The sequence below is a fragment of the Zophobas morio genome, unplaced genomic scaffold (genome assembly GCF_036711695.1).
Source record: "Zophobas morio isolate AGI-343-1 ecotype UQ-CSIRO unplaced genomic scaffold, CSIRO_AGI_Zmor_V1 ptg000513l, whole genome shotgun sequence".
Taxonomy (NCBI): Eukaryota; Metazoa; Arthropoda; class Insecta; order Coleoptera; family Tenebrionidae; genus Zophobas; species Zophobas morio.
This window is the reverse complement of record NW_026972616.1, coordinates 8,692-80,780: the sequence shown is the minus strand read 5'-3', so window position 1 is coordinate 80,780 and position 72,089 is coordinate 8,692. Positions and strand designations below refer to the sequence as shown.

At 33.2% G+C, this 72,089-nt stretch overlaps 3 protein-coding genes and 1 long non-coding RNA gene across 4 annotated transcripts; 1 reads left to right on the top strand and 3 right to left on the bottom strand.

Moving 5' to 3' along the window:
* Window positions 1–16,921: 16,921 nt before the first annotated feature.
* LOC135121167 (uncharacterized) lies at window positions 16,922–19,672 on the top strand. The gene is made up of 17 exons (XM_064045473.1): window positions 16,922–16,927; window positions 17,166–17,319; window positions 17,378–17,443; window positions 17,498–17,671; window positions 17,726–17,875; window positions 17,924–18,032; window positions 18,079–18,219; window positions 18,315–18,369; window positions 18,432–18,512; window positions 18,566–18,646; window positions 18,696–18,814; window positions 18,875–18,951; window positions 18,998–19,068; window positions 19,122–19,178; window positions 19,243–19,338; window positions 19,395–19,524; window positions 19,581–19,672. Exons 1-17 carry the CDS (start codon window positions 16,922–16,924, stop codon window positions 19,670–19,672), a joined length of 1,659 nt encoding a protein of 552 aa, XP_063901543.1.
* A 5,892-nt stretch (window positions 19,673–25,564) lies between these two features.
* On the bottom strand, window positions 25,565–30,489 carry LOC135121165 (uncharacterized). The gene is made up of 17 exons (XM_064045472.1): window positions 30,446–30,489; window positions 30,318–30,372; window positions 30,160–30,261; window positions 30,022–30,065; window positions 29,888–29,962; window positions 29,370–29,432; window positions 28,697–28,807; window positions 28,427–28,516; window positions 28,198–28,288; window positions 27,922–28,052; window positions 27,800–27,868; window positions 27,623–27,724; window positions 27,482–27,571; window positions 27,305–27,370; window positions 27,162–27,248; window positions 26,846–26,918; window positions 25,565–25,604 (listed from the first exon to the last, which is right to left on the bottom strand). The coding sequence occupies exons 7-16, from the start codon at window positions 28,790–28,792 to the stop codon at window positions 26,865–26,867; spliced, it is 876 nt and encodes a 291-aa protein (XP_063901542.1). The 5' UTR covers window positions 28,793–28,807; window positions 29,370–29,432; window positions 29,888–29,962; window positions 30,022–30,065; window positions 30,160–30,261; window positions 30,318–30,372; window positions 30,446–30,489; the 3' UTR covers window positions 25,565–25,604; window positions 26,846–26,864.
* A 25,811-nt stretch (window positions 30,490–56,300) lies between these two features.
* On the bottom strand, window positions 56,301–56,739 carry LOC135121157 (uncharacterized). The gene is made up of 3 exons (XR_010278875.1): window positions 56,636–56,739; window positions 56,476–56,578; window positions 56,301–56,403 (listed from the first exon to the last, which is right to left on the bottom strand). It is a non-coding gene; the product is annotated as an uncharacterized LOC135121157 (long non-coding RNA).
* Window positions 56,740–59,931: 3,192 nt separating this feature from the next.
* On the bottom strand, window positions 59,932–61,481 carry LOC135121161 (uncharacterized). Its single transcript, XM_064045468.1, has 10 exons — window positions 61,428–61,481; window positions 61,199–61,353; window positions 60,949–61,007; window positions 60,746–60,856; window positions 60,635–60,697; window positions 60,512–60,585; window positions 60,395–60,438; window positions 60,269–60,339; window positions 60,160–60,221; window positions 59,932–60,109 (listed from the first exon to the last, which is right to left on the bottom strand). Exons 2-10 carry the CDS (start codon window positions 61,293–61,295, stop codon window positions 60,022–60,024), a joined length of 669 nt encoding a protein of 222 aa, XP_063901538.1. The 5' UTR covers window positions 61,296–61,353; window positions 61,428–61,481; the 3' UTR covers window positions 59,932–60,021.
* Window positions 61,482–72,089: the final 10,608 nt, after the last annotated feature.

Below are 72,089 nucleotides of genomic sequence, written 5' to 3'. Positions count from 1 at the left end.
CAACGGCCCAGTAGCGACCTCGACCTACTTATGGAAAGACAAAAATCTATCCAGTGCTTTAACCGTCTAGAAAATCGAGAGCTGGTTAACCTTATAAGGAGTGATTTGCGCCATATGGCCAACATCCCGGTGATATTTTGAAACCGATTTTCTTTTGCGCGTTTTAGCGATTTTTATGTTTTCCTCTAAAAATAACATTTTAGTAATAATGTTAATTAGAGAATCTTCTGTCGCTTACAAAAAGGAATGAAAGTGGATGCTACCGACTGGATTGCTATTGTCCAGGTAGGTTATGGCTGTCAATCAGGAATTTACACTCTTCTTAGTTCTTCTTTAAATTTCTCCAACCTCTAAGTCCATTTCCCATTGGATCTTAATTACTACTTCTGCTCTTAAAATGAAGAACTTTGGCCTGGCGGTTCTCAAAGAGGTACTTTTGTTTTAATTAACAGATGTAATCATCCTTTCTTTTCCTTTAGGCGGCTGGTATTAACAGCTCAGAGTTGACTAGCTTTCTGAAAAACTGCGAAGATATTGTAAATATTGTTAAAAGTAAATTAAGGCGGACATAGCGAAATTTTTACGTTTTTTTATTTTTGACAGCTTGACATCGAGGAAACTCGAAAACAGAAGAAAACTATTATTAAATTTGGTGTGGATACGGAACTGGATGATAAAAGACGCTTATTTCATGGGCTCCCCGACTTTCTCGTTGGTTATATTGGCAGAGATACTTGGACTGCAGTCCCTACTTGTACAACAGACTTTTGTGGCTAAGGAAGAAATGAAAACGTTTCCGTCGGTTCAAGAATGCGCTGTGGTGTATTTTCCGCAACTTGGTATGTTGTTACCTGCTTTCTTGAGCGCCCAAGTTTACATTAAGTGCAAGGTTATATACTCTCCATTCCCAACGCAACTCCATGCAAAGCTGCAGGGCTAGAGTTCCAAGTTAACTTCGGCATACCCGAGTACTATAAAAGCTTAGAAATAACCAAGTGTATTTGTAGTTTAGTACCGAATACGCCACACACTACAAGACAGCACGGATGCGCGGTGCACTTTCAAAATTGTCATGTAGGCTTTCATCATAAAATACGTTATTAGAGTTGGACGAAAATTTGGGCGACATTCATAGCGATATAACCGACCTTGAGAATGGCATTTTATGGCGGTTAAAAGAAGCAGCTCTCTCCCAGTTTACAGTTATGATGAACATATCCAAAGTGGCGGCTGAGATTGACTGGTACTGCAATCTGTTTTATGTAAGCTTCATAAAGTCATTTGAAGAAAAAAGTTTTCAAGCTCTAGCAGCTGTGGCTTTGGAGTTAGGCTATGACTGTGCCCCAGTATTCCACTTTAGTAATAGACTTATAATTAGGAATGGGAGGTATAAATACCACACATCAGAGGTGAACAATGTTGATATTTTTTCAGACATCCACTACAAGAACTTTGTGTTGAGCAATTCATACCTAATGACTCGGTTTTCGAGGCAAAGAACAGCCGCATTCAAATTTTTACCGGACCAAATGCCAGTGGAAAGTCCATATATTTAAAACAGGTTGACCTCTTAAGAAGTCTAATATATATTAAAGATCAAAAGTAGTTACGTTTACTATTTTACATCAAGGTGGGGCTTTTGTGCTTTATGGCGCACATTGGTACTTAAGTAGTTATTGTGTATATGTTACAAGCTAATAACCTCCTTCCTTTGCAATTTATAAGGAAGTCTTATTCCTGCCTCTTATGCTGAGATCGGATTACTTGATCGGATTTTTACTAGAATTCACAGTAGAGAAAGTGTTGCTGTAGACAAAAGCACCTTTATGATTGACTTAAATCAAGTGGGAATGGCTCTGAGAAATGCCACAGAAAAATCACTCGTGATCATTGACGAGTTTGGTAAAGGTAGGAATAAAGCATAATGGTTTATTGTCAGAGAGTAAACCCTTTTCCCTCAGGCACTTTTTCTCCTGAAGGCCTTGGCTTGCTCAGAGCCACCCTTGAGTTTTGGTCTAGCAGCTCCCCGCGAGTAGTAGGCTATTTCTAGTTAATGTATATTACTTAAGCCGGGGACTTGTTTTCGATCGTAGTTTTGAGTTCAACTTTTTAAGAGATAGTTAAAAAAAACTAAGTTACTCTACCTTCTTCACTAAATTTACTTTAACTGCTTATTTTATTCACCGTTTCCACCGAGCTTGTTGCCACACACTTTTACGAATTACTCGGAGCTGAAGATTTGAAAAAAAGTGTTTTTATCTTTAAGACTATGAAGGTATCATATGTTTCTATCGCACAATACAATAGTGATGGTATTCTAGTATATGCTGAACGACCAAAACGAGCCAGTTTACTTATATAAAGTCGTGGAAGGAACTTCTTCTAACAGTTATGCTGCTTTCATTGCTAAACAAGCAGGGATAGACTCTAAAGGTGACTTCTGTGATCATTTCTTCTTTTAGGGATTAGTTTACCATCCTTCTATACTTTTGAGAAAAAAGTTACTTGCCGACTAGTCATAATTGATTAATCTATTACTGCTATTAGTTATTGAACGAGCTGAAACCGTCATGGAATGTATAAAAAATAATAAAGCAATTACTCCTCAATTTAACCCCGATCGCGTTATACTGTAACACTTAGCTTTCTGAAATTTTTATTGTTGGTGTCTTTTCAATTAATTATAGCTATCAAAAAATTATTCAAATGTTTATGTGCTTTGACGAAGAGACAGGAAGTATAGAACAACTTTTTAAAAAAATTGAAGAAATAAAAATGGAGTCAAAGTTGGCTACATGAAATAATGGTGTCTAGAACGTAATAAATAATTTAATGTATTTATTTGTGCTATGCAGTTGCCTCATTAGTATTTCACTATTTATTGGCTGCTCAGGGATCCCGCATTGGCATAATTAATAAACTTTGAGTTTACGTTCGTGTTTTTTCCTTATACACTAAGTATAAACGAATTTTACCGGGTGAACCGCTATCTCCTTATCCCCACAAAGTGTTCGACTTTCTATCTGGCTATATAAATTTTTAAGTGCTTAACCCAAGACAGAGTTGTAAAAATTTTTTAATAACTGCGTTACTATATGTAACACAACGTTATAACGAACAATGAAAGAAAGGTAAAAGGGTTAAAATATGTCATATATTCTACTGAATGCTTAACAGCACAACGAATATGAGGGAGATACTCCTTCAAGCACCCTACTTTTACCTAACATTGATAAAATTATTGTCTCGGCCCTAGGGGACGAGCGGGTATATATATATAGTATACTAGTAAATAGCACCACTCATAAGGGTACTCATACCTTCGTACCAACAAAGGTACATAGATACAAGCATCAGTATACACCGACACGCATCCTAGTTTAGTTAATGAGTCAAACCAGTTGTTACGCACCGACGCCCCCTGGATAAGAAAATGGTGCAGCTTTCATTACTCATCAGTTAGTCCTTACCTCTATGGCTTTCGACCACACCTAATTACTCGGATAGAGCAGGTTCCTGGCTAACTTAGCTCGAATCACCAAGCTTTCACACAAGGATTCTCGAGATCTCCCTAGGCAACATGTTAGAATATTTTGCTTCGAAAGGCTATGCTAGTGTATCCAGCGTAAGCTTTTTCTTAATCAAGTTCATGGTTAATTAGCCAATCATTTCACCAGGATTAAAAAAACAAAAGTCAACCATAGAATGAGACAAGTCTCCTTGGCGAACCAAATACGTTATTAACCATGTTGTAGTCATCCTAAAGCTGCAGTAAGACAGAGGCAGTACCTACAGCGGAAGCCTTCGAGCTTAACTTTACATCATGACACTTGAACAGTTCAAGATCGCTGTGGTCGCAGCGATAGCAAGGTTTCTCGTGCAATCTCCGCACAAAGGGTAAGACAGCTAAAAAAGTATAGTTAGCGTTACAGTGGCGCAGGAAAAGAGATACGAGAGAAATTTCGAGTCTCTTATACATCATTTCAGAGCACCTTCACTCGTAGTGTTGTTACCGAGACAATTTGTAAATTTTCAGGAAAGGGAAGAAGGTTAATCATTTCCTTAAAACCAAGTATGTCACTAAAGCTTACTTAGAACAACTACTCTACATAGTACTCTTTAGGTTTGGAAAAGTCTCCTAAAGGTTACCGAAACGATAACTCCAGAACAGAAACCAACTTCAAGATGTTCCTTCATCTAGAGAACTAGAAAGTACTACTGAACGTATCACTTAATAGTAAAAATCTTCAAATGGCTCTATAGTCAAATACCAGATTCTAACTAGTGACTACAATTCAAATCCCCCTTGGACAAAGTTGGCCAAATTGAATATTTACTATTCATTGTACTTTTCCAAGTAATAAGCTAATATATCCTTGATTTTCGACTCAGTTAACTTAATTTTACTTCTGTAAAAGCCGAAAACCTTAACTGCTTCCTATTTAAACTTTTCAATAGTTATGCACTTCAGATTACCTTGGGAGCTTACTACTCATAATTTCGAAACAGACAGATTCCATAATCTATGTCCCTTCATACTGTACGGGTTTTCTGACGTTGGTTTTACTAACGAGGATTGAAGCCCTTCTCGGTTGCCTGGAAGTGAATCCAATGCACATTGTACTTTAAACAATGATCAATTGTACCTCTCTAGTATTCTTCAATTGGAGGTTGTGATGAATCGATTTTGAGTTCGCAGCTCTCCCTTTCAATAAGGTCTTAATAAGAAACTTACGCTGTTATTCTCGTCGTAACGTTTATTTGTTGCTTTTTAGCCCTTTATTCAAGTTAACAGGTTATTAACACAAAATAGTATTTTAAGCTCATTATTTACTTTTACGTTGAAACTTGCGTACATTTAAGTAAATAGGATAATCACACGATATCTAAGAACTAGCCTAGGTTTTTCTGTGTTATTATTATCTTACAGGGTAGCTTCACCACTTAAACCCTTCTTGAGTAAGCTGTTTCTTTTATACAAATAGCTTGCAGAGACCTTTAGTATTACCTACATCTCTCAAGGCTGTCATTTACTTTAAAGATAAAGCTGAACAAGGTTTTTCGTCCTTTGTTAATTATGTATTTTCACATAAACTAGTCTTTTTTAGTAAGTCAAGTGTTCAGACAGTACCTCATTTATTGTACTATTCATGCACGACATCAATTAAACAAAATGCCAAATATTTTGCTACTTTCATACAGTCGTAATTATTGCAGTCGTTAAATTAGGCTCCAATATACTTAAAGGATTTCGCATATTTCTAATTCTATAGTAAAAAGTGAATGGGACCTGTTTAGTACACCTAGTGGCTTTGATTATAGCGAAAGTACTCCAAATTTATGCCGAGTCCCTGAACACATGGTTAGCTTAACACCTAGGCTTGTTTAAAGCAAAGCACTATGGTCAGATTTTGTACAGTTAGATTTTAAATATTTTCCTTACTATTCTTCTGAAACAGATTACTTCTGCTTAGGTAGGTTACCTTAGCTACAGACTAATTGCTAGCACGAAAATTATTAGATCTAACATCTGATGTTATCGATTTATTAAAGCCAGCATTGCCGCTAGAACATCCTTTCTAAGCTCATGATTACTTTTATGCCTAACTACAATTGTTATCAAAATTTTTAGCTTCCGTATCTAAGTTTACTTGAAGTATTTTGCTTCTACCAGTTATTTAAAAAGCTGCGCTGTTACGTTTTCTTTAAACTATAGCTGTTTCCAAGCTTTTAATTGCTTTAAGCTTTTATTTAATGTTTTTGAAAGCTTATCTTGGTAACTTTAGGCACAAATCTGTTTTCACTCTTTTTTGTCTATCGAGTTCATAACTAATACCTTCTGTTTACTCGGAACAAGCAGGTTATCAAGTTGATTAGAATGAGTGTTTTACTCCACAAGTTTGAGGAAACAGTTATTACCTTTTAAAATAGGTATTTCACTGCTTTTTCCCAGTCATTTTAAGCTCCTGCTGCAACGATAAATTAGCCCTGATTGAGGCAGCCGAGGAAAAAATTAAAAGACTTCGTGTCAATTGAAGTCTACCAGTGCTATTGACTTGATTTACTTTAGATTGCGTTTTAGATTTCTCAGTAATTTTCTAACTCATTACGCAAAAGATACAATAGAATTATACGGAAAATTAAGTTTCATTCTCTATTTCATCCCCGGTAAGAGTCTCTTTCTAGGATTTTATCTTGATTTAGCTAGGCCTATTTACAAAGACAACCAGGCTAGGAACGTGCAAAACTCACTTTCATTATTTCACCTGAACCATTAGTTAGGGATCGTTCCTTCATCAACACTAAGCCCAGCTCTTTTGATTTGGTTCGTGCGATCAGAGACAAGACACGTAAATAGGGATTACGTCCATAGTTTAAAACTTTATTTCGTGTTTCCACGTTAATGTTTAGAGAACCCTAAAAATTATCCACTTTATGCTCTATAAGAATAACAAATTAAACTTATTCTATTTTAGTAGAACAAAACTAATTAACTACCACTTTAGAAATAATATCTAAACTAGCTTATCCTACTAAACTAGAACGAAAAAAAAAAGGTAAAAAGTTGTTTTCAAATAAAGGCTTATGCATAGACTAGAATGATTCCAGGGGTTTATCAATGAAGTGTCAGCAACAAGTGTAGACTAGCATCCATTAAGCTGGCCCATTTCGGCTATGACTTTCTTCGGCCACTAGGACTATACTTTTTTTGTCTTTAAAGAAAAATATGAATTAACTGACCCAGTAACTCGACTAGTCAGTTCCATTAAAGGCCTATCGTGTAAATCACTACCTCGATCGTATGAACCAAATTAAATCAAGATAGTTAATGTTATTAACTGGAACCATTTCTTTCTTGGCACTGCGAGCTAAGCAAAAGCTATCCTTTAAAGATCAAGTCAGCAGTGTTGGCCTTTCGGTTAGTGATACTCGATATCCTTTATTGGCCTGTTACTACAACTAGGACGTTTATTTGATTCTTTAAAAATCCATTCATGGCAACCGCGTAGGTTGGCACCTTTAGTGGTGGTATTTTGGGTAATTTTATATATACTTCGGTGCATTTTTTATTTTAAGGATCTACACTATTTGGTTGAGTAAGGAATCCATCACACGTCTCTAGGTCATTGTCCAAGAGTTTGTAAGCGACAAGCTATAGTAAAATTTAGTAGGGTACTTCCAGTAACCGATAGGATATTTTGAAAAATGAACGTTAGACGGGTTGGATAACCATCCAAGGAAAAATTGCACAGTAAATATAGTTACTGTACTAAAAAAAGGGTAGAGGTTACGTTTAATAACCCTCTACCGCTTTAGTTCCTCGACTTTGAGCTGAAACTAATTAGTACTTAACTGCCGATGAAATGAATGTTAAACTAGAGAGTTAATACGGTTGTTCTGTTCTGGACAACTTTGATTATGGTTAGCGTGTACCTGTGAGAGTTCTAAGTGAGCTTGAACCATCTTAATTGATTCTAGTCCGCACCTCTTCGTATTAGAAAAAACCGAAGTAAATAAGCCCTTCGGGAGGTTCTTGCTATACGCAATCATGATATTTCTATTTGTCTGTGCTGTTCGTAGAGATGGTATACTAGTGAGTTGATTACTGAGCCACTTTCCTTGAATATTTATAGTACTTTACGTATGCCTTTATTGTGGTCGGAAGCGAAAAAAAAATATACACAATTTACTAAATTGGTGACAACATGTTATATTATAGTAATCTAACACACACAAACCTAACAATCACAAAATAGTCTAGAATTGCATTTTAATCTACAGTAGTTGCAACTCTTATTTAGACATTAGTAGCCGCAGTAGGTCCCTCAGGCCCTTTGAGTTTTAAATATTTTACTTTTATATTAAATAAAAAATACAGTAAATTTTTGAGCACTTGTTCCTTATTGAAATATTAGGAAACAAACCACACTAAACTTTAACTTCTACCTAATTTGAAAATTAAGGAAATAAAATAATTTCCAGGTCTGTGAGGTCCCCTGCGACTACAATAGGGTTAAGGATGTGAAAAGTTACATTTCAAGACCTATTTCCAAGCTAACCGATTTAAGTTTGTTCTTTACGTATTTTAGAAATAACGAATGGTAATAAGCCTCGATCTCTCATGAAGCCCTGGATTTTTTGCTTCCTATGACGCATGCTAATTTACTAGAATTAGTACTGTATCATCTGTGCTTATGACCTTTATAAAGAAGATTCAACCATTTTGCCTTTTTAGTTATCTCATAAGTAGGATCAGTTCGGCTTCCATGATATAGTGCGCCGTAGATTCTGTAAAACCGACTTACAAGTCATGGCGTATATTTTTTAAAAAAAGCATATCTCGTTAGCCTTCACTTATTAATTGGCGTGTTTCTTATTATTTCTTGTTTGAGAAAAGAGCAGTAGAATATTTCCTATGCTTGGTCGAATGAGGGTCAGTGTTTGTAAGCCCCTTGGTAGTTACTACATCCCTTTGATCTGAACGCCATGCTCGCGACTCCCCAGATGTTAAGTGTGGAAGATCTCTCCTGTAAGCATCTTTTTTGGAACAGCCAAGTCGATAATTCGAACGGGTAGATTTTTAGCGCGGACCGTGCATCCCATAGCGTCTTATACACTTAGTAACAAAAGTTGTATAAGTAATTTATCGGCGGAAGTTGTGAGTTGTCACAGTAGTCCAGTGGTTATAGTATTGGCGCCCAATCTTAAGGTTGCGGGATTCGTTCCCGTCTGTACCAATTCGCATTTTTCTGGTCTGGTGGTTATTACATCCAAATTTCCTACAAACAAAAATCCTGATACTCAGAAACGACAGACACATTGGATCCACAGAATGTCTCTATACTAATAGATATAGTCTCTCAACGGCGATCGAACCTTAACGAGTTGTTTAGGCCAACTTCCAGTTCTTTCGGATTAGGCAATGGGATGAATAGTACCGAAACCATCACACAGTTTTTTACTATCTGGGACAATTTTTGCTGATATCCTCGACACCACGCTGCTGGTAAACCTGCCCTTCTGTATGAGTTGTTGCCTGCTTTGAAAGTGCACTGACCATATGACATACATAGTTTCGCCACGATAATACGTGAAGCAAGGTACAGCCTCTTTCGCTTGTCTGGCGAACTTAAGGCATTTTATCTACCAACGAGGACGTATTATGCTGCCACAAGCTCCAAAGACAAAACTTCCGCTTTATCGACTGCTCAGGTGCATAAAAAAGAAGCTCATGGCTAGTTTAACAATAAACTGGAGACATAGATAAGCACATTCCGGATATCAGCAGCTCCTCTTTCTAAAAATTTGTTAAACGGGCCAAAAATTGGAGACATGCGCTACCACTGCCCCTTCTCTAATCAATATTGTGGTCGGGAGTGATTATAATAATGCTACCCTTTTCTCTTAATTTCTTGCTGCCCAGAATGCTCTTTCAACCCGATGCCAACAATTCACTTGATTTAGTTACTGAAGGGAATGCTACTCACATAAATGATGTCTAGTTCCCCCTATAGCAATGCATTACTCATGCCTTTCAGTAAATTCAGCGGTGGCCCTCGGACCTTACCAACACAAAGGAAGATAGCGGTTGTTTTGCGAAGCTGCTAAGACTCAGAGGCCGAAGGCAGCGACCAGTAGATATCGACCCATCAGTCTTCTATTGTCACCGGTCGGGAAAAAGTGCAAGGTTGCTTTACCGCGCCGTCTTGGAGATTGTCGGCGCCCGTGGAGTTTTACCGGTGTGCCATTTGAACCCCGGCGAGGAATTTCCTCCATTTAATTGAATAACTTGCCCGTGCCTGTAACTATAAGAAGACAACAGGCGTCATCTTCATTGGCGCTGAAAAGGCCCTTGGACCGAGTTTGGCATCTATCTAGCACAAGCTGCAAAGTGCTGGAGTTATAATTAAAAGGTCGTCTCTTCAGCGTGCGCGTGTGTGCCGCTCTGTTGCCGTTGCAATCGCTAATAGCCAGGTGCTCTACAGAGATCTCTTCTCTCCCCTAGCTACTGTTTACAATTCATGTACGACATCTGCTTTACCAGCCAATCCTCGCATGCGAGTCATCCTATACTGTACAATATAACCATTTACTCGTCGTTCCAAAGTCGCCAGCCCTTCTGTGCCAGCATCTGCAGCTCCATCTTGATTGCTTGCTGACTAGTTCCTTAAACGGAAAGTTGCTATAGCTGTAAAGAACCAAGCGCGTTTAATGAGGAAGAAACGCGTCCTTTTAATCTTCGATGACGTGAGCCCCGTGTGCTTATAAGCGAAATACTTAAGTTGTCAACAACAATTTCTCAAAGAGACAGCACGTGGACTAAGTCGTAGCGAGGGTCAATATAGCGCTTTACCCTTTACTATACGAGCAAGAACAAGCTTTCGCTGCTCGACAAACGGCTCTTGTATGTGTCTTGCATTTAAACAATACTGCATTCATGTCTGCTACTTAGGGCCTACGACCCCACGGTTATAACGATTCGTATTCCAATTGTGAGAAAACAAGTTGCTACGTGATATGACAAATGCGCCGTGGTTTATGCGATATGAAGCCCTTCACCGGGGCTTTTTCAGCCAGTTCCATCGACTGCCTCTCCCGACGCAATGTCATTGCAATCTATTACCGGCTAGGCAGGCACAGTGATCGCCTGCTGCTGAACGAGTTCACTTACGAAGAATGGGATAAGGCACGCTATCACCGTCCCTATGATGCGCTTTAAGCTCTAATTTTTTTTTTGCAGTTTTTCTGTGAGAACCCCTGATTGTGAAATTGTTAATTCGATCGAGCACCAAGAAAAGTTATTTATAAATAATTAAATAAAAGCAAGCAAGTGGGATTTTTTGTATTTTCGCTCTCTTCTTTTCTTTATGACTTTTTTAATTTTAACTTTTTTGTCTTTTATTCTAATCTCTTATATTTCCTAATTTATTAATTTATACTTCATTTTATATTTCACTTAATTATTTTATTTTTTAAGAAAATACTTAATACATTATAAACACGAACAATTTATAATAGTACGAAATACAAGAATTTATAATACTACTTTATAATACTACTTTTTAATACTTCAAATTGAAATGCTCCACAAACTCGGTAATAATTTTAACTACTTAAAGGGCTCCACAAAAAAATACTGAAAATGTTAAAGACAAATACGCGCTAAGGCTAATTTCGCTGAGCTATGACGATAATACTCGCTCCCATTATGATGGTTTTGCGTATTTAACCTGTTTATCACTGCATCAGGGAACATTGCATTTTTTCTAGTTCATGATGTTCCTTATGTAAAATATTCGGCCATATTGAAAAGGTGTGCAAAAAATGATGTAATCCTTCAGATAAAACCGCACTTATTAACTATCTTATACTTGATTCTCCCGCGTATCCACATTCTAAAGATAAGGGGTTAATACATAATCACCAAATGAACTACTACCAAACAAAAAATCCTGATTTAAACTCGTTATTTTCGCCAATGGTTACTCAGTGTACAAGCCACATGCTAAACATAATCTAAAATATGTATGAAAATTGATGAAAGTGGGACCACCTCTGAATTTAAGAACTTCATGGTTGTTATTTCTTCTGGAGAGAGGCTAAGCGTGATGCTGATTATATTTTTTTTGGAAGTAATACTTTCTCTCGCGGTCAGTTCTATGAGTTCAAGGATAGCATCCTTCAACTATTATTTACCACTTTATCGTAAAGTTTATTTCTGTGCTACAAAAAAGAAAGCAAAGGGTAGAGCTCTAGAGGGGCTTATCAATTAACAAACTTAACTAAAGATAAATGCTCCATTTTAAACATAATTAAAGGAAAAAATTAGGCGTTTAAGGAATATAATTAGTTATGAAAGCACATTCCATATTATAACAAAAGAACTAACAATAATAGAATTAAATATTCTTCTTATACAACCATAAATAACTGATTAATGATTATTAATATTGCTTATTTAGAACATAAGCCCACAACCATTGAAAATAGATCTATTAAATTATCGCCTAACAAACACTAACAAGTTAAGGAAAAACCTATTAAATATACATAAAATTAACGGATCCATCATTGTATGGACAAATTACATCGCTGAAGATAAAGAATTTTTATACTAAGAATAATAATACGTCAAAGGAATGCTAGGATATGGATGTGATTAAGGAGACTTAAAAAAGCCAACTGCATGGCAAATCCTACAAAAAACTACTAATATAAAAATTATAAAAAAAAAAAAATAAACATGAAATTAAAAAAAGTCTCCAATCCTCAACTATATATGAAATTTTCTTAACGTAATTAATTAAGTACAAGCCCTTTAAACAAATCAGAACCAGACCTGTTTGAACGTTTCCCCTGAATCTGGCAAAGACCTCAATTCGTATAAAATCTCAACAAGTCAACGACCTCCTATAAAAGGTAGTTAAACTTAGTATTCACGGAGAACGAATCTATCAAAAAAAATTAAGTACCCATTGGTAGCAATTACTTACCTATCTTTTGAAGTCAAGAATTCCAAGGAGCACCTATGTAATCATAAATGCTCTATACCACTGAATTTGCATAGTTTCAGGGTTATAAATATAAATAATGCTCCTAACAATAAAAAAATTTTTTATCTACCAACATGGCCACATTAAGCAACAATATAAATAGAACAAGAATTAATTACGAGGGGTTACCAGCAAATTGCTGAAATTGTTATCTCTAACGAATAGTTTCCCCGTCCTTGTTAAGGAATCTTTTCGCTTTTTGCTCAATATGACTTTATTTCTAAATTGACCAATTTAAACCCAGACATTGCTACTGCATTCTTCATGCTAAATTTATATGAGATGTATACGTACATAAACCGCAAGGGTCTAAATATGTTTAATTCTAACGGACAGAAAGTTATTAAGTTTTCATTACTTTAGAGAAAGAAAAAATGTTTTAGAAAAATTAATATAGCTATATGTAATAATATTGTATACGTAATTCATCGATTGATAATATGATTTTTCACGTAGCTTAAGGTTAGAGTAGTGTTGCGCGATCTCAAGGTCGCGTTTCAATTTCTGTCGGTGCTTACTCGCATTTTTCTAATTGGTGGTTACGTGTACAACTTCTCTGTAAACAAATTCTAACAAATATGGAATCAAAGAATCTGCTAGACTTATTTATATAGCTTTCTAAAACGAATACAAAAATATGGTTATAAACAGAAGCGTTTTAGACCAATGTATCATTTTTTTTCTGAAAATTTGGAAACTATTGTAGGGGTGCATGTAGATGACCGTATAATTTTAGTTAATGCACAAAAATTTAAGTTGAACAAGAAGCGATGTAATTAGAAGACAATTAATAGAACTAGTCCAATAATTTAATATAGACACAAAAGAAGATTTCCTGTGCATTTTCTTAACTACCAAATTAGAACCTCCTTCAAATGAAATAAAAGTGATGGCCTTTACAACAGACTTGTGAGTTACTAAAATGTATATAGCAGATCGCACAAAACCTAACATCGCTTAAATTACCATTCTCTTGTGTTGAATTAAGCAATTTTACGACTTAGTGCTTTATTATTCACCAAAAGAACGTCTCTCCCTCATAAACTTTCTACGAAAGTTATAAAATTTGATAGTGCTACAGAGAACTAATGCTATAGAAATAGAATACTGTGACTCTTTTTGGGTTGATTATAATGAATACCGTACTACGATGGGGTACAAGTTAGTAAACGGTAATTTTACAATATATAACTAAATTCGATAAGAGCGCTAATCATATGTCGTAAAGCGAAGCTGTATACATAGCATTTATTCGTGCTACTGCTAATCCTATTTTTAATAAATTTTTAAAGCATTTCCCCTCACCCTGTTGTTGTTTTTATGGTCCGAAGAGATCTTCCAAATATGGCAATTTTCTTTCCCCAGACCTATTATTATCAGATACCAACAATCTGATATTCTGTTCCAATAAGGTGGAACTCCTAGCGTTGAAAGGGTGGTATACACGCCCTACACCTTTTCTTGACCTCTATTAAACTAATTCATGAGGATTAACAAACTGTACTTATTTTTTTGAGCTAATACAACACGGGCCACCACCATAATTTCAAACTCATGTTAGGTATCTTAATAAATGCATTATAATATCTAACAAATAATCCCAAAGAAAAAGAGAACGAAGACTAATTTTGATTTTAGCTTAAAATTTTGAATGTTTTACATATCATTCCGAAATATTTTTGATATCATGAAGGTTCTTGGTTTTTGGGACTTTGTAACCTTTCAGGATTTTACAATACATTCTTGTTAAAAGTTATAAATACATACAACTAAATGAACATAAAATGAAAACCCGTGAGCAAAAGAAGAAAGCAAAGACAAAGAACTGAGAGCTAGCGTCATATTGTGCATCGAGTATATTTATTAGTGTTGCACCAGACTCAAAACAAAAAATTAATCCTCCCTACTTAGAAACTGATTGCAATTAAATGTTCTACAATTATTACCCAACACATACCTTACGAATAGAACCTTTACTACTAAAGAACTCCATAAAGTCTTTTATTAGAATTCTTAAAGTATGCTAAGGCACTCTATCATCCCCTTTCCTTTTTCTCTATCTACGAGCACGTTATGCCACAATTAATAAAAATAAAATTGGCTTACTTCGTTGGTGTTACCGCTTTTTCTTGTAATTATATTTTGAAATTCACTTAACTAGTGTTAATAAACATACAATATTACTTGACAGTGCTCAAGGCATGGTTCTCAACATGAAAGTAACGATTATAGATTAAAGGAGGATACTGCCTTAAATCTTTAGTGTCTCACATTAAAACAATGTCCCACAGCATGAAGGTTGAATACTCTGAAATTACAATTGAGGAGAGACTAAGACTTGTATAAGAGCTTTACCTTATACGGAAACTAAATCTACAAATCATTTATTATAGAGCATCAGTGGGTGACTAACAATCAAAATTATTATTCAACATGTAAAAGTAAAATTAATATATTGCTGTATTATCACGGGTGTACTACTGGAAGAGCCACGATCTGGATAGGGTAAAAAATTATACTAGGCCAGCTGCATTCTCAAAATTACTTTCTACTACTCTCGTTATGAACGAGCCCCCACTAGCCAAAGCTGAATTAAGCTTAAAACTACAACTTAAAAATATATACTCAAATAATATTATTAAACACGCAGGCCCGCCAAAGGCATTTTAAACGAGTTTACTTCTTAAAAAGACAACTCTGATTTAGTATTTGCGAATCTATTTACCTTCACGGTGTTAAGTAATACTTCTGAACGATTATTGGAATTTTATAAGAAAATTTTATGCAAAGCTGATATGTGCCCAAATTTCAAATTCATAGCTCGTTTTTTTTTTTTAAATTTTTAATCCTTGTAAGAGAGTGATCCTTACCAACAAATTAAAAAAGTTAAAGTGATAACAAAGAATAATATCCCAATAAGAAAAGATATTAGAATGGGTTATAGAGAGCACGCGACTGGCAAAAAAATATTTGAAACAGTACGCTAACATCCAGAAACAGATTCTAAAGTGGAATTGAGTGTACATATAACGTCAACCCGAGGCTTCAGTCCTATGGTGGTGGCGCAAGCTAATTCAATAAATTTACCTTGCTTTCTCTGTAGTGTTACTTAGAGACGCTATAGTTAATCACTAAGAACTACGCGTACTAGAGCCAGTAGTAATCTATAAAATTTGTACAGGCCGCCACTTTTGTACGATTTATAAAAACACAAAAGCATAGCCATAAACAGAATGTATTAATTGAGCGAATAAAACCGAGTAATAAAACATTAAGGTTACCTACTTAGAAATACTGTCGTACTTCAAAGTTAACAAAAAATGATAAGCTCTACTACCTCCCATATTTTGTATTACTGTTACTGTTGTTAAATTTGTTACAAGCCTCAGATATTGCCATAAAACGATTCCATTCTCCATATTCCTGCTTTTTTGGTAAATTAAAAAATAATGATTGTATCCGTTATAAAACTGTCGGCTAAGTTAACTAAGAAAAAAACAAATTACAGTTAAAAGTAAGTTTCAAGAGCGCGGTTTTGTGTGCTCTCCGATTAATTTTCATTAAGTAAACAAAAATATAACATTATTTTTATTAAAGAAATTGTAGAACTTAACTTTCTATGTATAATTTTTCACTTCCTATTGGCTATATTTCGTTTAAGTTCTTTCCTGTGATTGGCGCGAATCCAATTCAATGTTATTAAAAGTAGTTTTATAGTTAAAAAACTTATCAAAGAAAGTTTAAATTATTTCTGCAATAATGTTTGGTAAATGATATTTAAAGTCACCTTGAAAAATTATCTTTAATGGAATTAAAGTACACATAAGCATTTAAATTTAAACAACTTTGTATATTTTCTGTGCAAAAAAAAATTTCAAAAAAAAAGATTTGGATATGTAAGTGCCACGTAACTCTCAATAACTCTTTCAAAATCTTATAATTACAAGCTTGCATATATAATAGACAGAAGAGTTAATATAAATTTATAATAGTCTTCATTTTAATAATAATAAATTATCTAAATAGAATGTAATAATAGCTAAATCTGTTGAAATTTCACAATAAATAATGATAAGCCTAACGAGGGGCGTGCTAAATAACAAAGCGAATGAAGCAATGTAGGGAAATTCTCAAGTTTTAAAGGTGGTTGAATTTGCAGGCTGAAAGTCTTCATAAACTTGTATATTATATATAGTATAGCAATATAATAAATATAGATAATATAAAATATATTGTAGATAGTAAAGTGATAGAAAAAAAAAAATTTAAAGTACTTGAAAGCACTGTAAACTTAATTTAACCTTTAAGGCTCACCAAGCGCGCCCCACCCACATATATGTAAGACGAAGAAAAATAATAATCGTCACATGACCGCAAAACAAACATAAGCCCTTGAACACATTATAGACATAGCAAAAAAAATTCTCTAGCATCCACAATGTGCTTTAGCACGTGATTATTTATTTAAACAAATATTGTAGAAATCTACTGGAGTTTTAGGATGTGAACTATAGTCATGGTCTGGTTACGGTTTTTACTGTTTTAGTTATATTACTACTTTAATAGGCCATCCTTAATTTTTTTATTATTTTATTCCTACACATATATTAGTTTGAGAAGTCTTCAAATAAACATTTTAAAAGGCCTTTCTCAGAGCCTACCAACGGGATTAATACAGCATGTTTAAATAAAAAAAGTAAAAAAGAGCAACCTACAGTGGATAAACCTCTTGAAAGTCTTAGCCAAGATATTAGCATTGAAAAAAGTTCTATACATATTAATTTGATGCCTCTGATTATTAATTAGATTCTTGCTAACTTTAGGCAGTGATGGTGGCTTAGCATTTTTTAGTTCTTTGAAAGATTTTGTTTCTGAAAAGACATACAAAGGTAATTTTTATGATGTTAACATAATATTTAGTTGTATATTCGAAAATTATACAGGAATTTTAGACTTGGGCTTCCCAAGAATGACGGAGATTCAAAGGCAGTCCATACCGCCTCTTTTAGTGGGAAAAGACGTTCTTGCGTCCGCTAAAACAGGTTCTGGAAAAACTCTTGCTTTTTTAATACCAGCGGCTGAACTTATGTACAAGCTTAAGTTTACTCCTAGAAATGGTTTGTTATTTTATAATTGTATATATATATATATTATATGTCCTTTTTATACAGGTACTGGAGTCATTGTTATAACTCCTACACGAGAGCTAGCTCTCCAAATTTTTGGCGTTGCCAGAGATGTTTTGAAGTACCATAGTCAAACTTTTGGTATAGTTATTGGAGGTGCTAATCGTAAGGCCGAAGCGGATAAGCTGAATAAAGGTTATCGTTATACCGTTTTTATTTATATTTCTTTACTTATGTTACTAGGAATAAATATTCTCGTTGGCACACCTGGGAGGTTGCTCGACCATTTGCAATCTACGAAAGGCTTTTTATATCGCAATTTACAACAGTTAGTTATAGATGAGGCTGACAGGTTTGCTTACTTGCTTGTTTCAAGAAACTATAAAAACTATTTTTAGGTGCCTTGAAATCGGTTTCGAAGATGAAATGAGGCAAATAGTTAAAGTACTTCCTGGCAACCGTCAAACAGTGTTGTTCTCGGCGACCCAAACTAGGAACGTTGAAGATTTGGCCAGAATTTCTTTGAAAAAGGAACCTTTGTTTGTTTTTTTCAATTATTAATGTTTGATTTATTTGTTTATAAATATCTAGTAAAGTATTTTATATTAAATATTACTTCTTTGGATACTTTAAGGTATATCGGCGTGGATGATGATAAAGAACACTCTACAGCAAGCGGTATAGAGCAGGTAGTTACCACGTCTTGCCCCCAGCTACATTAGATATAATTTCAAAGAAACACATTTGTTAGGGTTACGTGACGGTCCCTCCAGAGTACCGTTTTTTACTGCTTTTCACTTTTTTGAGGAGAAACCTTACCAAGAAAATGATGGTATTATCATTAGGTTGATCCCTAGTTGTGGGTTAACTTTGCTTTGTTTATAGGTTTTTATGAGCTCTTGTAATTCTGTAAAATATCACGCGGAACTTCTGAATTATATTGATGTTCCTGTCATGGATATTCACGTTTATTATATTATTCTTTGCTTTTGTTTTTCTTATTATATGTGAGCAGGGCCGCCAAAAACAAGCTAAAAGGACGTCTACTTTCTACGAGTTTCAGCAGGCAAAGTCGGGTATTCTTCTTTGCACAGACGTGGCTGCTCGAGGTCTTGATATCCCCGCCGTCGATTGGTGAATGTATATTATTATTATTTAAATAGCTTACTTTCTTTTTTTCGATAATAATTGTAGGATTGTTCAATTTGATCCTCCAGACGATCCCAAGGAGTACATCCATCGCGTTGGGAGGACGGCCAGAGGACTGAATGGTTTCTATTGGTTACCTCATTTTTCTTTGTTAAGTTTATTGGACAGGCAGGGGGAAGGCTTTGCTTTTTCTTATACCGGAAGAACTCGGCTTTCTACGGTATCTTCAGCATGCTAAAGTGGGGCTTCGTAGATCGTTGCGTTGGTCTTGTATTTATTTTTTTAATGACAGGTTCCCCTGAGCGAGTACTCATTTCCTACTAATAAGCTGGCCAACATTCAATCTCAAGTATATTTACTTATTAATAATATTATTTTTATATTACATTACAGAAAACCTTTATGTTCTCTAGCTTGAATTGTTAATAGAAAAGAACCATTATCTCCACAAGTCAGCAAGGGATGGCTTTCGGTCCTACTTGCAATCTTATGCCTCTCATTCTCATAAAGTACTGCAATTTTTTATGATCCATATTTATAACTTAATTATTATATTTTATTTCAGACAATTTTTGACGTGCAAAAATTGGATTTACAAAAAGTCGCTCTTGCTTTTGGTTTTAGAGTTCCTCCATCTGTAAATCTTAATGTTAATGCCAGCAAAAGCAAACTTATAAAAAGGCGCGGCGGAAGAGGTAATTTTTATTTAACTTAGCAGTAATAATTGGTATTGAAGTCTTCCATTTTTTAGGCGACTTTGGAAAGCAGAGAACAAAGAATGAAAAGTTAAAAGTCTTTAAACATCAGGCCAATTTAAAAGCGGGAGTTCAGTATTCTCGCTAGCAGTTTATATCAATAAATAAGTTTTTTCGTTTTTTTTTGTAACACTATAGCGTAGTACTACGGTTTCTTTTTACCGGTAATGCAGAGTTATATCGTACTCGAGTCAATTTATATTGGTACTTTATCCTCTCAAGTATCTTTTAATAAAATAGTAACTGTAAGAGCAAATAGTTTTATTGGTAGACTTCATTAGCCTTGAATGATATAGTTATTGACGTTTTTTAAGAAAACTTAAGCCCGTAAAAGTAGGAGCTTAAAGGGAATGTGAAATGGTTTGTTAACTTGCAAATAAACACGTATATAGTATTTGTGGCTACGTACTTATCAGAGAGAAAAATCCCTTGGGTGTAGTGCCTAAAAAGTTTTATAAATAGTTTATTACTTAGTTACTTTTTAGTTAAGAAGTTCTATAGCTTAAACGAAGGAATTACGCTAAAGGACACTTAAATTTACTACACATACATAAGGCTAATAGTTCTTTCCTGCTACCTATACGCGTAGTTCTTACTTAATTAACATAGCACGTCTGACGTGGCCCTGCAGGGGAAAGCCAGATAAAGTTTATCAAGTAAGTTTGCTTTTAACAACTTCTTTGCCATAACACCTTTTCATGTCTATCTTTGATGTCCGTTGCGTCAGGCTTCAATTATTTCCTTTACTCAATGCATTTTTCTTAATTTTTCAATATACCTGTTTGTTCTGTTTATATCAAAAATATTAAGCTAGGCAAATTCGTTATTTCAATATCTCTGAAATCTGAGAGAAGGGGGTTGCTCCCAAGAGCATGTGAAATTCTTATACTTTATATAACCGTTTTTGATTGAGACCACCCCTTCTCCTTGCAATCACTTGACTTTAGCAGAGCCTTTTTATACATTTGGGTGGTTTCTTCACAGATGCCATTAGACTGGTGACTATTTAACGTGATAAAAAATGTGATTTAACTTCATTGTCTTTAAAGTACTTACCTAGCTCTCAAGGGTGACACCTTACTCCACCGGGCTGGCCCCTTTTTCTTGGGTACGGCCCTTCTTCAAGCAGTTTTGCTCCCTTCGGGTTGAATGACACCATTTTTAAAGTCTCTTCTACATCACTCGCTATAGTAGAATTTTTATATAGCTTAAAAAGATCTTTATAATTCGTCTCTACCGCCACAACTCTCTCTTAAACTTTCCACCTTCTCGGGGGCGATATCAAGCTTATATAATGCCTATAGTCACTAAAAGTTACGATATTTTTTTAACGGTTACAACTAGATTTTTCACTGTTTAAATTTCTTGGTCAAGTCGTTCTATAAATCGCTCCATCTATTTCAACGCTTAAGCAATATGTTTCCTATTTTGTAAGTACTACTAACCCTCATTAATACCACTGTCTCCCCTCATAATTTCGATATGGCAGAATTCCACTGTTATTTCTGGCTCCTATACTCGTAGTTTTCCCCAATTAACTATAGAGTTTCTAATGCGACACTGAAAGTGAAAGCGAAAAAAAAAGTACGCTGATGACACGGCCTATCAAACTTTCCCTCCCTGGTATTCAAAAACATACAGTCTTATTTAACTATACTTGAGGCATGGTTTTCAACATGGAGGTTAATAATTAACGCGTTAAAAATTAGTCTTACAATTATAACAGGAGGTTGCTTCCCCATATCTCTAGTCTCTCTCCAAAGTGAACTGTATTTCCTCGAAGTAAAAAAGCTTAAATGTCTCGAGGGTATATTTAACGACAGCGGTTACACGTTGGCTGACTGTCTATGCACCTACTGCCCGACCTTTTCCTCGAGCAAACATATTTACCGACTACAAATACTAGAAAATTGCGTTCTGAGAATGGTGGTGGATGCCTCTTGGTTTGTGTGCAGCAGTCAACTACCTTGAGAGTGTAAACTCGAGCCTATTTAGGGATATCTTTATAAAACTTCACGGATTTGGCTTACTGAGGTCCAATAGTCACCATAATATACTAATTAGACAGGCTCTTGATTATAACTCATTGGTAAACCATGTACTGGTGGTTATAACATTTCTTAGACCTATTAGAGAGAAGTATGGTCCAAATTATAATTTATTAATATATACTTTATAATGGTACTAAACCTTAACTATCTTATTACATGCAATATTGTTATTACTTTGGTATTAAGTCTTTATTGATATAACTAATTAGTTTAGTAAAAGCGAATCCGTTTTCGTGTATGGCGAAATGAATCGTTAAGGATCCACGTTTTTCGCACCCTCAATTAATAGAGTGAAAGTAAATTAAGCAGCAACAATAAATAAATTAATAAATGAAAACTCGTGTGGGGTGGTGTTTTTTATTTTCCTCCCCCTTTTTTAGTCTCCCCTTTTAATTTCTTCTATTTAGTAAAGTTTACATATCGATGCTCCTATAAAGACAACTCTCCATCCCTGTGAAGTATTTGCCTATTGAATTTTATTAGAATCTTAGTTTCACACCGAACTTTATTACAAAATATGAAATCAGTATTTTTGTTTTCGAGGTATCATTTTATTCCTTAGGTAGCAATATCGGAGGTAAGGGACAAATAGCGTGATTAAAATATCCAACATAGGAACAAATATAAATTTATATATATATAATAACATACTAATTAGGTAATTTTTTTTTTCAACATTACAGGGTTCACATATATTTAAACTTTAGAGGTCATGGGGCCATCCTTAAGTAATCTTTTGATCAATAGAAATTTATATAGGATGAAGGCTCAATTACTCGATAGTTCTCTAGAAGAGTCTAGAAGGGAAAGAGAAGATGTGAAAAAAGGGCTGAGGACTTTTAGGTATACTAAGAGGTAACAATGTTATAAACGCTGTTTTAGGTTTGGGGGAATTGCTTAATGTATGAATTATTAAAGAAGTTAAATAGAGTTGGTATTTAAGCACTACTAAAAACGTAGCTGGCCTATATAATTTATTATATAGAAATAATGATTATGCTTGTTCTATAAGCTTTTTCTACGTTCTACCAACGGATGGCTACACCTCCCCCATTGGACATTTCCCAAAAAAAATAAAGTGGGTTGTGTTATAACTTTTATATGCAAATCGTAATTTTTCCAAAAGAGCTGCCAATTTCTAGGGAATCGTTACAGTAATTAATCAAAATATACATAAATAAAATGAATAGCCGGCTATTTTTCTTAGCAGCCTTTCAAATTATTATATAAATATAATTTTACTCGCACCCAGCTAAAGAAATTAATTATAGCCTAGAAGTGTTTATGAGTTAACGATGTTAGGTTTACCACCACAGCAGAAAGTGGACGCCCACCTTAAGGGAGCATAAAATTATTTAAGATATCAGATCCTAACAAATGCCTCTAACGAAATGGTTTTTTGTAATATGACTTTAAATTACCCATCTTAGGTATATAAATATGTGGATATATGAAGTTGGTATTTACAACGATTAGTTCGAGCGTAACCCTTCGGCTCCGTTTTTTGAGCGTGGTGTCCAACTATTATAAACGTGCGAATCTAAGGTTCATATATCAGTCGGAAGTCCGTGTTTTGCAGAAAGTGTAGTCTAAAAGGAAAACTGGACGTACAGTACGTGCGTGTCTATGTTTTACACATGCGCTCTTGTTGGACAACAGTTAAAAAGTAAGCAAAAGAAAAAAAAATTATATATATAACCATACGAGCAACCAAAATTATACCGCATATAAGGCAAGGTTTAACTCGAAATACAACTTAAAAAACATCTACTTAACCATATATTAACCCCTTACAGGTTGCCGGTTACTAAGTTTACCATTTGTCGCCTAGGTCCAATTTGCGAAAGTAGGTCTATGGAAACTGACCCTAAACGTCAGGCTAGGTCTCTGAAACAATCTCTGGTAAGTTTGAGCACCATGTTCGAACGGATTAGACAGCAACCAAAAAAACATAAAAAGTGGTAACTTTAGTGATCAGTAAAAGTAAAACAAATCTATTCTATGCCTAAAAGTTTTGCCTGTTAATGGGGTAGTAATTTATTCATATTACAAAGTATTTATCAATAAACATAACCGTCGTACAAAGATAAAAAATAATTTTTTATACCTTAACTGACGTTCGTCAGACGTAATAGACACAAATAATTTAAACAAAAGACAGTCAAAGAACACGAGTTATAGTATGGAAGAACAAAACACACCTCACCAAGTTTTTTACAGGGGAATTTGATCAGTGATAAATTCAATCAATAACCAGAACTTCAGCTAAAGAAAAATGAAAAGAAATTAATAATAAGGGGTTCTTTTTTTATTCGGGTCAAATTAGCTATGAGAGATGTTATAAAAACTTTGAACACCAAAATTAATTTTTACAAATTCACAAACCCTTTGTAAAGGTGTATACAGAGAAAAAATGTGTAATAAAAGTGTTGTTGTACCACAAACTTTAAATTTTAATTTTTTTCAACTATTTTTTCTTATTAAAACTATTTAAATAATGAAAAAATTTAATTTTAACCAAAAAAGCATTAATATTTGTATAACTTCTTAAATTTTATATACCCAGGCTCATATACGAAAATATTAATTATAACCACTCCATTTCAGGTGTTAAAAGATACAACATAGTTAAAAAAAACTTATTATTGGTCTTATAGGCTTAAAACTTGTGGAACTAATACTTATAAACAATAAAATAATAAAAAAGCATATATCATCTTACAAAAAATTGTAATATAGGGTTAGTCAAAGCTTAAAAAAACTGTTATTTTATTAATAGCTTTTGAGCTTCATGAGTATCACAACACCCGCCACCTACCTGTCACTTACAAACAATATGCAAAAAGAAAGAGAACGGCGGGCACGTTATCCCCTATAGTTGATAATTAGTGTTAAATAAATCCCCATACAGTCATCCCTTATAACGATGCCACAAGAAATAAAAGAATTTAGCCTTTTATAGAGGGACAAAAATATGCCATTTCGTGGGGAAAAAGTCGATGGCCTACATTTCTATGCCCTTGCGTTTGTTATTCTTTTCTTTTTATTAGCATTACCTAATGAGATCTGCATATTTCGCTATTACACTGCTAAACTAGAGGCCTGGCCCTCCAGATTTTTAAAATGATACTTGTCTATGTATAAAGCCCAACCAAATTCTAAAGAGATTTTAATGACCTTTTACTTGAAAACTTCAATGTCTTTAGTTTCTTCCCAATCACATTTAATAAATTTTTGTTATTTTTGTTAAGTTTGCGCCCCATCTCACATGGCCTTTGCTGTTAAACTGTAGCGGTTGAGAAGATATTGCAAACCTTAACCGCGAGTATTTTTGGCAGTAGAATTTAAATGCTCAAGTTATTTAAATTACTGTTCGATATTACTTATAAAAAGAAGAAATAGAAAAATCTTATTTTATAAGCACTGAAATAATACTTTGTTGACTTTTTAAAGACTCTAACGCATAATTAGTAGGTCCCTTCTAAAGAGGTTTTGAGCACGAGGGCTAACCTAGTGCGTACTCTCGTAGGAAGCATAGACAGCTATTCCGAGTGCTACTAAACAACCGGGGACATACTAAACTCAATCCCCATCTTTGATAAATTTTTCTTCACGCCAAAAAGTGGATACCTACCTTAAGGGGGGAGAAAATCATTTATTAAGGTACATAATCTTACACCTCCAGGTCTAGCGTGTTAAAATACCGCTTAAAAACAGCACCAGGAGAGGTATTTCCGGGCACTAGACTTCAAGGCCCCCCTACTTGTCACCAGCCTCAGTACAATCACAAATGATTTAAAAAAAAAAAGTACTGTCACGTGTGAAGGTAGCCCATCAGATTTTTCAGGGGACTATTTTAATACTTTGTTAGGATACGTTTTGTGCAAAGCCCGAAATGCTTACGCTATTGTTTTACAATTCAAAATGTGAACTTTAACAGTAAAACGTTAAACGCAAGTAGAAAAACACCTAAAAATACATATATAATTTAAAAACATTTAACTTTTGAAGCATGCTTATAAAACTTCTTAATTATAAACCTAAAAGCAGTGTATAAATACATGAATTAACAAGAGTATTTAATATAGCTTACAAGTAATAGCACTAATAATATAAAATGACTATCCTATACCAAACAGCCTTTTCGCATAATTTTATTGAACAAACCGTAACGCCCTGTTTATTACCGAATAAAGTGAAAATCAGTATCTTCATTAAGTTGTTTTGCAATACAGACAAAAGCTCATTGCCACGAATAAGCCCTTTGTATTTTTTTTTTCTTTGTGCGACTTTTACACAGGCATTCCATCCAAATTTTTCAAGGTTCTTACTTTCCTTGGTATAGGCTTTCTTTAGAGCGCGTTATTACTTAATTTTTTTAGATTGAGGCGCTTAGCCTAGGAAAATAGGACGGATTGAAAAATTAATATAATATAAGCTCATTGATACTCCTTATTTTCTTATCTATCTTGCTAAGTCCTTCTGTCAAGACTTCTCTATTGCTCGCCTTTTTCTGTATCCGGTTATTAACAACTTTTTTTTGCATAACTTAATAATTAAGAAATTATAAGTGCTAATAAACTTGTTAAAAAACGTTTGTTATATATATCGGCGTATGTATTGTTATAGGAAAGTCCTATCGTTTCCTATCTCCTATTATGGGGTAAAAGTAAGGCAGAGCTTTTTTGGACCTTTATCCGTAAAAATAACCCCTATCAGGGTTAAGTAATGTTGTTATCCATAAGGGTTAATGAAGCACTAGCATGGTTTTACGCTGGCCATTTAGCACTATTTATCAGCACCATTCTTAATTTTAAATTGGTCCTTGAGTATTATTTCATGCATTTTTATAACTAAGAAAGCTAGTGTAGAGTTACTCTCTTCAACACAAATACACTTATTTTATACTTTTTGTATTATGGGATTCCTGGCAATACATTTTTATAACTACTTTGGGGCTGTTTTATGCCTACAGAACTACTTGAGTAACAAAACAGTACCCCAGTCAGACGTGAACACCAAGTAGATAAACAGGTTTTTTTTAAACAAATCATGATATTAATAGAAGCGATTAAGTTTAAATGCAAAAAAGCTACAACTAACAAAAAAATCATTGTACTTCGTAAAGTAATTTTGCCTTAAATTTACAGAAAAAATAAATAAGATTAATAGTAGTGTATACAACTAAAATTTAGTAGGAAACTTTTCACTTCTGAGGTTTGGTTTCTTTTAAGAATCGGTTTTCACTATAACGGAGAGAAGACTTTTGAAGAGATCAATTTGCTGTTAACGCCGATATCATAAAAGAAAAAATATATATATAATTTTTAAGACAAAAATTGTAAATAAAAAGCCTTTGAAAGAAAATAACTCTTAAACTACATATCAAAAAAAATTAAAAAATCTCTTATTTTTCTCTCAACAACATTTGGACTAATATTAATAACTCGTTCTTTATCTTTATAACATTCAGAAACATTCCATAAATACTTTTTAAAAAAGGGAATAAAATATAAAAGCAAAGACCAGGCGAGCATGCTGAATTTGGCAGTCAACCAATGAACGAAGTGCAGTTTTTATGCAAGTCCCTCTTCTTGAGTCCCATTCGTTGAACTTAAAGGAAAGAATTTAAAAAAGCCAAACAAATATAAAGTTTTTCAATGAGAAACCTCTTGGGAAATAACCACAGACTGTTCTTCAAGAAGACGCTCGACTTTACTCTTCTTTTTTTGAAGCTTTTTTTTTATTTATTTTAGTAATAAATAAATTTAACAAAAATAAATAATTTCAACTTCTATAATTGAAAAAACGACTTTAATATTATTGTAGTAATGTAAATAACTGACATCGTTAATATCTGCATCGAGATGCTCGAGTTTTTCTCTTTGTATCTGCTCTGAATTCTTTCCAACGAAACGGCCGAAGCTCAATCCCAACTGCCGTTCCGTATAAAATATTTAAAAGAAACAAAGGCAGAAGGGCCACACCTGCCCTCCCTCGCAAGCAATCTTATCTCGAGTCTTTTTGTTGACCAGGTCGTGCAATGTTTCCTTGTGAACAACGAGATCATTTTCATAAGCCAGTGTTCTCTGCATATAATAATAGCATAAAGAAGACCCAATTATATCTAAAGAATATAAATTTCAACCAATCAAAAAAATTACCTGGACAGAAGTTGTTGTCAAATGTTGAGCATGCAAAGGTATTACAACGGAGCGAAGGTACCGGTGTCCCTTTTAATGCTATTAATAATGATATATATAGAATAATATAAGAAAAATTTAACAAATTTCACGAAGAAAAGGGCCAGTTCCTCGAAGAGCTTAGAAAATGCCAGACTGGGCTCGTCGGCCAGAGAATCACTATCTCTCAGAGCAATCACACCCTCCCGTAGTTTGTTATACAACGCAGAAGAATCTGAACAATCAATCGTACGTTTGTAGGAAAACGTTTTACTATTGTTACTGTTACTATGTGGTATGCATATATACTGTTATAAACTTATTTGGGATAAAAGTCTTAATAAGTTTGCATAACAAAACGTAAGGGCGATAGGAAAAACCGAAGTAATGCTTCGTAATAAAAGTAAAATTTGAGTCCAAGATGGCCAGCGGGGGAGAGAGGGCCAAGCAGTATCCGTATCGCTCAGAAATCTATAATAAGATAATGTTAAACAAAATATATAAAAAGTTTAAATTTTGAAAAAAATACTGAAAAACTATTTTTAGTAACTAAAATTGGTAATTATTTTAAAAATATTGAAATTATTATAGTTTTTATACATCAAGTACTTTATAGTTGCTTGACTCAAAACACTGAATGTTTGAACTTTTTGGCTTCAAGCAATCCACGGGGTTATCGCTCGCAGGCATAAAAAAGTCCTTTTTTAATACAAGTTAAAATAAATAATTACCAATAAACAAAGGTTAAAATATAAATTTGTGATTTTGTATTACATAAAATATATATGTATTAATTGTAAATATATTTTAGTAACTGCTAATGATTTGTAATATTTAATATTAATAGTAAATCATAAGATTTGTATAGAAAAAAAGTACGGCAGCGTCGCCTTCAAGAAAGTCCAATAACAAATTTGACTTAGAGAGTTTTGGGTGGGAAGCGAGGCTGTTTAAATAAAACTCCAAAGAACACATCCGATGCAACGTGTCCTAAAAAAATCGTATATATGATTCACTAAAAGATTAACAATATTCTTAATATCATGAAATATTAATATAAAAAACCTATAAGATTTTTGATATGTAATAAGTAAATTTCATCTGGTGTACTAAAATTTTCATAAAAAAAAAATTATGCTTTAAAAAAAACTAAAAAGTAGTATAACTGAAAGTAAAAATAAAGAAAATGAATATTAACCCAATAATTTTCTCAAATTTATTTAAAATAAATTTAAAATATTTTTTTATATCATAATTCCATATTTATAAGTTTATTTACTATTTGTTCGTCTTATTCTCAGTTTTATACTTCTCTTTCTTAAATGTTAAATACGTTAAAGTTATTCATTTACCTAAATCTTTTTTTTAATAGTACGAAAATAAGTTTAAAATGAAATTATAATGAATTAAATTCATATAAGATTGATAAGTTTTCAAAATATTTAATTATTTTCTAAATATATGATATACGAGTTTAGATTTATAAGAAAATAGATTAATTTAAAAACCTGCAAATGATATAATAATAGTTATAAGAAATAAACTGATCAACCTCCTCGTTTACTACTGTCAGGTGGGTGCTTGGCAAGCCGGGCAGAATGCAACAAGGATGTTGCTAACCAAATATAGCAATAAACGAGTTAATAATACATTATTCGTTGCACACATATATAATCTGCGTATAACTTTTTTTTAAATTAAGTATAGAAAAAGTTTTAAACTAAACTGCTAATTAACCAACGCTTTGTTTAGTTATTAAAGAAATAAAATTATTAAGTATTTATTACCTGCGTAGTACTATTAAAAATTTATTAATATCTTTTAAGATAACATTAAAGTACTGTTTTTTTTTTAAGCCTAATGTTATCGAGAATTAAAAAAATAGTATAATAAAATAAACATTAATAAGTTTTTAATTGACTGTAGTGTAAAAAGAAAGCTTTCATGGTCGATAAGAAGCTTTTACTCCTAGTATTAAAGAGCTACAACTCAATATATTTATCTCATATATTAAAGTTTTACTAACGAAATACAGCTTTCAATGAAACAATTATATATAAATTAACTTACAAGGGTCAAACCTTGATGAAGCCACACAAAGTGGTTGTACCGTCTCTTGGAGGAAGAAAATAAATTATTGTTTTTCTAAATAATAAATAACAGAAAAGTAACTAAATAGAGAAAGAAATAAGTAAAAAGTCAACCTTTGCTTCTACTATATACTCAAAGTGAAAACCGACTGAATCATCTAAAATAAAAGCAAAGTTTCTTAAGTAAAAGAACATAATATTGAAGAATAAAAAACAAAAGTAGAAAATTTGAAAAGGAATTAATATACTAACTGATCTTTTCGGGATCTTTAACAGTTATTTTCAGAATATCAGAATCTTGGTTAAAGCAGGGGGAAAGGTCAGCTTCGGACTGGATAACCAATTTAGTTAGCCCTGGAGAGATACATTGTATTATTAGTTTTTAATAAAAAACATAAAAAAATAACAACCGGAATTTTCATATAAGTTAACTTTAGAGTTAAAAACTGTAGATGATTCTTCGTCCTATTAAAATTGTAATAAAAGTTTGTTAATGGAATACCAAATATTATACGTACAACCTATAATAAAAAGAAACCTGAAAACTTTCTTCAGAACAAGTAGAACACTCTGTATAAGCTTCTTCCATCATATCTGCTTACTTCAACGCAAATACTAATTATTTGAGTAACACTAAAGTAGTGTAATGTGTAAAAAAGCAAACCAATCACCTAACTTGTGGGATCCTAATTTGATAAGAGGGCCCATCCAGTTTGAACAATGCTTTAAATTTTGACGTGGCCTCAAACCTTACTTTTTTTTGCTGGTTAGAGATGTTGTTTATTGATTATTATATATTTTAGTACCTTTAAATCTCTATATAATAATTCAAAAATAGAGGGTGCTTGAAGAATACAAGGTTATTAACTTTAAGCTTTCAAAGTAAAAACACTTAAAATATTGGACGGCTATTGCCCCTCTCTCTTAAAAATGTGTTATGTAGGGACTAAAACTAGTTTTAAAGTGAGTTTATACCTAATGGACCTTTTTGGACTGTCATTACTATTAACTTTTATGAGCCTTCTTAAATAACAGCATGTAGCCATCGTTTTAATTACGGTATTAATAGTAACTTCGGTTTTTTGGTTTGTATATAAGCTGGCACCCTACCACCATAATTTCTTAAACAATTATGTTAAATGAGCCAAAATTCATGTATATTATGTATATATAGATTATTATATAACTTTCAACAGCCGTGTCAGAACTGTGCTATATTCTAAAATTGTTTAATGTTTATAAATAGTGAGGCCAGCCGGTTCACAGATTGAACTGGATCTCTTGGACCTCTTATCGTAACTGTTTCTATCTTGATATAAGTACTAAAAATTAATCATATATTTATAATTAACACTTTTCTATAGGCTAAAATATTTTACCCTCTTCGTATAAACAAGGTTCCTTCGTTATTTTTGGTATAAGTAGGAATAAATGTATATAAATACATTGTAAATATATTGGACAATACACTTCAATTTTAAAACAAGGGTAAAAAAAAAAAAATTAAATTATACCTGTATGAGGGCTTGCTTCCTCTATTTATACCGGGCCAATATGCTTAGTAAATGCTCGTTGCCAATAAAATATTTAAACTCCTTATATTTACCTTTAGATTTTCTAAATTTTATATTTTAAAGATGCATATAATAAAAAACAATTCATTGCCTGGTAGACTGCTTTTAATTTTTCGGAAGCTAGACTTTTTCTAAATTTTATAATTAAGAATATTAAAAGAAAACAATATGACCACCAGCTCTTAAGATTTTAAAGAGCATACAAAAATCTATTGCCTACCATATAAGACAAAGGCTAAGACCCTCTTTAAATATTATAGTATACAGTTAACTTTAAAGAGATTAGTTTCCTAAATAATTAAAAGTGATATGAGAGTAGGTAATCCTTAGTCCTCATTTCAGTGTCTATAGTAAAAAAAAAAATTTGCATAAAGTTTTACATAACTTTAAAAATTTATATATTCCCCGAGAACACATTTAAAGTAAATTGTAGTATTTTAGTTTCAGTTTGCCTATCAACAAGGGTACTACTTCTTGTCATTTTCGATATGCACCATAATGAAATAATTCACAAGAAAAATAGCTACCTAATTAAATTAAAAACTAAATAAATTAACAAAAAAGGATTTTCATTAGTCGTGATACCAATACTGATTGATTCTTCGAACCGTTCGAAAATTACTATAAAAAGTAATTTCTTAAGAACTAATTTAATAAAAAAGGTAGTGAAATTAAATTTGATTAATATATCGAATCTGTTTTTTTTAGTATGAATAACGGGAAGTTTTTACAATAAAAACAGCTGACAAGCTTTACTATTAAATATAGTCATATCAATTTTACATTTTTATTTTTTAATTACATATTATAATATCCTATTTTTATTTTACCATAAATTATAATAATAACCTTATAATTAAGCTCACTAAGGGAAGTGCATAGTTGTATTAAAAAATAATTATTTCGTTTTTACTTATAACGTTTATTTAGCATATAACGATAATGCCCTACTTTCATAAGTTGTCAGCGTATGCCAGTTGTTAAATTATTGACGCAAAAAAACCAATGTTACGGTTCGATTTTTGTTGGTGCAGCTTACACCCTTTGGTTTCGGTGGTTTCGTGTTCATAAATTATGTCACCTTATACATGTACATATTTTATTTTACAGATGTATTTCTTATACATATTATCTTTTAAAATATAAGCCTTACACGATCTGACCTTTTCTCTCGACCATTTGTTACCGTTTACCTCAATTGAGCTTTGAAGTGTTATTTTAATGTAACTATATAGTCGAAATATGTTTGACTAAGAATAAGTAAAAAGTGTAATTTATTTAAATCTTTGCTAAAAGATAATATATTAGATTATTTTTAAAAAAACCAACGGATGTTCTTTTATTGTTTGTTTTCTTTGAATATATAGTCCACTCAGTAAGCAAAATATAGAAGACAAAAGTTTATATATAAACATATATATTTTTTTTATTTATTAAATAAAGGTTACCGGCTGTAACTCGGTGTGTTTGGCACTCGGGGTCAACGCACTTAGATATTCAAGCTAGGAACTTAATATTGCTACTTATCTTGTCTTGCGTAGCCTTCTGAAATAGCACCGAAATAATGAAGAAAGCTAATACGGTGATAACACTAGTATCTACTAAGATAAGGATACTAATACTAGTACCCCCCATAACAATACGTAACCGAAACTTCTTGAGTGAAATGTCTGTATAGAATTTAGATTCCGTACAGCACGAATTTATATTTTAATAATTGAGGGTAGCTATATAATGCGTATTAGGTAGATATATATTAATTGTATGGTATGTAGACTATCGTTCAAAATTGTTTCTGTTTTAAATTTTTTTGTAAAAATTCTAGAACGCTTTAATTAACAATTTGTTATATTGATTCCTTATATATATAAGTTTAGATTGAGATCTATTTAATGTAGTTTGTATTAAAGGAATTGCTTTCATATTTATCTTTATCTCTTTTTAAAGTTTAATTATCGATTGAAAAGATTTTGCACGTGACCCCTTTTGGTGCAAAGTTGTTTTAAGCTGTATACGATATTTTCTTGCTCCCTCCACCATAGGGGGTTTTTTTTAAGCATTTGAGTGACTATAAAGTATAGCTTATTTAGAGACCCTTAATTTAATAATGCGTAAATTTTTAATCGATAAAGAACATGATGTAAAATGTCTTTTAGATCAAGGCAACCCCTATACTGAGATCACTCGTGAATATGGTGTCAGTAAGACCACAATATCCCTGATCAAACCTCAATATGATCGAAATCTTCCTTGCAATGTACCTGAGCATCCAAAGACCTTAAAAAAACCGGGATATAGCTCGACTTGTACGATAAGTGACATTGGTGCAATTGAATCAGCACAGAAAGCTTCAAAAATCATAGAAATAACGTTAGATAGACCATTTTCAAGATCGACCGTGTCGAGAGCATTGCATTCTTCAGATCTTCATACGAAAAAAAAGGTAATTAAACCCACTTGGACAAAGCGTCCCAAGCGACTAAGATTTGAGTTTGCAAAGAAGTACGGAAATTGGTCCATTTCTGACTGGGAAAAGGTAATTTTTTTCGGGCAAGGTTAAGATCAATCGATACGGCTTAGAAGGTATTAGGTGGTGTTGGAAGCAATCCGGCGATAAACGAATACTTGATTCACCGGGTGGTGCAAACGTATAAACATGGGGAGGATCGGTTATGATTTGGTACTGTATAACACCTAAAAGGGTTGCATATATGGAAATAGTGCTAGGGAGCATCACCAAAAAGCACGTATTTAAACATTATTAAGAATGGCCTACCAGGAACATGTGATTGGTATGGCCTTGGCCTTAATAAAATGGTTTTTCAGCAGGATAATGCCCCATGAGTCATGCTGCCCTATCGGTTCGATCATGGCTCAAATTACAGTCGAACCAAGTGCTAGACTGGCCCCCGCAAATTCGTGACCTCAATCTGATTAAACATGCATGGGGAAACTTAAAGAAAAAATCGGGATCATATGAATCAGCTTCTGCTAACTTGGGCGAGCTTTGGACACATGTACAATCAGAATGAAAACTATAAGATCGGATCAATGCTAGAATCTGGTTGCCAGTATGCCAAAGAGGATACAAGCAGTGATTCTGGCAAAAGAGAGCTATACTAATTATTAAAACCTCGTTTATTTTTTTCTCTACGTGCAATATTGTTTCTATAATATTACAACTTTACGAGCTCATATCTCTTTAAATTAAGATCAAGTATTAACAATATGTAGCTAGAACATAGAAGTTTACTGGATATAAATTTTAAAGTTATCCATTACGTTATTAAAAAGTTATTCTATATTAAATGAAAAAATGCAAAACATTGAAAACACGGGTGGTTCGCTCATTCTTTGTACTCCTCTCTTTCTTTCCTTTTAAGTGTTTACCGCGTTTTTTTTGTTGTAGTTTTACCTTGGTCTAAAGGATCAGCGATATTATAGAGATAATAATTTTTTTTCCAGAGGTCTAGAAGGGAAACTAAAACATCTAGAAAGCGTTTTAGGCGAAGTAGATAAATAACTTATAAGTCCACAGGACAACTAAGCAAACCCTAAGTTAACTAGTTTTAGAGGTTTTTTTCACAGATTAATAAAGTTTTTTAAACAGTATCCACCTATAAAAGCCAGTAAAAGTGAGTTTTCATCGTTGAGCTGAAGACCTGATATATAAGTTTTCGCATCTTCCCGAAGAGGACTTTAAAAAATTTACTCATTTTTTTGATTCGGAAATGCTTGAATATTATATATATATAGGCTCTTGAATAAGAAAGCTTAAAAGAGTCTTCTAAGGTATCTTTAAAGAAATGAATGTAAAAGACGGCAAACGAGATCTAGAAAATCAAGGTTTCTACCCGAATGAGGTTATAAAATGCGAATTCCCTGCCCTTGGTCTTTAATGTAATTTTTGTGATGTTGAAAATATTTGAATTCATTTTTACCTCCTGAGAACATTTTAAAAAGAATAGCAGCAGAATTAGACAATTTATTCCCTGACAGTTATACGGTCAAAGAAAATTTTTTGACTTTTTTGTATAGATGCGTTAAATGCCGAAAAACCAGTATGCGCCAACCATTAGGCTAAATACCCTGCTAATATAAAAGATTGTATTTATTACCTTAGGAATGCGCCTCAGAAAAATTATACTGCATACCGGCTAGTCACCTCGAACACCACACCAAGAGTAACACTGGACATAATTAAGCTCAGGCGAGCACATAGAGCTAAACTATAAAATCCTTTGTGGAACAGCAGAGTCGACAATCTTTATGAAAACTATATTTACACCAACACAACTATCAATGAAAAGCTCAGAGGATGTACTACATAAATAGCCCTTTTTAAAAAAAATGTTTACCTGTACGTATCACAACCTCTTACGGAACTCTCATTTGATTATTACCCAAATCTGTCGAAATTTAAAGATAATTTTTAGGGCAAAAGTGTGAGGTTTGCAAGAAAAATTGCTGATTGGATTTTTCTAATAGTTGTAAGCGACATTTTATCTCCCTTAACCTATGTTTCACGTGCTCATACCAATTACTAAACGTGTTTTTACACTTGTCCCACATTTTGTACATTTTTATTTCTTTCCTGAAGGTATGAACGCCCTTTCTTCACAGGACTATAAATAAATTGATTGCTCCTCCTCTTTTTGTCGAACTCTCCGAAGTTCAAAAATTAACAGGACTACCTCTGTCCCCCTTGGCAAAACGTAAAGTACGCGACCACCTTCAAATCCTATAATAGTTTAAAATTTAAACCCATTTTCACCATAGAAGGGCTTACACTTAGAAGACGCCGTTCAAAGACGCCATACAAAGACAGGGCCTTACAAGTAGATTTTAAAAAAAGGTTAGTAATTTTTGTTAAACGAGAAGTTCCAGTCTTTTAAAAGATATACTGGGAAAATCAACTACTATGTTTAAATACCGCCGATAAAATATAATGGAAAAGTACAAACGCGCACGAACCCAAAAAAAAATATCCGAGGCTCCGATAACTTGCTCATGACAAATAAACAAAAGCCAATCAAAACACAGACATAACCACTGCATTTCTACATACTGAACTAACCGAAATCTGTCATACATATTCTTACCACAAGTTTTATATTAACTAAAACCATTCGAACCCCCTTCAAAAATAATTCCTGAAGCAACACTACAATGCGCTATTGAACCAAAAAAACTTTATACGGACTAAAAGACTCTGCCCTACTCAAAAAGCAGTATAAAATACCGTTACCTACCGGCAGTAAACTCCAACCACCTCCCACGCAGAATGAAACTGAATCTGGAACACTACCGACTCCGGGGCTCAATGAGAAACGTAGGTTATACTACTAGAGCTGGCCATTGCATATGCTACAACATTACTTGGACAGTTTATGCACGATAGTAACGACACATCTAGAAATGCCAAAAAAGGTGTTATACTACCATTACAACCGAAAGAGCTGAATTTAGAGATCAACGATTCCCCAAAACACATGGCATCTGAATGATACGGACCTTCTTGGACCGACCCACTATGACTATCATAGCACGAGGAGACAAATAATACTCGTAAACGGAAACCTTATTCATTGGGAATCTATAAAAGACAAAAGTCCAAAAATCATTCTGTGAAGCGGGATATATGGCACTCAGTAAGCCAATATCATATATGCAGAAAGTAGAAAACCTTTTAATTGAATTATCAAATGAACCAATCAGAGTGCTATTTACACCGACAATGAGGCCGTGAAGAAATAGGGCGAACAAACGCTTCTAATAAAAGACTCCAAAACGGTTGGTGATTTCTCATCATTACGAGAAAAAAAGAAATGCAACGAGAAAACTATGTTAAACCTATATACTCAAGGGTCAATATGGCTGAGTCATCTATAAAAACCCTTTCTATACAAAACACAAAAAAACCTTCGATTTTATATACAACATAAAAATCACACCATAATATGGAGTTATATTAATAATTACACCACACTAAACAAAAAAAAACCATAAAAACAATAATTAAAATATAAATTAAAAAAATCCTTAATATTTATGGAATAAACATGTTGGCAGGGCCATGTTACATAAAATCGTTATATACAGATATGGTAATTTATTGTTCCTGACGTATTTTTTAAAGGGGGCCAAATTAGAGTTTCTACGAATCAAACTAAATTTAAACAAATATACGTAAATAGAATGCTTTTTTTAACCTTTCATAAAGGTACATTAACGGCTTGATTGCCTATAATAAAATAACTACCGTAGTTTTGTTCTCGATTTTCTATTGTTAGAGCTCTCAGTATCGCCCGAAAACTTACTTTCCTACTTGGGAAAAGTAATAGAGAATCATGCTTTTCTGGTGTTGCTAAAAATGTTGACGGTAAAAATCCTATTCCAACTTATCAGTTTGCTTTTTAAAGAAGTAATACTCTTGCTAAACAATCTTAAGGTAAGTAGAAAAGAAAAGTTACGCACTTAACTCCAAAACCACTTTGGTTTTTTAATATATTTTTTAGAAAGATTTTAACTGGATATGGAATAGAGGAGTGTTATATATGAAATGATCAAGTTTGCATTTTCGCATATTAAATATAAATTACAATTAAATCTTAGCAGTAGCCCTTTATTGTGCTTTTGGGCAAAGAACTGTCGACCCTAATTTACTCAATGCTGGGGTTTCCTCGGGGTCTTACTATGACCTTTTTTCTTATCCTCATACGGATTTGATATCCCTTTTTTTCTACCGCTCAACTTCCTTAGCGTTGTATGTCGATAACACTATCATTTATAGCAGCTTAAAATTTAGTTAGAGAAAAGAAAGAAAAGGGTACTAAAAAGTTATCTCTTATTCAGATTTAATTGGAAGCACAAGTTAAATATCTGATTGAAATATCAAAAACGCGAAGCACGCGTTATACTTATTCGCAAAAATAGTTTACCTAACCTTGATGACAAATTAATTGCCTACAAAGCTATTTTTAAACCAACATAGATAGTCTGCAGCTAATACAAAAACCTTTTTAAGAACGCTTACAGAAGCTCATCGGTACTTGAGATGTTACCAATGGTATGTTAACAAGCGCTTAGTTGAGAACTGCACCAAAGCATCAGAAGACTATTTAAGACTATTCTCTATCCTTTTTAGTGTTACACCCCCTCTTAGCACTCAAATTGGTGCACGTGATTAGTTAGCCATTTTTGTCTATCTTATAAGTATATACTCCGTTTATACGCTCGAGGAGAGACTTAAGTTGTGTTCCTTTCCTCTTGATTGGTGGCGCACTTCCCTTGCTGTGGTTTCTATTCTATTCTATTCTCGTATGATCTGTTTAATACTATTCTGGTAAATCTGTTGTTCTCTGTTATGTCCATTCTAGTCAGTCTTCTTGTTGTCCTTCTATACTTATTCCTTTCCCTTCATTTGTCTCAATATATCAAAATAATTGTATAACGTTATCTATTTTTTTGAATCATTTTTATACACTACGACTAACCATATTCATAGAAGTGACGTTAACTTTTAGTGCGTAACAGATTATTGTAATGGATTACTAGCTAATTCCCTAAATTATAATATCTTCTACTCCTCTAAATACAGACGACGGAAATACCTTATTATGTAAGAGATTAACTTGAATTGCATATTTTTTAAAGAAAAACTATACTATAACCCTGAAAATACTGTGAACAAAGTTGTATAGGATAAATAGTAATAATAATAAATATTTATTAGTTGCAATATCTATATTAACAATAGAATAATAGCGTCATATTTTTATTAACAAATCTTTTAAAATGTAGCTCTAAAGGTAGTAAAGGTTTCCTTTTGACCTCATTACAAAAAATGTCCTTGCATAGGTATTCTAATGCTAGCAGTAAAAAGCAGAATCTTCGCCGGGAGAAACTTCTCCCGGGCCCTCTCACTCAGGGGAATGTAGATTAAGCAATTTAAGTAATTTTACTTATTAAGACTGTAGCATACCTGTGCAATAAATAAAATCGCATATTTTACATCCGGAGTTTATTGGGAAGAGCGCGGTATATCACAATTTGTTATATATAATATTAAGATGTATAATTTTCACAATTTGTTATAATAATTAAAGATACTAAGTTATGTAAAAAGTAAGTATAAAAGAGATAAAATATAAAATATGAATATTTCCTTCGAGACAATTTATTGACCGGTTTAGGATCTGTAATTATACCTGTATAAGTAACATATTCCTACCAAATTACAATTAGTTGGTTTACCTAAAGTGTATCCATTTTATGTTAGCGTAAAATTAATTACTTTGATTATTTTTATAGGATTCTTTTTCATAAAATCATAGTAATTTCATCATTAGTTAAATTATTTTAGAAAATTTTGTTGTGTTTTGTTATTATTCTGTGTTTTTGTATACTGTTACTAATACAGTACACAGCAGCCGCTTATCTCGTTATCCTAAGCAATACTAACCACACTTCTGGTGAGTTGACTTTTAAGAATCGGTTGAATGAAGTGATTCCCTCTTTCCCTTTATCGATCTAAAGTATACAGTTAAATACATAGTTTAAATAATTTTCCTCCCGAAAAGGATTGGGTTTATTTCTTACGGGCATTGGGCACCTGTTTCGCCAGGTTTTTAACAAGACTAATCTAATCTAGTTCTTTGATACGCTCTAATAGGGGTTAGTTATCTCTTAGAGGTTGTTATTAGACAGATTCATATTTCAGAGTTGTCGCGTGAGATATTATCCCTCAGCTTGATGTCTTTAGCTTTTTACGTGTAATAGCAGATGTAAATCCTGCAACCCCTATTATTTTCTCGCTTATAACAAGAAATAATAATTTAACTATCAAGTAAATTTTAGATTATTGATGTGTTTTTTTGAGTTCACTTTAGTGAAAAGTATTCACTAAACCTTGCGTACCACCACAACTTTTTTGTCTAGTTAAGTGGGTTGGAACACTCAAATTATGAGTCAGACCGCCAACAAAAAAGTCTAATTAACCATCAATGTTTTCTCTGGTGGAATTAAGTTAACCGCTAAGCAGGTATAAAAAGAATCCATAGCCTTTTTTAGTGGGTTTTTTAATAGAATAAGCTGTGTTTTTATTAACATTCTTTCGCTAAATATGATTTATTAATATTTAACTGAACCGTGGTACGTTGTCTCCCTTAAGTTTAAGGCAATAGTCTAGTGCCTTTCGCTTTTATACTAATAAATTTTATGTCTGGGCCATATTAAATTATAACCTATTTATGATAATATCGGACTACTTCTTTAAAAGGAAAGCTAAAATACTAACTTATCAAAGCAGGAGCCTTAGAAGAGGTGAATTACGTTATTTTAGTCTGGCCAACCATAGGTAACCTGGCCTATAATAGAGATAAACTATGGGGAAAGCACAAATTACCTTGAAAGATGGGTAGGTAGCCAATAAGGAGAAACCGAATTTAACAAATGTTAGAAATATATTAATATTTGTTTAATTAATTTAATTATAGTTACGGAAAATCTAAAAAACAAAACTTAAAAGGGTCGTTATCAAATGCCTTTCCGACCTTAAATAGTAACGATCCCTGTGGTCCTTGGGATTAAATTTTTAGTGTTTACCTATGCATAGAATTTGAAACCTTATTGTTTTGCAATGTATAGCTGTTGCTTAACAACCTACCTCTTCATTTAGTCTTTTATAAAATATCGACTCCTATATTTATTTATAGAGAAAAACTGACTCAAAGGGCGACTAAAATTCATATCGTAAAAAGAAAAAAAAGCTTTTGATATCATGATAATTTATCTACTTTCCAATAATCAAAAAAATTCCAAGTCCCCCTGTAGTATTGATAATCTCTGTAAACTGAAGTAGACAGAGATGCTTTAGTATCTCTTATACTTGATTTGATATGAAGAGGTTTAACACAATAAAACTCCGAGCTTTTTTTACTAAAGAGTTCGTTTATATGGATCCCCTTCATCAGGTCTTTCTTAACCCTCCGTTATTGCTTAAATTTCTAAATAACCAGAACGATCTCTATGATAGTGAAACTAAACCAATTTATCCTCCCAAATAACATTGATATTTTTTCGTCCTTTGTTGATCCTATGCTAAGTCCGAGTAGTGCAACTTTATTCCGTCGCTTAAGGATTAAATGTCCTATTCTTTGGATTTTATCCAGGTCCGTAGGGGCCGTTAATAGAACTGTAAAAATTAAGTATAAAGAATTACTTAGTGTGTTACGCCTGTCTATAAAGGTTAATGAATTTCGAGCTCTCAGATAATGAGCTACTTTGTTTTTGTAATTATAATAATTATAAATTTATTGGGTTTTCTATGTTGATAGTATGATTCACTTACAGTGCGCAGTTAAATAAGATAGATTCCACACAAATGAGGGTATGCGCTTTGCGTAATAATTAATTTTAACTGGTAGATTCGATATAACAAGATTATTTTTAAAATTGTATATATATATATTCCTTTTAACCTTAATAAGTAATAACCTCGGAGACCTCCACCATCCGCTCAAACTGCTCTACCAACCTTCTAAAACAAACCCCTATTAATTTAACTCAGACAACTTCTTATGCCGAGCTTGGCCACAAAAATAATTCTTTAGGCAACCCCCCAACAACCGCCACCAACACTGCGACAAGTGCTTTCAATATTTACGACGAACCTCTCAACAATGTTAGAGACGGTGGAGGGTCTGGAATCCTTTTGCAATGGCTCTTAACCACAAACGCTTTCGTCATATCCGTCTTCTGTTTTTTTAAACGCAGAGGGCGAATTGGTCTGTGTGTTCTTAGCGAGACTCAACTTTTCCCAAAGTTCCATTCGATCTCTGCAATTTTTCGACGTACATTCATTATAGAGTGATATCTTTCCCTGCCATGTAAAGTATTAAGGCGGTGGCTTTTCCCACCACTTAACCAGACTGAGGCCCATGTCGCTAACTGCAACATACAAAACCCCCAGCAATTCACTTATTACATCAGATCTTGATGCCCTTTTTAAAAATTGTTGCTTAGTCGTTCTGTGTGGGAACCTTACCTACAAGCATTCCTTTTGGAACAGTCGTGTCGGTAAACCAAAAGTCAGAATACTCGAATCTTCCACCGACGAGCACGGAATGCGCGTTTTAGGACCACAGTACCCAACGCATAAGGCGAAGACAGGGGTATCATCCGTACTAAAAAAAAATATCCAAATTTTAATGGCAATGGAAGCTCTTTAAGAACTCTTGTCGCCACCTGCCATTTCTGATTGGTTTGGGAGACAAAAAAAAAGTGGTTACTGAGAACATAAACCCTATTTTTACGGCCTGGACCCAATTCACCGAGGCTCTTGATGTAACCTTTTCAACATCTTCTGCTTTATTTAGGACGTACGCCTTACTTGATGTTGCAGTTGCTAAATTCGAGGGATCTTTGACCATGGCGTATCACTCTGCCACGGAAACACATGAAGATGAGTTCCGCCCTAACAGCTTGCCTGATGGGTTGTAGGCCCTTTTTCGCGAGCGGCGACACCTTATTCAAGTGGCCACGGTGTCTCAAGCCCCGAAGCTAAATTAGCGCTTAATACACTACACTGGCGCATTAGTTAAGAGCTGTTGGTGCACCATAACCGACTGTGGAAGACAAAGTTAAGTAATATATCGGATAAGAATGGTAACATTCTAGAAGTTTATTAGGAAATATAAAAACGGAAACCCGAACGCGGTTACCATTACCTACTATGCGAGACGGCAATTTTGTGGAGGAAAAAAAAAGATCTGATAAAGCGACACTTTATAATGATCACCTCGCTACTCAGTTTGTGCCACCTGTTTATTTAGTTGCTAATGAAGTGCTTTCTGAACCAAACTTCCTTGCTGATGCCGAGGAACAGCTTGAGTCAATCACCATAATCGAAATCGGGGAGATTATTAACGCTTTACCGAGTCGAAAGACACCCATCCCAACGGTATCACCAACGTGATGTTAAAGCAGTTATTAATATGGCGGGTAGGAATGCCTATGCTGCCTCATCAGCTCTAAGAAAGCTCTCGGCACCTTCCCATTGTGCTGAAAGACGGCAACGGTGTTGAAGCACCCGAAGACACCAAGATCCAAGTATATACAGACCTATCAGCCTTTTATCAGCCGTTAGCAAAGTAGCTCAACACAGCACCGCTTAAAAACATTTGTTGACGCAAGCCAACGCCCTGCCAGAGTTCCAACGATGCCTTACGTCAAGACCTCCAGATTGAACCTCTGGGTAACGCTTTTTGAAGCAATGTTATCGCCACCTACCATCGGCTCAGTCAGCAGACTAATCGGTTACTGACAGATGAGGTCAACTATGAAATCTGGGCAGGCGCACGCAACGGACTCTAAATATATATGGGTTAGGGGTAGAATTATTTTAAATATATATATATATATATATGCGAAATTGCATTAACACAAGCTTAAAGCTAATGTGTAAGCTATCGCCCTGTTGAGAGCTCTTATATTCCGTGCTTCCTTTTACGACCCGCTAGTACCAGGGAATATCATCGATAAAAAAAAGAGTAAACGAGATTTTTGTTCTTGGTTTGTGGCGTCTTTTCAGTCTATAGGCTGTAAAAAGTTTTAGCTTTATTGTTAAAGGACATGTTTAACATATTATGGGACCGAACAGAACGTTGTCGGTAATTGTCTATAGGGTATATTGGGAGCTTAACGACTAGAGGCGTGCGCATTATGAAAGAGCCTAAAAACTCAAAAGAAAATTATAAATATTATTATGAAATATAAATATATGTAATGTGGAGGGGCCACTCGCCAGGGAACATATCACTGCACTTAGAAACGAGTTGGCACGCAGTGGCCAGAGTTTATTTATTGTATTGTATTTATTCCCTCTGGTTTAAAGTGGCAAGCTCTCAGGAGAGTTACAAATTGTTAAATATATTATCACAATTTCTTTTAGTCCTTCGCCTTTCCTGGATTATATTTTTCATTAGTTTTGGAAACTCTCAGCCTGTGAAATTAAAGTTTAGAAGATTAATATTTTTCAACCAATATTAAGAAATGCTGTTTCTTTGGGCAATTTTGATTGTATATTTGTGTTTTATTTGTGTTTAAGTATTAACTTAAAACTTTACATTATCATCTAGAGCTTTAAATACTCTTTGCACTGTCTAAGTATTTCATTCTTTTTATCTACACTTGCTTTCATCTACTTCTTTACTGATCGATATTCCTTCATTGGGACGGTACTGCTTGATTTATATAATTTTTTTAAAATCTCAGAATTACTTAGTTTTTGGTTAGGCAGTTATATTATCATTGGTTTCAGAAAGAAAAAATTATGATCCAATTCGAGATCTGTTTAGTTAAGAAAGCTCTAAGTTATATGATATTTCTTAGAAAATATCTAGAATTATTAATAAGAAACATTTATCTACGCAAAATCGAACAAAACGAATACAAAGAAAAAAAACAAAAGGATAAAAAAAGGTTGTTTACTAGAAGTTAGTATATGCCTTATGGATATATTTAATCAGATTACGATTTTAAGATGTACACACAAATAAATGTTCATATAAGGGATTATGCGTTAGCGATTTAGCATCATTTTGTCCAAACCTATTTTCATACATTCTCAGGCTTAAACAATTACCGTACATGAATCTGTTTATCAGTTTGGTATACTGTGAATTAGCAATACTTTTTGTTAAAAAGCCAGCAAGCATTTCTTTAGCAGGGAAAATCTCTACCGATATGCTTCCTTCAGTTTCGTCCTTAACTTGGTATATTATCGCATCATCTTCGTTATACCATGTTTGTTTGATATGTATACTGAGCCGGCAACACACGCGTATATTTACTGGAGACAATTCATAACCCAGTTCCCGTGGAGCTGTAAACATTCATCCAGCCCACTTGATAATATTGGCTAGTGCAATATATACTCGGCCTCTGTGGAGGAAAAAAGTGTAACTTTTGGCTTTCTTTTTATCCCAAACGATAGGAAGGTCGTTCGCAATTATTAATATAGCGGAACGAGATTTATGTGCTTTTTCAGTCATAACTTACATCTAAGGAGAATTGAATATTTAGCTTAACCTTGTAGACCTTAAGTTAAAATGTCCTTTGCCCTCAAGGTACCTCAAAGCGCATATAAAAGTCAATTCATGCTCTCTTTGTGATAGACTTTTCTTTCTGTAAAGTCAAAAATTGCTGTGGTCCTCGTCACACAGTTGCCCCGCGCTGACCAGGTTTTTCTGACGCAGTAGATATTTAAAGTATCTTCTCATTATAGCACTGTTCAACGCCTAAGGACGGTATAAGACCTTTTTATGCCCTTGACTCGTTCATTAATGGGTTGTAAATCCTTTACAATTCTCAAGTCAGTAACTATATGGCTTCTAGAACCCGAATTGAAATTAATTTTACTTGTTCCTTTAAAACTTGAGAGCTTCCGCTTTAAAACACCTTTTTCAATTCTTTGGTGCCTGCTATGTATTTAAATATTCCCAGCTCTGTTACTTTTGAGGCATCTATATTTCTTGATAAATTTTGCTCTTGCAGTCTTTTCACTTGGCGTACTACTAGTAGTTCTATAGTCCTTTTCCTGCTAAGACAGCTTTAACAACCTTGCTTTTAAGGCCGCATCCGCATGTTTTCCATAGTTTTGTGGTGCTGTAATTTCCCATGAAATTGCCAAGGCTACAACGCCCTCCAAACTTAATTCAGGTTCAAAAAAAAATTCGACTTAACAGTACGTTCTGCTTAAAGAATGCACATATCCCGTCCTTAGGCGGGGCTAAGAAATCTAGTTAACTTCAATCTCTCGCTCATTTGTACACTAATCTTGGTATTCAATTCTAGAGCTTAAGACACCAATGCAGTCCATTAATGATCTCTCGTTTTCGTCATGCAATTTTCTCATGTTTGTAAACTCCTCTTCTAGAGCCAAAACTTCCCCCGATGGACACAATAAACTTGTATAAAGCATTACATAGGAGAAATAGCTTTCTAAACAAATTTCTGTTCTAATTACTTTTAATGGCTTGAGATCGGTGAATAAAAAAAATCCGTTTTTGTGATAAGTATTGAGGCTGAACTTCAGGAGGTATCAGGCCACATATTTGTAGGTCACCACACACAATGAAGGCCTCTGGCCTTTATTAACGTTAAAAGTTTTTGCATAATGAGCGTGTTGCGCCACTTAGGAGTAATGGGTTTTAGGCAAATCAAATTTACCAACAAAGTTGTTAAAACGTATATTTACTGGTCTCTAAAAGTACTCATTAACTTTTTTACAAAAGGCGCCCTTTCAAGTGTGCCGAGTGTACTTCAATATCAAATTTACTAAAACTTAAAATTTGCAAATACTTTTGTTTAATTCGTTTACATAGTGATATTAAAGCTGTTTTTTGGTTTTTCAAACAAAAAAAAAATTCTTGGAAAAGAAAAATAAAAGCGTAGTAATATCTGATTAATCTAGTTTTTATATTATCCAGAACTTATTAATAGAAGATAACTTTCTTTAAGAGTAACTATATAACATATCCATTGCTGGAACTACAAGAGAGACTTACGTCCCTCCAAATTAACATATGAGTATTTCAAATAAAAAACAAGTTGTAGCAAGGTGCTTAAAAATTTAAGAACATAAGGTCTAGAAAGATAGAGCAAGTAAAGGTTTAAACTGAAAGTAAGTAGGTTTACTGGGCAAAATAAAACGACAATACTAGAACAGCGCTTACAATCACGGGAACGAAACTTTCAACTTATAAGTAAAACAACTTAATCCTGCCTCAGCAACCCATTAACAAAAGATGGGCTGTAATTAAAGAAATCAGAAAGAGTTTCTCTTGCTCTATGATACTGGTTTAAGTTTGTTAACAATATTACCTAACAGGAAAATGGTAAAAAATTAAATTTGACTTCAATAATAAGTGAGTACTATCGAATTATTTTCCCTAAATAAGGAGTGTAAAAAAGAGTCTAACAATCTTAAATATAGAGCTAATACCAAGAAGGCAGTTGTAAAACGAAAATAAAATTTACATGCTGAGTTAAGTGACATCTTGTTTTCTAGAGTTCTAACAAATCGACAAGTGAATAATAGACTCAGTTGGGGGTGACCCTTCTTTGCACATGGAAGCTTATTACCTCACTTTTTCTTTTTTAAAAATTTTAATTTAAAATTAGTTATTATAAGCTGACTATTAATGAGCTTTGATAAGTTATATCAAAGCAAAGTTACTTTTTCTAGAAATAATAAAAATATAATTAAAATTGTATATGAAAATCTTCTTTTCTTAGGAATCTCTGTAATTTGTTTGCTATCTTTGTTTATATATTTAATGGTCTTATCTAAAAATATGATATTTTATAAAGAACCTTATTATTTTAGTAATTTTTTAGAAAAAGTTGTTTGAAGACGAGAATCTCATATTTGAGGAAGATTTATTTCTGAAGCCTAATCCTAAAGCAGCAGAATTGATTTTTGTTTTTTTAGTCTCCAAGTTAGATCCTCTTTTTTTAAAAGTATATACTTGTATTTCCCTTATCTAACGCATCTAAGTATTTAACTTTTGCTTAATATCAGGAGCTTAAAGGCTGTTGGCCTTTTACTTCCCCTAAGAAGCAACGACCAATTTTGATTAAAAAACTGGTCGTTTTTTAAGTTAAAAAATATTAATTTACGATTAGTAAACACCGTTAACAACTATTCATAACAAAAATAGCATATAATTTTAAACAGCTAATTTTAAATGTAATACTTAACAATTATTACTAGTTATTATGTTTAGAGTCTTTTAAAGAAAAGTATGAAAATTTTCCTAAGGTTTCTAGATACCATTTGATGAGTGCGGACTCCCGGTTATTTTAGCAAAATGGATAACTTTATTAATTTTGTAATTATTATGTAACAGACTTTACTATCCCTTGTTCAAGTTAACTTCTTGGATTATGAGTCAAGATATACATAAAAGTGTAGGCATTAAAATTACTTCTTCTCTTCCCTTAAGACAACATTCCGAGCATATTATTAAACTAAACAAAGTATCAAAAAAAATTTATCTATATGAAAGACGTTATTAAATACTGTTATATATTTTGTGGTTATTTACACATTTAGCTCAGGTTGATACAAACTTTTCGGAATCTCATCTGCATTGTCAAAGAAGCTCAAAGCCTACAAGAAGTTTTTTTAAAGGAATCACAAGAGTTGATATTATCCTATCGACAGTTGAAAGCCAGTCAAGTATGTATACTTTTTTTTTAGATGTCATTAATTTTAAAATTTTTGTTCTTTAACCGGTAACCTTAAAATTTTTTGTCTGCACTTTATTTAAAATTGTTTTAATTCATCTTAATCTAAGTATAAGATACTTATCTACTAAATATTATATATATTTTTTGTTGTAACTTAAGTACAAGGCACTGGAGATGTTTTAATCTTTTAGTTTTATCGCCTTTGAGGGACTCGCTTACCCTATTCTCATTCTTTCTCCGTTCCTTCTCGACTTCTAGGAAAAGCCAAATCCTTGAATATTTTAGAGTAGAAGTTGCTTTAAGTGCGAACTAATATTCAGTTTATATAAAATATAATTAATAAATTTAATAATTATCCTTTTTGGAAACTATCTATTGTGCAATAGTCGCACTTGTCAAATTTACTTTTGAGGTAATTAGCCATAATTTTGAGGAGCTACATATTGAAGTAAATGGAAGATTTGAAACGTTACCAACGCTACTTTACGTGTTTTTACTTTTCTGTTTATAATAAAATTTTGCTAAATTTTTGTATATTTTATTTTTTATTAGCTTGTCTTTCATAATAATATATATTACTGATTAAATTTTCTTAAGAGCGAGCTGCAGACTCAATTTAATCAATTCAAAGATTTCTTAAATAGCCGCGAGATATTGGATTGTAAACTCAATAGATTTTGCGAGTTAAAGAGTTTTTTTATGGACTATTTTCAGAAATTTTTAGAAAATGGTTTTCTACTAAATTATTTCATACACCTTTTTTTATTAAAAGTATTATCTAAAAATACAATGATTTTATATAGTTTTGTAATGTTATTTTTTACTGTAATAATATTTAATTGCCAACATGTAAACTTTCTTTAAAACTTTGGTTTTTTTAATCAATATTAATTATTTATATAGCATATAGCTTTTTTAATTGGATGATAAATATAGTCATTGTTGGTTGCTCACTATAACAATTTTAGTATAGTTCATATTTATATATTTACTCACTATCTATATATTTTTTAGACTGAATGTTATTTATTTAATTTTACTGCTATTTGTAAGAGATGAAGAAAGTGCAAAGAGTTTTTTTTTTCTAGCTAAGATGCATAATAAAATATAAATTTTATGCTTTTTGCTAGTATACAAGTATGTAGTTTGCTTTATTTATACATATTCTCTGAGGTACGGTTGTATAGTAGATAGTTTAACAGAATTTTTTGTCTATAACTTGTTTAAGTTTGTAATGTAATTTTTTTAAAATTTACCAAATTGTTTTCTTTTAAGGAACTTTTCTTTTGGATTTCTTTAGCCAAGTGGAAAATAGCGGTTCATTTACGAGTCAACTGGGAATTAACTATCTTTATATTATATTTTTAATATTATTTTTATTATTACTATTAATTATTACAGAATTTGAAGGATTCTGACTCTCTTCACTCTTTAATTTTGCAATTGAGCAACTTTCTTTCTTCGCTTTTTTCTTCGAGCGATGAAAAAAATGCACTTCTATGCGACGACGCACTCCTACACATCAACGCACATTTGCATCATCAAGAGCTTTTGTATAAAAATCTCGAGCATCTTTTAAGTGAATTTTCTCTCAAGTATACGAATTTGCTTGAAAAAGTTCCTGCTGAGTACATTTCGTTAAATAACCTTGCGAGTCGTTAATTGTTTTATATATTAATATACTTTTTTAATAAGGATCGAGTCCGCTGATGTTTCTGCAATGGAATTTCAAAGTTGTATAAAATTAAGTTTGCCTTCCAACTTTTGCATGGATCCCTTAGAAGGCGGAACTCTTGTATTTTTCGTACTTAAAAATTTCTAGCGCTTTTTTAAAGTTTATCATTAATATCCTTATTATATTACTTTTATAAACGTTACTTAATCTCTTCCACTTGATATGACTTATTTTATAAGGGGCGCCTTTTTAACAGAATTCTACTAGATTCTATTTATAATATTTATTATTTATACTTAAAAAAGTTTCTATTACTTTAATTACTTTAATAAAGTAGCCTTATGTTTTGGCTTATAGTTATTACTTATTTAATTTATTATATTTATGTTGCCTTGGTCATGTTTTTAGCGTAGTTGCGAAATTATTACGAGATTTTTTATCTATAAGTTTATTTGGCTAACTTATATTATGAAAAGGAGAAGAAGTGCGAATTAATTCATCAAAATTGCCTGAAGGGTTATACTTTCCTTCCTTATCGTTGTGAACTTTTTTGTTACCATTAACTTCTGCTTTATTATAGATTTCGATTCAATTTTAGAATCTTTATTTAAATATGTTGATTAAGAAATGCATTTATTTCCTTTATTTATTATGTAAGGATGTTTATGTAAAACTTTTTTATTTAAAAGAAATTTAGCTTTATATTTATAACTAAAACTTTTTAGGCGCTAAATTAGCTGAAACACATCGTTAATCGTGTCTAAGCGGATCTAAGAAGTTTATATTTATTTCTATGAGTATATAAAAAATAAAATATTTCTTAATTGTTAGCAGCGATTTCTTGCTATATATGACTTTACTATTCCCGGTCCATATATATTTTATGAAGATATCATTCCAAGTGAAGCAGTTTGTAAAGGACTTAAAACTTATTTATTGTAGAATTTAATTTTTTAAAAAAAGTTTATTAACCACTTACTTTCCCAGTACAGTAGTTATTACTTTTAAGATAAAAGCACAACTATGAAAAAGTGTACACTTTTTCTTGCTTGCTACGAGCATTAGTAAACTTCAGATATATATGATATAAAGATTTTTTACTTTTTAAAGATCTGTTTAAGGCTGGTATCTCCAGCCTTATGTACGAAGTTATATCCCCTTCCCTGTACTTTATTGTCTCTACGGCTGGAGTGATGCCCTTCGTGGTTCTATATTTATTATTAGTGACATCACCTGGAACAAACACGTTTTAATTTATTGTCTAAAAAACTAAAGGAAGGTATTCATGCCTCTTAGCCTCAGAGTAACTTAACCTGCTTAATCTAAATTTCTGCATTGTGGAGTGGAATTGAAAAGGGGTGGTCTTTCAAAAAATTTAAGACCTCTCGGGCCATCTCTTTAACATAATGATAGCGATATCTACGTGTTTCCAGCGTTTGACATTTTCCCTTAAAAAATTTAAAATATTATCTGATAAATATTTTAAAGCCGTTACTATACTCACTTTTCTACGGTATATCTAAAAATTGTGCGGGGATATGGTCAAGGTTTTAGTTATTATATTGTTAAGTTGTTCTTCATATTGACTAAAACATAATTACCCCTTTGTTTATGGTAAAACATCCCACTTATAATGTGAGAATTTCGCACAAACCAAGGTGCGCTTGTAAGCATGCTAAAAAGATTGTTTTAAAGAATTTAAATACTGTTTATATGCAAAGTATAAGTAATTTACTTTCCAGACTCAAATAACTTCTTTTGAATATAAGAGGATATAAAGCGGAAGTTATCTTGACTTAGGGGCCTTCCTGCTGCCTGGGCTTCGTCGGTGGAAATTCAGCGGCATTTCTTTAGCGGCAGAGCGAAAAATTATATAAGGGGTCTTTTCAACTCCTTATATACCTTTGCTTCTTTAGACTCCTGGTTTAAATTAGAGTCAATAATAATGCCAAGGTATATTACTCGATATTGCACCAAGGAGTGGGTGTTCGCGATAGCGTTAGGGCTTTACTTTCCCCCCCTTTTTTTCCCCTTTTACTTAAGATCATCGCATGGCCTTTGGAAGGGTTTATTTTAATTTTCCTCTTTGCAATTCATTTTCTAAGTGTATAAAAATAAACTTGCACACAATTAATAGCTAAAGAAGTTGATTTGAACTACAATATATGGAAGAGTCGTGAGCCTACAGAGCTAGGGAGGTTTAGTGGGTAGGAGGTGGAATGTTGCATGCATATAGGTAGAGTAATAAAGCTGACAGTAGAGAGCCCTAAGAAGCTCCAATTTTAAGGATCTTGGGGGTGGACAGGACTTCTATTAGTACAACAAATGATCTATTGCAAAGCAATGAATACAGCACGTGCATAAGGTTTTCTAGCCACTTGTATATAATTAACTTTTAAATAGGTTTGGGGAATAGTGAATGTTTAAATTGTGGAAAGTATTGAATTAAGCAATTTTGCAAACACAGGGGGTCGATAGTTTTTAGCATATCTGCTAGTATGGTTACTTATTGGTATGAGAATAATTTCTGGTTGTTTTCATCTTGTAGGAAAGTAACCCTGATAAATAATAGAATTGATCAGTTTTAAAAAATAAACAATTGACAGTGACATTCGATTGATATACCATCAGGGCACCTACTTTTACTAATTTAATTTCATCATATTCAGTTTAAACCTCCTTTTCATTTTTAAAACCTTGAGAATTAATAGGTAATGCATATTTGCCGAAGAAAGATAGTATTTAATTATGCGCAAAGTATTTATTGGATTAAAGATAGCGGAGGGCTTGAAATGAGCTGATAAACTTTCTGCAAATATGTTGGCCTTCCTTATTGAAATAAGCGATTTCTCTTTTATCAATTATTCTTCTTTGAGTTTTATAAGATTTTGGCATTTGCCATATGCAGTTATCGGAAGGGTTTAAAGATCTTAAATTTATACCCCAAAGGTTATCTATTTAGTTCGCGTTTAACGGTTTCCTTATTTGTTAAAGGTTAACTTGTCACATGGGACTCGTCTTTTTAGGAATATTCTTTTTAAAACGTCTATACCTTTATCGCTGGGTTCCTTATCCCGTAATTGGTAGGTGAATATTTTATAACGTAAGTGGTGACGAGGGGTTTGACAAACCCCTTAAATAAAAATGTTTTTTTTTTGAGGACAAATTGGGAGGGACCTTTTTAAATCTACTTTTTGTTAATTTAGGATCTTTTATGACTGCATATGTAAAATTAAAATTCTAAAGTTTAAAGATTTAAAATTTTAAGTGTTAAATAGAATGCATACAAAATTGACTATTTGTGTTATTTTAATAATAGAACAAATTGAAACATAATAAGCCAACGCTGTGTAGGTTATAACACTTCTAATGAAGTATTAGAAAACAACCTAGCATATATAAACAATAACTATTTGATAAAATCTGTTGAATACTATCCACACAACGACTAACATTACAGCCGCCGCATATTCGAGTGTCTCAACAATACTATATTCTGTCTTTCTGTTTTTGTTTCTTAGACATTTGCCACACCTAACTTGTCTTTCCTTAAGTTGTGGACGATGGCTGGTTATGGTTCTTTGTGTATTTGTGAGATGTTCAGTCGCAATTTACGAGGAAAACGACTATTCGGGGTTTTGGCAAACCCCAAATTATTAGACTAATAGGACTATAGTTTGAGATTAAAAAATTATTTCGCGGCATGCGTGACACCGGTAGAGAGCGAACTAACTGAAAAGTATACAGACTGTGTGCGATCTCCCGCTTCCTACAATCATGTCAACAATCTTAATTTAAGTGCAGTTTGACAAATCACCTTACCAGTTAGGTGTTAAGGCGAGAAGGAAGAATATAGTTAAAGTTTTTGCAACTTTAGAGTTGGTGATGTGTTTACTGTGTAAATTACCGTGAACTCAAAGAAGAGAGAGCAGCATGAGTTTTAGACAACAGGAAGGAATTGAATAGAGTGGTGAATTATTAACCACTGACCTTTTAAAAGGTTCCTGTTGGTTACTTCAAAACCCCTCTTTGTGTTGGCTCGACTTGACCGAGTCCTGACCTGATGATAATTTGAAAAGGTTAGTAATGTGCCCAGGAGCCAATGTTCTTGAGTAAAGCTACGTCTGACACATCAACGGAGCCTTTAATTAAGCGATGTTTAGGTTCAAAGGAGTTAGAAGCAAAATTTCATCCGCCCGATATTCCATAATCTTGCCAGTTGGATTGTCCTTCCCGCCTTTCCATTGAGAAAGCTTGCTATACAGACCTCCACAAACAATGACCTGACTAGTGTGTTGTTAATAATATATCTAAGTCCTTTTTTTATGATTCTTTCTCACTTATAAAAGGAAACGATATTCGCTGAAGCAAGTTTTTTTTAACGTGAGCACACGGTAGAATTTAGGTTTTTAAATTTCAGTATATTTAATTAAAAGAATGTTTATATGTCTCTTAATAAGTATAACTATATCACCTCCCATATCCTCCCGAACTGTCGATATATTTTATAATTTGATATGTGAAACTTACTACCGTTTTTTTAAAGGGATTCCGATATTAAAATGAGGTCAATATTTACTCTAGTGGTCAACCCCTGGAGTCACGTTTTTTAGCCCGTATGCCCTTGGCATTCCAGAAGATGAAGATTATTACTTGATGATTTCATTGCGCTTATCAAGTTTAAAAAATAAATAACTAATAGTTTTCGATATTGGAGTACTTATCGCTACAGTTAAAAATTTGGCTATTTGTTTAAGAATGAGTTCATCGAGATTTTGCCGAAAGTTGGATATATTTACTATTTAATGCTTAAGCGGTAGCTTTTCGCAGGAAATACCACGTTCTTCCGCGTTTGAGATATAGGGTTATAGAATAGAGTTGTTTCTTCTAAAAGGCGCATTTTAGGGTAATACAACCTAGCTTGTAATGTGTTTACCTAGACAGTATAGACATTTGGGTTTACCTCTTTAGGTTTAGGGCGGGACTGGAATCGTGGTTTTCTGCCCATTTAACGCACGATACTGGAAAGTGCAGAATTTATCGGTATGCTCGATTATTCGGCATGTTAGGGTATTTAAACTTTTACCGACAGGTATCTAAACCTTTACGTCTTTTAAAATTAATTGTAAACACAAATGTATATATGTATATGAGATGTAAAGTTGTGACTAAAACAAAAAAAGCACTAAAAAATTGACATGACTGCTAGTTTATTTTTCGTGAACTTTCATTATATACTAACCACTAAGGAATGAAATAATCAATAATAATCATAAAATTGCCTAAAAATGGTAATTTGCGTTAAAACTTATGAACTGGGCTTTTCCTCAACTTGGCATCAAAAACATTGACCAATTCTACCGAAACGAGAACATTACCAATGTTTTTTCCTTTAAATATAGTGCTTTCTTTTTTAGGTATTTTTACTAATACGAGGGCCAAAATTCTGTTTTCATCATATTTTCCCATTTTGGTAACTTCAGTGGAATGAAAGCCTTAATTTTCCATTATTTTAACTTCTATATTCCTTTCAAGAAATATGCGAAAGACAACTTCAAGATCTTTTTAGGAGGGGAGGCGATAAGTTTAATACTCGAAGTTTTATGAAGCTAGGTCTTGCTCAACCGTAGGCGTAAAAACCCTATCCTAATTCATGCTCTCAATTCTGTGCTTTAGGGATTTCGTTGGAGTTTATTTTAATTAAATAAAAAAAATTTGCTCCAGTAGACCCTTTTGCGTTTCGTAACAAGTATAATTTAACTTTAGTTGTATTATTTATATTATTATAGTTATTATTACTATTATCATTATTATTAGTTGTATTGTTATTATCACTACAGTTATTATTACTATTGTTATCGCTGATAGTATGACTATTACCGGTTTCATTAGTGTCCTTATTATTAGTACTATCCTTGTTAATACACCCATTATCGCTATTTTTATAATAAAAGCGGTATCAAAAATCCCAGGTTAGTTTCCTTGCTAATACTATTATTTGTACAGATTATATTACAATAATTGAGGTTATTTTTTTATCAGAATTAACAATATTATTAGTACTTTTTATAACGACATTCAATTTCGCTCCTCAAATATATCTATTTTATGCGTATCCGAGACCATTTCAAAGTTTGAAGAGCGGTATATGAGTTAGAATCAGGAACTATGTTATTATTTAAAGCAACAGCTCCTTTCCTTCTTTTTATAAATTTTTAAAAACCTTTTTTTTTAAACTGCCATACTTCTGTTTTTAAAACTTCTAGCTACTTCTACTTCTTAAGTTCTTTGTTTGCGGCCAACAAAGTGGCGATAAGTTCTTGTTCTTCGCTCTAAGTAGAAGTGAGATCTATGAGAAGGAAGAATAATAAAAAAAGTATTAAAATAAAATTAACAAGAATAATAATAAAGATAATATTAGCGATAATAAAAAAATATATAGATATAAATAATATTTTTCGAAGAAAAGTTTTGCTAAGGAAGCCGAGTATAAAAAAAAGCGTTTTTTAGTTAAATCATTAAATTTCCTGGGATGCTTTAATTTATACCCTCTACTTAGCTTGTAACCATCACACGGACAATGATATTGTGCGCCGCCCCATAACTGGAAAGTGGGTTCTTTTCGGTCGTTTAGCGTCTTCAGCTTCCCGACCATAAAGGCAAAAGGTATTGCTCTTAGAGGTTCCGAGGGCCAGCGGCTCAACCTGTAGTGCGCCGAAAGTGTATCGTTGCGCACAAACCACGATGCGTTTGCTAAAAAGTGCAGCAGTAAAATGCTACGTCGATAAGTCGAAGACCCAGACAGCAAAAGCGTTTGTCATACCAGCAAAATTAAACTCATACAGCCCTCGCTCATTGAGCGAAGAAGCTTACTTTACTGCGCAATAGGGAGGATATAGCATTCTGATCGCCACTTTGACCTATTTCTCTACTTATAATTCTCATGCCGACGCCGCGACAGCTGGACTCAATGAAGACACCTTAGTATTTTCGCCTTAGAGCACAACGATGTTGGCAGCCTAATGAGATTCTTTGTATTAGAATTTTGGAGTGTGAGAGGTTATATACGTAACCAGCAAAACCGAAAAAGAGAGTTAAGTAGGTGGGAATGGAACCCACGAGGTTAAGTATGCGCTTCAATCCATTTACCGCTGAGCTACGACGAATACTCCAACCCAGTATGATGACAAGTATTTAATCTCTTATTGCGTTATAAGAGGCCGCGTTCTTTGCTCCGTTTACAAAGAGGTCCTAATATCGACACCAGCTAGCAAGCTCTTCAGGACAAAGCTGTAGGTGCTGCACGCAGTAAAACCTGTAAATTTGTCGACATATAAGTCGTATCATCAGCCTTAAGAGCTACCCGCTTGAGAGGGTTGACCGACAAAGGCGTGTTGCTCGTATGAAGTGCGAAAAAGCACGGTGATTAAAAAGAGCTTTGCAGGACTCCCGCTGTGAGATGGATAGAAGGCGAGAGTGCAACATCCACTCGCACGCTGAAGAACTGGCCGTTTAGGACAAATCTTAATGAGGCGTGTAATTGGAATAAGTGCAGCTTGTTGTAACAGATTTTCGTGCTATTCTCGGTTAAGTTTTCTCCTCGTCGAAAAAGAGAGCGCCAGTGGCTTCTTTAAATTAAAAACTCTATTCGCCCACTCAATCAGGAAAAAAGTTGTCGGGTCGTTGATACCCTGTTCGAAGTTCAAACTCAAACTGGTAAAATCTACGTCGTCTTAACTTTGACTGACAAAAGCTTGACGGGTCAATATTTGTGATATCCTGTTGCTTGTTGCTGTGGGAGATTAAAGGTTAACCCGGCAATTACACTATAAACAATGAGTTCGCAACAAAGCTGGTAAAAGAGATGGAAGGTATGCCAAGTTTAGTAGTATCCAGCGAGGTCGTTTACACGTTGAGTTAGCCCTAATTATATTATTTGAGGGGTTGCAATTATGTATATATTAATTTTATTAACGTGGTCGCTGTGCTGTTTACACAAAAACAAAGACGGAGTTATAGTTTGACATCCATTTTACTCTATTAATATAGTCAACTTTATTAACTATATTATATTTCAGCTACATCTGCTGACTTACGATTAGCATACACTTGTAACAACCTTAAGCTGGTTCATTCCTCCTTGCTCAAGCTAATGCTAAAGTTGACACTTCATGTAAAATAACCAAATAATGGAGTGATGGATAGCACCGATGACTTTGGAGATTTTGAGGAAGCTATCTATACAAAAGACTTTTTTTATCCCGCTTATGATAGTAAAAAAGATATTTTAGCCTCAGAATTAGAACCACCTTCAAATTTGTCACCTTCCCCAATCTCTCTGAACACAAAAGAAACACTTACCGAACTTCTACATAAAATATTATCTTCTGGTAGGGATACACTTTTTAATTACTTTCGTAGTCTCATAGATAATTTTTTTTATCAAGAGAGTAAAAAAAAAGGTAATAGCCCAGAGACGGATTTGCAACTTTCAAGAGATGAATATTCTGACTTAAAACACACTTATTTTCTTGACAATGATAGTTTAAATTTTTATATCGAAAACAACGAATTATGGAACCGAATTAAAAAATTTTCAGCACCTTCAAAGCTAATTCAAAGAGTTCAGCATAGATCTACTTCACTATACGAATCAAGAATCTATTCCTCCTTACTTGAGAGACTTAACTTAAGTCGGAAGCTTAGAGATGATTGTTACCATAATTCTTTTTTGACTGCTGGAACGCCTACTGTTTTTAAAGACAGAGTCTCTCCTTCTGCACTTAATTTTAGTGATAATAATAATGATAGTAACTGTATTGATCCGCCTATTAAATTTTTAAGCCCTCCTATTACCAATAATACTGATTCTACTTCCCTACTTACTTTGTCTAATATATTTGATTTTGACTGCCCGAAAACCACTGTCGATAGTGAGGAAGAAAGAGTGAACGAAACCTTTTCCATTACAGAAGAAAATCTGAGCAAGCTCACAATAGGACAACTGAGTGAACTTAGGCAACAATTAGAAAAAGAAACTTCTTCTCTTTTGCTCGAGGATGCCGAGTTACAACACTTGAGCACTTTACTTGAGAACGAATACATACTCAAGTGTAAGCTTATTGGGACACTACTTTCGGTTATTAAAAAACGAACAACTAAATAAGAAAAAAAGCTTTATGCCTTCTGAGGCTATTTCTGGCCTTATTCAACCGACTTGCAAAGCTACACTAACCGGCATCCGTAAAAACTTAAGTAACAACAATAACTCCCGGAAAAGCAGAATTAGTACTACTCTCGAAATCCCTTTCAAAACAGATCAAAGCACCACCTCTCTAGCAGTGTTGCAGTCCGTCTTGGACTTGTATGTAAAAGAATCACCAAAATTTTACGAAAAACTTCAGGGAATACAAGAAAATATTTGAATAAAACTGCTTGGCCTAAACTTTTATCAACTTAAAAGTACTTTGAAAGATTTTATTATAATAAGTTTGAATTAATATATTTAAAACAGGGTGTCTTCTTCTTTAATTGTTTCTTTAAAAACAACTGAAAAAGTGAGTCAGTGCCGGTCGTAAACAGGAAAAGGGACGCTCCCACAGACTCGGTTTAGGTCACATTTATCACTATCACGAGCAAGATGATCGTAACTAGAGCAAAGGCCACCAAGTACCACAAGATCTTGCTAGCAATAGCTCTAGAGAAAAAAAAGTGTGTAATAAAGAAATTAGTTTTTTAACAAAAGACCTTCTCCACATGGATCTTGTTAGCCGATCGCTCTGGCTGAGATGTAAGTTAGTATCGTCCAGCTAAGCAAAGTTAGTAGGAAATTAAGGTCGCAAATATAATGATCCACCAGACGTGTCGTGCGTTCTAATCCTTCCCGCTGACTGTGTAGCTCTTCTAATATATCGAGCCCGATCGATTCTTATATCAAATTTCGTAACTACTTATGAGTTAAAAAAATCAATATGACAAGAACCTGTTTCTAAAGCTAAACGCTCGCTATTTAATAGTCTATCGCCCCTTTTAAAATATTTAAAATAGTAAAGTTATAAGTTAACATTATTTATTCAACAAAAAAAGTATAATAACTCACGAGGTCAGTAGCAAGCTATGCGAAGACAGCAAGTGCTCCCGATCTTTGTCCAACAAAGCAGGTTCATAATCTTCCTGAAGATAACTTATTATTGTCAAAGAACAAAAGCGCACAAAAGCTTACTAAAGTATCGGAATACTCGTTGCTAAAATCAAAGGATACGGCCCTGTTGCTGCTGAGTTTAGACTTTAAAGAATTTAATTGTTACAAAGTTTTTGAGATAAACATAGTAACCAATTGTTTCTTAGACAATTCTAATTCCGCTATTATTTTATTATATCTAGCTTGTAATCTAAAGCGGTGTCCCTCTGGTTGCTGTTTAAGCTCGAAATCAAGCTTTTGAACCTATATATATATAAATAAAAATAGTTATAAAAGGTGTATATAACTTTCAACTGTCTAGTTATTAATAATTTAATATAGGAGCTTAAGCAAACAAGATCCTCCAATTCTTCAAATTTTCTCTTTGAGTTAGATACCAAAGTTTTCTGCTTCTCTAAAGATGAAATATAATTAACGGTTTTATTTATTGACCGCCTCATTATAGAGGAAGGCATCTTTTAACTTGACGCTGGAAAAACTAAAAAAACGTATCAATGAGCTCAAGAAAGAAATGTCATAATAAAACGATTTTCTGTGACGAATGATGGCAAATACCTTCGCAAAACAAATAAACACTATATGTACCTCCAGAAGAGGAACTAATTTGCTTTATTGTTAAGTTAAGTGAACCAAGTAATGTATGAATTTCGAACTCGCAATCTTCAAAAGCTTCGGACGACATACTAATATAGAGCACGTTCACTCAACATGAAAGAAGAGCTAACTTTAACGTTCAGCAACTAGAAAGCAGGTTTTAATATTTTTTTTTACAAAAACTGAAGCTGGTTAGGTGCACTACCATTTGCTAGCTTACATTAGATAGGAGCAACCGCCAAATATATTTTTTTGGCGGCGAGATAAAATAATTTTGTTCAAAGCAAAATTTTATTGCTATGAAAATTATCTTTAAATAGTTTCCGAATACAGAAACAAATACAAGTAAAGAATCTATAAACGCAGAGGAAATCCATTTTTGTAGTATTCAGGTAAGAAGCATACTAAACTACTAAGTAATTTAATATTTACATTAGGTTTTAATACCTATTATGAGTGGATTTTTACATGTAAGGAAAAATTTAGGTAAGACGAGCTAAATTATATTCAAGTTATATATAAGTCGACCAAAAATAGGGTAGGTTACGCCTCAGAGGGCAGGCTATGAGCGGAGTAATTTTTTAACTACGAAGTATGGTTTGTAAGTTTGGGAAGTGTTTTTAAAGGATTTCGAAAAAAACTTTAAGCCTTTTGTTGTCGACCAAGTAAATAGTTTGAAAAGTAATATGCTAGTTATTAATTTAAATGGAGTCCAGAGAGCGAAATTGCTGTGAACTAACAGCGACTTTGCTACACCAGAAATGGTTTAAATATTCGTTGAAGATCTTTATAAATTACTAAATAGAGCATGAAGTTTGTTGAAGGATGGTACACCAAACTTATTCTAATTATAAAAAAAATAAAAGTCAAGTGGCTGTTAGAAAACATGCGTATATTTGAGTAGTTTAGCGAGTTAGAAAGTGACCTAAGTGGTCATAATAGGAAATTATACCAAAAACAGCTACCCACCCGACTTGTGGATGATTGTATATTCTGTAATGAAGCCTGGTAACTATTACAAACGTTAAAACATGAAATATGGTTTTATAAATTGAGAGAGAATTAACAGATCGTGTAGTAGAGAAGCTCAAATATCGAGTTCGAGCTTTTATGAATGTACAGAAACCCGAAAGCAAAGAAGAGTGAGCAGCAGATTTTAGTAGGCATGGGGCACCCCACTAAGCACAGTTTTACAAAAACTCTTGAGTGGTTTTATAAATAAAAGTGTTAAGTAGAAGTAAACCTTAGATGATTTAAGGGTAAGGCGCCCAAAGGAATGTTGATAAAATTATGATTTTTTCTAATACATATTAAAATGCGAGAATGCTGGGATGGGAAGGTAGCGTTATGGCGGCAGGTAACTCTCATCTCATCCTAACTGAAACTGAAATTAATTGCAGCAAAAAGATTCTAGCATAACATACCAAAAAGGCTCTTAAAGTGGCATGACATACCGATAAACTAAAAATTTTTAGTAGGCAGAGCAGCTAGAGACTACTAGTGGAAACGGACCATAATAACCTTTTTGTTCAATAAGGAGTGTGATTGTGAAACAATAAATGATAACAAAGTTGATAATGTGAACTACTTACATAAATTCAAATTAATAATTGAAATAAATTAATGTTACCTATTTTATTCCAAGAAAATTATATAATAATTTATTTAATTTACTTAATTTTGTTAATTTTTATACAAGTTTTAATTAATCGCATGGTTAAATTATAATTTATATTTGGCTTCTCGTTAGGCAGTTTGTCGATACTTTTTCTTTTGTCCAACTTAGTCAGTTTAGAAGGAACTGTCTAATTTAAAGTTTAGAGAAAAATTGTAAAATTTTAACAGTGCTTTTATCTTAAAAAACCAAAAATAGTTATGCGGACGCCTATGATATATAAGTTGTGAAGTGAATATTTTTGCAGTAACATTATCTAGGCGGTTTAAGTTATATGAAAAACGGTCAGGTCGGTAGAGAGAAAGCCAAGAATACCCAATGCTAACGAGAGAATTTAAAGCAAGAAGAAGATTGTACAATCACATAAAGGTTTTTTCTTTATGCAAGCTAACTGAACAGATCAAGCCTGTACGCCTATATTTAATTTTAATATAAGCACTGCAACAGGGTTGGCAGTCATTAGTTATAAAAGAAAAGACGAAAATAACAAAACTGCTTCTACTTACATTAAATGTTACAGTAAGTCGCCTAACGCTTTAAAGACTTTAAGAACCTTAAACCTCTATAATGAGAGGTGCTAGACAAAAAAATTAACTGAGAAAACTTTAAGCTCTATACCATTAAAAGCTGGAGTGAGTGAAGAGATGATGAGCAATCAAAGCATTAGCGACCAAGTCCCCCGACATAAAGTAATTACGATGTCTTATCGTGTGGAGGTAATAGTAGCAATAAATTGGTTTCCAACTATTGGAACACCCAAAAAACACACGAAGGAAAGTTTCTATTGCCTTCAATTTAATTTAATATATGGAGCAAATGGAGTAAAAGGTAAATGGGGTCATGTTAAAATAAAATTGGCGGCTAGGATATATTAAACTGCGTATATTAGATTATGGACAAACAGATTAGTAAACTGTACCTACTTATTTTGTGCTCGTAAACACCTGCCACAACCATACTTATACCCACGCTAAATAATGTACTAATATTTACTCTTATTCCACTTTTGTGCAAGCAGTTGTTAATTTTTACATAATTTTAACATAACTAATTAGAGGACTGCACTTAGGATCTAATTATTTTACGTGGCGTGGTGAAGATGTTCAAGTCTTGATGAGTCACTGAGGTAAATAAATAAGTATCGATTCCATGTGTTCTCAATGATTTTCTTAAAATTTTGTCAGTTATTTATAGTTTTAAGACCGTACTTTTTCAATGGGGCAACGTTAAATTTAATAGTTCTTTGGCTATATCTGGCTGGTTATAAGGTTTTTGAAGATAAAAGTCGCGAAAATGTGTGATTGGAACAATGAAATGATGAATTTTAAAAGTTTAAGGTATAAAGGAAGAAAATAAAGCCAGGTGGCAATGAACGTAGAACTAAATCGTAGGGAGGGGAACTAAAACGAGGATATACTAAGTTTTTAAGTAAAATCTTGACCTGTTTAAATTTTTTTTGAGCTTTTGGACTCTTAAATAGGGCACGCCTTTTAGACGTTAAGCTGCTATTATACTATCCTATGGGCAATTATTGAAAACTCTCTGTTCGACCCTATATATTTTATTTGCCTCTAGACAATAAAGCTATCACTTATTCACAGTCCGAGAGCCTGATGGAATGCCACAAAACAAAAGAAAATAATATTGTTGTTTATTGAGGATAAAATGATATATATTTATAAACAAAATTAAAATTAATCTTTTTAGATTAAAAGCAAACGCATACCCTCGGTTGCGTGAAATCTCTTTTTTAACTGCGCACTGTAGTTGGGTCATCATAGCAACACTCTCCCAGATCCCTTAAAATATGCACCTTCATTATTTTATTTCTAAATTCTATAAACACTTTCTACTGCTCAAGGCTTTAATAAGCGCCGGCCGGCATGTATTTACTCCTGCAATATCTTAAAGAGACCTCCTCATTAGTCAACTGATCCTTAACAAAATGTAATTTATGTCTATATGATGTGAAATTTACTGCCAGTCATTACACCTGCAATATTCATAGCGGGTTGATTATCTATTTTTACTGTTTGCTGGCTACAATGAGCTCTAGTTAGCTTAAAAGGGTTTGCATCCCTCGAAAATAACTGACACAGGAAGAGAGAGCGATATATTCCGCCTCACAAAAGACAGGGTAGTAAGCTATCGTTTCGAGCCCCAACAATCGGACACTCGTTAAAGCCTAATAAAATTCCACTTCTGATTATTTTGTCACTCTCAGACGCAAAACGAGCATTTGAAAATATAGCGAAAGTTAACTCACACTCTTTTAAAGTGGTTAATTTGTCCTTTGGGCCCCAGAGATATTCAAAGTATCTTCTTTCCTATCTTCCAGTTTTCCACGTCAAGCATACTTAGTTGGAGCTAAGTTAGCCATTCTGTGTTCATATAATGTATACCATTACTTTGTCTTTCGGCGATGGTTTTTAACCGATAACTACGACAACTGTTCCGATAGTTCTTCACAGTCATCCATAAGCAAAGCTTTCTTTTTATTGTATGAAACTGCCTTTTCCGTATCAATAGAGTTTTTCAACACAATAAATAGTTAGAATATTCAGGAAGTGTCAAGACCTTTCCATCTAGATATATTTCTTCGCCGACAAATATGACTTTAGCTGTTAATCTCTTGACTGTTTCTTGAGTGAGTTTAAAATTTTTAACGAATATTTTTTTATATTAAAGGCTTTAAGTTAATTAGCCTTAATCATAACACAACCCAATTCCGCTCGCTACAATCTTCTCGTAACAATTAAGTTAGCTAAAATTTGCGTCCACGAATACAGGAAAGATAAAACCTGCTTCAAGACGAAGGCCTGCTAAAAGTTTTTGTCAATTTTAAGAGCAACTGTTCCCAGCCGAGCATCTCTAACATAACTGAAGCCCCAGTTAGCTAGCTATTGAACCTGCGTCTCTCCTCATTCACTTCTATTGTAAAACATATTGGTTGCGGTATTATAAATTTGATAACAATTTTCCTTTTTTTTTTTACGATCGCCCTATATATATTAACTAAATATTTCATTTCTGTTTACAATCACAAGTGAAGGCGGAGATCTTAGTTAATGCAACAAACTGTATACAACTTAAGGAAAAAAAGTACAAAAAATAAGTGCAATGAAATACGGGCCCTTTCAAGTGTTTTAATAATCAAAACTCATTACTATAAATCGTCTTTACTGATTAAGGCGGATTTTATACAAACAAAATTTTCCTAGAACTATATTCCTTTCCCATATATTTCGTCATTAAATAAAATAATTTTGCTCGTCTCTTACATTTTTCCGTATCATCATTTGTAAAACGGCGCATGGATTAGCTGTTACTAACATGTTTTTTCAAAATATGTTTCGTTCCTGCCGACATTTTTACTCCCAGTATAAAAATTTTGAGGGTCTCATTTAATTGTTTTCGTTCATGCTTCTCTACTTTTTTACCTATAATAGCCCCTTTACTTTTTAGTGTAGAAGATGTATTGTATTAAATACACATTGAGCGTTATGACTTGTGTAATTAAGTTGAATATTAAAGTTTTTAGTAAAAACCCTTCTTACTAATAATTCATTGTTTTGTAAAGCGAAGTTTTTACCTACATCTGGCACCATCATCTCTAAACTATTATTCTTATCAGCTTGCATTTATTGAAAGCGGTTTTTCTCAACGCAAGGCCACCATTTTACATCTTCAGAATTATCCTCCACTTTGTATTTAAAGAAGTTTTTTCGTCATTTAAAAGCTCACCTCTTTCTCGTAACCTTCTATTGCTTCCAACTGAATAGCCCTTATAAAATTTATTTATCTCCTTGGCGGTTTGTGGTCAGAGTCAACTCTTCATAAACTACTTGAACCTCAAACGATAAGGTTTCCTCTTTTACAGAACCACACTTTTCTTCCATTCTTTCAAAGATATATGCTGTCTAAATTTCCCGTTCTTTCCCATTTAATTACATATAGATCAGTCAACGTGCTACTCCTTAAGGATAAGAAAGATAGAGGTTTCTTTGCAAACTTTTCTAAAAGTTCGCTTGAAAACAAGTTAACTTCATTTATCTTCATTTCAACTTTCGCTTTAATATCCTCCTTCTCTCTAATAATTCGCCTAACGATTGAGTACAAGCTTAAATTCATGCTACTTATGAGTGCTGCCTTTTACTTTTCGTCGTTACACTTAGGGACTTACAAAGCTTAAAGTACACTTTTTCCTGTCTAAGTAATCTTCAAACTGAAATTTTTACTAAGGAAAGCGTTCAAGACGCTTTAACCTTCCCTTTACTTTTATAGTCATCTATTTTTATGTATTATAGTCCGAGTGATCCTTTACTAATGACTATTAAAATAAGGCTACAAGATATTACTAAATATATTTTACCACAAAAATAGTTATTATTATTTCTAATATATATAATAAAAATTACTGTGTTGTTAGCTAAGTTATGACTAATTAAAATAAATACTAATTACAATCATATAACAAATATAATTTAAAAAAATCTTAATCAATAGAGCAAAGAACTCTTAATCTGTCGAAATTAACCACAACACCTGAAGAGTACTTCCACAGTTAAGTGCGGTACACAAGTTTGCCACTAGCGAAAAGTAAAGGAGCTAAGGTCGCATAAAAATAACAGAGAAGAAAAGAACTTAAAATATATAAAAAGAGCGATTTACTTTAAAAAAAAAGCAAGAATCGTTTTGTCAGAGAGGCAGAAGATTATCTTATATACCTGAATGAAATAACTATTTGGGCCTCCTTACAACCAAATAAAGTTAATATTAGTGTCTCTAAACTTTCTAGTTTTCAAATTAACTGACTATGAATATATATACAAAGCCACCTTTACGAGCGAAACCGAAAAAGGTGCAGACAAAAAAATGATCGCGACAACTAATTTATATAAGTGAACTTTTCTTATGTCAAAAAAACGAAAAAACTGCCGAAAAGTGGAAATATAAGTTAAATTCATGAATCAGGATTTTTTTATATAACAAATAATGTCTAGTCGACAGTGAAGAGCGATAACGGTATCTACAAATCATAATATTGGATTTAACAGGTCAGTGGTGGTAAGATAAAATGAGAGAAATTATTGGCTGCCATATCACCTGTAGGCAAGGTTATTAAACAATTTCAGCTAATGCATACCTCCCTTTAATTTTTAACACAATCACTTGAGCAATAGAGCCGGTGGTTAGGATGACTTTAATCTAGGGCAATAAAGGCTCATAACTTAAACGAGCAGTAAGCAGAGCTACAACTTCGACTTCCTTAACAAACCATTAAACCATCAACTAGAACTATTGCACTTTACCATTAGAGATAAATAGTATATATCAATTAAGGTGTAATAAAAAATAAAAACATTATTACAATAATATTACATGTAATTTAATAGTTAAGTTATAAAACAGTTATATTATTAATAATATGTTAAGTTAATAGCTGTGAACTATAATCTTAGCCATATATGCCCTCTAAGAGGGTTTAAAAAAAGTTTTAGATGCAAGTGCCTGGTTTACCAACGAGAGCTATAATAAGAGCCCACCTAGTTAGTAAGTTATGGTTATTACTGACCCCAGTAAACCAGTTTCCTGAAATTTTATAAAGTTTTCTTGAAAAGACTCTAGATTTACTCTCGATGTAGTTGTCTGTTGCGCACTAAATAAGGAACTTCTACCACCATTCTCAAAACGCGATTTTGTAGTACCTGAGGTCGATTAATATGTTTGCTAAAGGAACAGGCCCAAGTAGTAGAGGCATAGACCATCAGCAGGTTTATAACCAATTTTGAATAACAAAAACTTGTTTTCTGGATACAATTTGCTTTTCCTGCGTAGTAAGACTATAAAACGACTATTACTCGTCCGGTTTTAGTAACGTCGTAAGAACGGGAAAATTCCAGCTTAGTCCTCGTCAAGTATAAACATGAAATATTTTTTTAACCTTCTTATTTTGAAGAATGACAGTTTGATTTGCTAGGAGACTAAGGATCTGAGGAAGTATCCTTTTTGTTGTAGCTTCTTGGCACCTTAATTAGTTAGCCCTTCCACCCCTCAAGTACTTTCCAGAGAGAAGAAAATAGTTAAACGAGCACATAAATTTAGCTTACATTAAATAAGGGCGCTCGTCAACTAATTAAACTGTTGGCATAAACAAACAAATTCTGTTTTAGCAAAAAGTTTAATTTTTGGACAGTATCAGATACCAGACACCGCCACATTCTTACTAAAAAATTGTTTATAAATGCATTAACTTAAGGCTATTTTATTTGTCTAATTCTAGAATTTTAATAGGTTTCGAAAGTTAGTTCTTTTAATTTTTGATGGTTTTTAAGTTACCATTAAAAAAAAAAGATAAATTACTGATAAACCGTAATTATCCCGTAGAAGTTTTTAAAGGCTATTTTGGTCATGTAAAGCTGTATATATGTGTGGATTAAAAGTTAATTCCGACCTGTGCAGTATAAATTTTAATTAGTAACAGCAATGATTTGGGCGTTAGGCAGCATGTTAATAAAATTTATCTTACTGCGAGACTTTAATAGTGAGCACAAAGTTTTTTTGTTGTTTGGTTTTTCGAGTTTACGAAGTTAGTAGAAATAGGTATTCAACTTCCTGGAAGACCTAGTTAGGCACCTTATACTCCAACGTGCAATATATTTAAGTCAAAAAGGACAAGTTTAAATTGTCTACTTTAGAGATGGCCAATTTTAAATTGGCAGTGAAGCTTAGTGTCTTCTCACGGTTGTTTTAGGGTGTGGAAAATTTGATAAGAATATGGAGATAAATAGCGGCGATTATAGAAATTTCTGAAGTTATTTTATAAAAGTTAATATATTTCACCAATTTTTGCCTTGATAGTGAAGGCAGTTAAATGTTCTAACTATATATAACGAGTTTTTCAATTCAACTTAGGGGGAGCGACTTGCTAAAGAAATTTCCCTCTAATTGGCTTGAGCAACCGCCCTTAGTTAATATCGGTTGGCTTGATTTCTTATGCCCTCTTATTGTTAAGGTAAATACAGCCTTTCGGTTTAAAGGGGAAGAGGAGTTTTGAAAGAGTCTTATGTTTTTTTTTATTTCAAAAAAAAAATAATTGTTAGCGTTTTATAAGATTAAAAAGATCTTATATCTATATATTAACATATAGTGACTTATTGTAAGTGAAGTTTCTTTTTAAGGCTGTCTGCTTAAGTTAACTTGTGTGCATTTGTTATAGGATCGTTTACCACGAGATAATTTTCCCCCGAATCCGAGATGATCACGTTCTTTTAATGCAATTGACAAACTGACAATTGCGCAGTGACATAAAAACTTTTACTTCTGGGCTGTCCTCGGTCATGCTAGGCTTATACTAACTAATAGCACTATTTATAGAGTACCTATACTATATATACTATTCATATATATAATACAAGCACTATATTCACTAGTCAAGTAGCTAACAACTACTACTCACCAGCGGCCTATGGACTTAGGCTAGTGCTATTCTGTTACTCATTACACAAACCTGATTCAAGCGAAAGTTCTCACACGGAGTTATCAGCTAGAGGTCGAAGGACTTGCGTTACTTAGCTGCTTCCGTCAATTTACTAATACTGTTCAAGTTGATGTCCACAGCTCTTCATGAGTCAAATTAAAGAGGAAGTACACACACGAAGGCAACGCTAGTATACAGTCGCGAGAGTTAACCAAGTACGTCTAATAATAGCTTCATCAAGATTGACACGCCTCCGGTTTGTTCGAAGTTTCGTAACTTGTGAATGAATTAGTGAAACACCGGACAATGTCTTTCTGATACAGGTAAGATATAACCTGTTTCAATAATCTAGCTGCTACACCGTTATTACTATTATTAAGAGCATGACTCCCGACACGGAATAAACTTACGTCTCTCCAAAGTAATGTGCATGCCTCAATATGGTTAGATCGAGCAGGGCAACCATATTCACAATGTTCGTTTGGCGAGGAATCCAGTGAGTTTCGAGTACTCATTATTCGTCTAAAGTCAAAGGGCCCGATCGTTAAAGAAGGTTATTAGACACCACCAGATGTTATGTAATCTACGCATGCAGGCCAGTCCATCTTAGGATGGGATTCTGAAGTCTAAATACGTCGTTTCCAATTACCAGAGGACTTCAGGAAAAAGTAACGCAGCATGCGCGTCTAGGAAGAGTACGATCATTTTCGTACCCTCAACGATGGCAAACCTCAAGACAACACAAAAATCTAGAAATCAACCAGTGTGATAAACTTGACGTAAGTCTCGAGATATGATTAACGGTCAAAGGAACTAAAATGCACCTAACGATCCCACTAAGATCGCCAACTTGTGCAGTTGTCTACGGAGTAAACTATTTAACTCCAAAGGTATAACTTTCTTCAGTCGCTGTCAAGTCTATAAAATGTAACGTCGGTCCTGACCGCGAAAAAGCAAGCACAGGACGTGATAAAAAATTATAGAACGAAGTGCTTCCATTCTCTTATACTTAAAAATTCAGGTGCTTAATTATTCTATATAAAAGCACTAAATTTAAAGATTTTCGTAAAATGAACTAAAAAAGGTCAAAAATAGTGTTAAAATCTATAGATTCTATTGAATTTTATTTTATATAATTTTGATTTATATATTAAGTTATTTTAATTAATTTTAATTATAATTATTTTAATTTATCTTTTTTAATTTTACAAATTTATGTATCCTAATTTTTATATAATTAATTTATTTTAAAATTTTTATTTAATTATTAGATTTAGTTTTCATTAATTTATCATTTTTCAGTAAGGTCCTTACTATCTGGCTTTGTTGCTTGAAATTGAGTTGAAAATAGAAATACTAGTTAATAACATTAGTAACAGCGTATAACATTCCATAGGAGATTAAACACATAGCAGCATGCGTTATTACCATTCAGTACAAGGGCCGCATGTTAGTTTACTTCAGTTTTATTATGTTAAATTTGTTGGTTGTTAAATTAGTGACTATTAATCCAACTAAAAGCTAACATTTTTGCTAAATTGCACCAATGCTTCCGGACCAGAAGATAACGTTGTTGCCGTCACTCATTCAAGGAGCAGTTTGAGCGAAGCTTTCATATGTGGTTAGTAGCCAGAAGCCCAGTACTCTAAGAACTTAACCAGTCTTACAAATGTTTAACCAAAAGCATAACTGGGACTGTTTGATTGCCTATAAGATAAACAACTGCC

What these genes read in the sequence shown, in the direction of transcription:
- LOC135121161 (XM_064045468.1), bottom strand. Translation starts at nt 61,295, where the DNA reads ATGTCGTCCGAAGCTTTTGAAGATTGCGAGTTCGAAATTCATACATTA. An exon ending in CATAGCTTGCTACTGACCTC is followed by an intron (nt 60,439 to 60,511) that starts GTGAGTTATTAT and finishes ATATTTTAAAAG; the next exon opens with GGGCGATAGACTATTAAATA. An exon ending in TAGAACGCACGACACGTCTG is followed by an intron (nt 60,222 to 60,268) that starts GTGGATCATTAT and finishes AACTTTGCTTAG; the next exon opens with CTGGACGATACTAACTTACA.
- LOC135121165 (XM_064045472.1), bottom strand. Translation starts at nt 28,792, where the DNA reads ATGTGTTCTTTGGAGTTTTATTTAAACAGCCTCGCTTCCCACCCAAAA. An exon ending in CCCTTTTCTTCGTGAAATTT is followed by an intron (nt 27,869 to 27,921) that starts GTTAAATTTTTC and finishes TAGCATTAAAAG; the next exon opens with GGACACCGGTACCTTCGCTC. An exon ending in CTGTGGTTATTTCCCAAGAG is followed by an intron (nt 27,249 to 27,304) that starts GTTTCTCATTGA and finishes CTTTCCTTTAAG; the next exon opens with TTCAACGAATGGGACTCAAG.
- LOC135121167 (XM_064045473.1), top strand. An exon ending in ACCTTACCAAGAAAATGATG is followed by an intron (nt 18,513 to 18,565) that starts GTATTATCATTA and finishes CTTTGTTTATAG; the next exon opens with GTTTTTATGAGCTCTTGTAA. An exon ending in TTCCTGTCATGGATATTCAC is followed by an intron (nt 18,647 to 18,695) that starts GTTTATTATATT and finishes ATATGTGAGCAG; the next exon opens with GGCCGCCAAAAACAAGCTAA.